The sequence below is a fragment of the Molothrus aeneus genome, chromosome 6 (assembly GCF_037042795.1).
Source record: "Molothrus aeneus isolate 106 chromosome 6, BPBGC_Maene_1.0, whole genome shotgun sequence".
NCBI classification, from domain to species: domain Eukaryota; kingdom Metazoa; phylum Chordata; class Aves; order Passeriformes; family Icteridae; genus Molothrus; species Molothrus aeneus.
The window spans coordinates 54360566-54421513 of record NC_089651.1 but is presented as its reverse complement, the minus strand read 5'-3'; the positions used below and the strand labels follow the sequence as shown (position 1 = coordinate 54421513).

Below are 60948 nucleotides of genomic sequence, written 5' to 3'. Positions count from 1 at the left end.
GCCAGAAATCTCTGAATCTTAATATTGTTAGCAACTGAGAGCTGCGAGGGCCACACCTGAATGCTGGACACATTCCCTCATTTTGCCAGTGATTGTTCTAAATACCTTGTTCTCCATAATTGAATGGTTATGGCTGTTACAGCTGTATATCTGCAAACACCAAATGTGTTTTTTACATTTTCAACACAGAAAATCCTACTGCAAAAACCTGTGACCTAAGTGTCATTCATCTCAGATTCTTTTTGTACCATATATGCAGAGACTGCTTAAATCTTATATGTTTCTTTAGCTCTTTGATTTGAAACCTCAGAACTTTTCTAACAGTTGTCTACAGCCAGAACCTCCCCATTTTTCCTTCTGGCATTGAAAAATGTCATCTTGCTCTGGTGTTGCACATTGCAGCAAAGCTGGTGCATCCCAGGTTCTGAGCACCAATAGTGGATCTATGCTACAGACCAGGAATGTCATTGTAAATTTGAACTTGGAGAAAAACAGGGAAAAAGCCCCTTGGCAAGAGCACATGAGTGAGTTCTCTGTGTGCCTGTGACTGCAGTCTGGAACTGAGGTCAGCTGGGCAGTGGTTGAAATAGATATACACTCCTGGGGTTGAGACATGGGCTGGAGCCAGGTAATTCTGCAAATTCCATTTTATACTCCCTGGTGTAACTAAAGCATCCAGTACAATCCCATTAGGATATGACAGGCTGTTCTGCCTTTAAAGTGGATGAAGATAACTCTGGTTCATAGCATTCCAAACTTTGCACAAACTGTGACCTCTACCCGCCCCCCCAGTACAAGAAGCAGCTTCTTCTTCATTTTTCTTTCTGCACCTTCACTCCTCCAGCAGGTGACCTCCACCTGCTCTCCAGCTCTCATACTTGTCTTGAGTCCTAGCTGTTTTTTGAATTTGTTCACAGTTTTCCACCTGAGAAACAAATTATGATAGTTTTTGGAGGTTTGGGGGCAAAACCTTGCCTGGATTGTTTGAATTGGACGGTCCTTGTTTTAACTAGTGGGAAATTTTGTCTGCTGCTTTGGATTGTGCCCATGTGTTGAAGTGCTCAGTACACCACACTGTGTTTTCATACTCCTGAGTGTTTGTGGGGCCTTCTCAATCTTTGTCAGAGAAAATACCCTTTGCTTCTTAGAGAGCACATGCCAAAACAGATTTTTATCTCCAGCAGTTGGCTGTAGGATGGTGGTCTCAGATCAGAGGTCACAGCCCACAGTGGGAGTGCAAACTCCAAAGAGACAGAGGTGCAGAGGGGGAGCCCACACACAGAAAGTGCCTGTGCAAGTTGTACAGATCTGCCTGAGAAGTTTGGGAAATGATGATTTAGCAGGTCCAGTTTATTTCACTGTATCCAGAAGAGCTTCAGAGGTAAAAACAAAATTGAAGAAACGGGCAAATGTAAAGGATCCTGTTTCTTCAGCATTGCAAATGAGTGTTTGTCTTCCACTTTGAGCTCAATTTTTGTAATAACAGGGAGGTTAATTGCCACGAGGAGTAACAGGCAAGGAACACACAGTGCCTGTAGTGAGCAGGGTTATTGTCCCCCTGCAGCTGAGAGTGCAGCCGTGTGCCTGCTCTCTGCTGCAGCATATGCTGCATTCTAATCAGCTGATGGCCTCTTGCTCTCTGCCCAAAATCATTTTCAACAAATGCAATTTGTTACAGTAGTTCCTGCTTGACACTTTTTAAAATTTCTGTAACTGATGGTCGCCACCCTGGTTTTGTGAGCGTGGTGGGTTCTTAAGGACCAAATCAAGGTATTCATGTGTAAAAACTCCACTTCCCTCTGTGGCTTTTCAGCCTGCACATAGCTCAGTTCTGTTTCCCGTTTGCTGAAGTGCTGCTTCACATGGGGGTTTTTTTGCCTGTAACTGGGTTTTTTTTGCTTCCTCCCAAAGATGGGCTTTGTGTTAAATGTAACCCTGTTTTCCACACTTTCTTCATGTGTTTTGTCAGGTTACTGTAACTGCTTGTAATGCTGCATTTCACTGGGGCTTTGAGTATGTTTCAAGAAGATAAATGGCAACACAGCATTTGCTGTGTTTTCTGGATGCTGAAGGTCTCTCAAATTCTCTACATATTAATACATTCACCCTGCAGAAGAAATAATTATTTTTATACTGGAGTCAAAAGTCTTCATAGAGGACACACAAACTCTTCCCCAAACACTGTGATCTTTAGTTATTGGTAAACTCCCTGTATCTATTCCTTTGTGCTGCTGTCCTTACAGTACTGATGCTGTTACCCAGGAAGTTGTGTAGTACTGAAAAAATCTATATCAGAACAAAAAATAGTGATTGTGATCTTCAGCAGAGTGCCTGAGATCTCATTGAAATTGGATTAAAAGGAACATGAAATCCATTCTTGAACATGCTGGACACGATGGTCCTTGTGGGTCCCTTCCAGCTTGGCTTATTCTGTGATTCTGTGCCCCTGCTCTGCATTAGGACTTGCTGCACTTTAGAGGCTCCTTACTCTGAAATTGGCTTTTTATTTTAATTTACTGGGACACAGATCTGACTTCAGAGAACAATTCCAGCACCTTCTCCCACACACGGGGCTGGAGTTCATACAGCATTTGAGTGATATTTCTTTTTCCTAAATAGCTAATGAACTTTTCTCACATACCTGATAAATTGCTCCAGTGACTTTTAAAGGCTTTGTAGATGTGCAGAAAGATCAGAACATTAGCCCTTCAATGAACTTCCAGAACAAAAAATGGAGTGATATTATTAGGATGGTTGCAGCACATGATAAGTTTTCCATATTATACGTTTAGCTGTTGTGATTGTTCCTTATTCTGATGAGATTGGGAGAAACGAAACTAAACAGGAAGACAGGAATACCTGGTGCCCATCCAGTAATGAGTGTAGAATGAAACTGAGTACAAAGCAGAGAGAACAAAGTCTCTTGGAGCAACTGCAGATTGGAAAGTTGCAGAGGAAAGGAAGTGGAAGAAAGCGGAACAAAATGTACTTATTTACGCAGGTGAGGTCATAAATTTAATGTGTAACTAAGATAAAGGGATTAAACTTGGTATCTCCCTTTACTTGCTTGTAAAACTTAGAATCAGGTTACCTCGCCAAAGTTTTACTTTCTGTGGTGACTTGCTCAGCGTGAAGAAAGTGGGGATCAAAGTTGCCTGCTTGGTATTTAAAATGATATTTTTTAAAATTCCCGTAAGCAGCAAAGGGAGTTGTAATGAGGGTGATGCTTCCTGGACTGCCCAGTGATTTTTCAGGTAACTTTGAGAAACCTCTCATAGCTGTGCCTTGTTTGAGGTGGGAGAGGCATCCCAGCAGTGCAGGAAAGCACCGAGTTTGGCTGGAGGTCAGTGTGTGAGTGGCACAGAGCTGTCTGGGGTTTCCCTCTGCAGAACAGTTGTGTCAGCTTTCTTTTCAGATCACTGACAGTAACTTGGCTTTTATTAGCAATCTCTCTATAATCTCTCCTCACAAGAAAGGAGAAGTCAACAAGGACACCTCAAACAGGGAGAAAACCCTGGATATAAATCCATTTATTTTCCCAATGGGTTCAGCTGCAGTTCCTCTCAGCAGCACTGGATCCAGGCACGCAGGCTGGTGGAGCCCCAAGCACCCGAGGGCTGCTGCACAGGAAGGCTGGAGCAGCACAAAGAAGCTTCCAACTCCCCATCTGGAAAAAGCCCCCACAGGAGCACAGGCAATGGCAATGCCATCTGTCTTCTGCTGAGCAGCTCTCCTCTCCTGGTAGCAGGAAAAAAGCTGGCACATGGAGGTGGGCTTTCAGTTCCCTGCTGCACAGAGGTTGGATGCAGATTGCTGGGTGTTACCTGTAGAGACCAGCCTGCACTACTGAGTTCCTTTTCCCTTTTTTTCAGGGTTTTTCTTTTTCAGAATTCCAGTTCTCTTTATTTGCCTTCTGCCTTATGACATCATTCTCCCATCTATTCCCAGCAGGCAAGGAACAATGGATTCCTTCTTCCTCTTCTCCCTCACTTTCATTCTTTTTTGCTGCCTTACCCTGTCTCTCATCTTCTGCAGTCTCTTCTAGAGGGTGTGTTATCAACTGACAGAATATCTCTTTAAATAATTATTTTCCTCATGCTGGATGTTCCTTGGGTCACTGTGGAGACTTTCCTCTGACCCCAATCCATAGGAGCACTTACACTGTCTGTACAGAGCATGTCCTCAAGGTTCATGCAGACTCTTGACTGGTGTATTTTGGCATGAAATACTGGCCTAAACAAAGAAAAGAGCAAGTCTCCCATTGAGTTTTAAAGTGATTTCCTATTCCTATTGATATTTTTAATATCAATTCTGCTACAGATAAGAGGAGGAGATAAGTGCCCAGTGCCTTTTGTCACACACTGTTGCTCCTTCAGCAGAGTTAGAATGGAATTGATTGCTTTAAAAAAATATTTGGTTACCCCTTACTGTCTGGCATCCGTTTTGTTACAGGACATACCTAAATTTGTGTGAACCTGATAAATACAAAAAACCTGGGGAAAACAAAACAGAAAATTTGTCTGCCCTTTATCTCACTTTGCTTTGCTTTGTGGTATGAACTATCAAGTTTAACCTATCTAGAGTTCTCTAAAAATGTAGAGTTAAGTACCTGATAAGACACTAACTGAAAATTGCTGATGGAAAATATTTACATCTTCTCTTTAAAACTCTTACAAACACTTAAGAACTCATTAAAATGTGGGAAACTAAACCCAAGCTACTTCAGCATCCTCAAGTTCACTGCTTCAGTTTGCAGCCTTTATATTCTAGGACCAATTTACCCACTTTTCTAGGTGTGAAAGGCTTGCAGTCCAACTCAACAATATTGATAAAACTCTTGGAACTCAAGACAATCCTGTCTTTTCCCATCCTACTGCAGAACCAGGGAAAGCTTCCCCTCTCTGGCACCCAGCCCACATTATCCCCTGGGTACCCACTGATCTCATTTTCTAAGAGGAACTGAGGGGGAATTCCTGCCAGGCAGCTCTGTGGAAGTTTCCCAAGAAGTTTTAACACCCTATTCCTGGATGATATTGTCCCATCCTGTAGTTACCCTGCTTGGCTCCAGCTAGTCTGCAGATGCAGGTTCAAAATAAAATCAACCTCCATCCTCCTCCCTCTCCCCTTATTTGGGCAGCTAAGTGAAATCCAAACATATGGACCCCATAAATCCTTTGTAAATGGCCTCGTGTGAAACACTCAGCCAAAGCAATGGTTATCATTAAACAAATAATGACACCACTGGAGCAGAACACAATTACACACGGGGGCAGATCCTCAGCTGTGCAGCCCAGTTTGCCCAGTGACACCAGGCTCACTGACACTGGTCCCTTGGTGTTGGTGCTCCCTCCTATGAAACCAGCCTGGAATCCACACAATCCTCCTGCAAAGCTTCCAGGGGTGCCCTTGCAGGGCCAGCCTCTGAATGAAAGGATGTTCTGCAGTGTTTGTGGAAGAGCAGGATGTGAACACTGGGACAGGCTGCCCAGGGAGTGGTGGAGTCACCCATCATCCTGGGGGTATTTAAAAGCTGTGTGGATGTGGCACCTGGGGACAGGGTTTAGTGCTGGGCTCAGCAGTGCTGGGTGAATTGGATGAATTTGATGTTTTTTACAACCTAAATGATTCTATGGTTTTGTGATAGCAAATTTTCAATAAACACAGATCATAATCAAGAATGCATCCACAGCTAGGCAAACCAGAGTAAAACAACTGAAATAAAATACTGCTGGAGAGAGGTTTAAATATAGACTGACTCGAAAGCATGTGAAGAGCTGTTCTACTGCTGGGGCAAACTGTCTCTCAGTAATATGAAATGCCACGGGGAATGTGTCAGAATAGTTTGCTACAACAAATAAACACACACACACCCCAACCCACTGAATTTTTTCAGTAATTATAAACTCTTACATGCAATCTAGGTAATCCCAGAATTTTCTGAACAGTTATGAAACTGTGGAGCATGTTGCATTAAAATATGTATCAAAATAATAATCTTAAATTTATTTTACACCTTCCAAGGAGCTCAGTTCATCACACTTTTGCTTGTGTGGCATCTGACCAGATTGTCAAAACCCATTCTTACAGGGTACTGCAGGGTACTATAACTTAAGTGATTCATGCATGCAGCTGTTGGAACTGCTTGTTGGGTTGTGAAAAAGCTTGTGGTGCCAAGTGCTGATCTAGGAGAACTCAGATCTCCATCAGCCGCCTTGGCTCCGAGCTGTTACTGAACAACAGATGGTAGCAGGAGTTAAGCAAACTAAGAAAATATTCTAAGTTAAAGGCCTCACAAGAACTGAAATTCTTGAGAAAATACAGAGAACAAGTGTTAAGGCTGGAACTAGTTTCCATGTCCAAGTGATGCATGCCACTAAACTTTAAAGGGTGCTCTCATTTCTGGCAGCACTCATTTTGGTGGAAGTTTTCATTTAACTTGGGCAGAGCAACCATGTATGGAATTAATATCACAGCCATTTCAGGGACAGCTCGGAGCCACGACTCCTGCTCATGAAGCTGCACTTGCCACAATGTCTGGCACTAAGGAAAAGAGGTAAGAACCCCAGGTTGTGTAGTTTTGCAGTAGATTACAAGCAGCAGCAGCAATGAAGGGACAGCATCACGAGCACTGATGATTTCTCCAGCAGAACAAGGACAGCACTGCAGTTCACAAATGGGAACCTTGTTAGTGCTAAGGGGAACAGAAGTGCACCGGCTCTCACTGTGTCCTTAGCAGCAGGAACAGCACAGAAGGGATAAAGCCAGTGCAAGATGTAAGAAAAACTCATCTAGCAATGATCCCAAACATGACACTGCACAGAGTAAACAGAGTGAAGGGAAGAAAGGAAGTCCCTCTCACTCCATGTTCAATAACATCTAGTTTTTGGTCTCACCAAGACAGCACACTCCAATATCAGCTAGGTGAGGAACAAAAGGTATTTTCAGGACTTAAAGAAGTTTGTGTTCAGCAGTGCTGACCCAAAGTCACAGGAATAAAGCAGTTTTCTAGAATACTTCTTTACTCCATGTCCTGGCTGAGCAAGAAAGATCCTGCATTCCTGTGACACGTCTCAGTACACAAATTTCTTCAAACCAGCTCTAAAGCAGCAGTACAGGTGACTACACCCAACTGAAACCAAGTTCTCTCATTTTTAGAGAAGTGAGGACTTCCAGAACAACCTGGAGTGAAACCACTCAACAGAAGAGAAAACAATTTACAAAGGAAATATTCAAACTGGCTTTCTTAACATTTTTGGGAGGAGACCATGAAAACCTGCACACTGACTACATATTTTCAACCTTGCATTTTACTGTACTTTTAACTCCTTATACTTATCCCAACTGATCCCAGGTTTCTAAGCTTGTTTTTACTGCATTTAAAAATACTTCAAAATCTATTTTGGGGCAGTAAATAATCTTGCTATCATGGAAAGCAAAATGAGAACAATCAGATTACTCATTTGGGGAGGTATTACTCAGTGCAAGAAAGCGTGGGAGAACCAAGCTCCAATGAATGAAATGAAACTCACTGGGATGAAATACATAAAAGTGCATTAAATTCTGTATGTAAACTACTTGGTTGAAAATTGAATCATTTCTTTAGGTTCAGAAATCAATATTCAGCAAAGTGCTGCACTCTACAGAGCATCCCACCAAAACACCTAAGGATATGAGTAAGTTTGATCATATCAGTAGTTCTAGCAGAGTAAACAGGATGTAAGAGTGGACATACTCATTGCCTTTTACCAGTTCCTCATTTTTGGCAGCAGCAATCAATGATCAGGAGAACAGAAGATCTCAGAGTTTCAACATCACAAACTTCTAAGTGTGTCCACACCTCAACACACAGTTTGCAGTCCTCAAAAATTTACTGAATCCTTGTGCTTTGGTAGACTCTGAAGAGCACAGATGTGTCCCATGTGTGACCTGGAAGTCACCAGGCTTTTTGTTCCCCTCTGTGGTTTCTCTGCACTGCAGGGTGTCCAGGGCCACCAAAGCCTGTGTGCAGTAGCAGCAGCAGCAGCAGGGGGGGTCTGTGCTGCCCCTGCCCCTGCAGCCCAACAAGGTTTGCCTTTCCCCTGGCAAGGACACCTCCATTTCTCTCCTCTCATCCAGTGCTGCTCATCTCATCTCATCAGAAACACCAGTAAGGTTGGTCACAAGTGATAGGTCCATGATAAATCTGTGTGACTGTTCCCAATTATGTTCCCACCCTTCCTGTGCCGGGATGTGGAGCTGGACACAGCTTTTGTGAGGATTCACACTATAACATTCCTGAGGGCTGAGGTCACACTGACCAGCCCATCATTCCCCAAATTGTTCTCCTCATAGACTGGCACAACTCTCACCTTTTTTCCACCACCAGGACCATCCCTGAGATTCCACTGCCAGTCAGCACCCCACTGCACACGTCCTGGTCCAGATCCACAGTCCTACCCTTGGCATGGACATCACTGTACTCTTTCACATCTTTGTGAGAAGCACCTTGAGCAGGGTGTTAATTCAATGCAAAGAAATGCATAATGGAAATATTTGGTTTGGATTTTTTTTTTGGTGGGGTGGTTTTTTTGTTGTTGGGCTTTTTTTTTCTTTTTAAGAAAAGTGTGACATAACTTACATGTTGGCATATAATCACCCTTATTTGTCATACTGATACATTAGAATTCAAAGAAAAAAATGGGATCAATTTATGCTTTTGCATCTGATTTACTTTTTGCTCTTGTCTTTGCAGGCAGCAAAATGGTCTGGTCTGAATTTCAGGCCATATTTTATGAATGGTACAAAATATCTGGGATTAAAAAAAATCTGTTTTGTGAATATTTGACCTACAGATTAATGAGGGGAATATTTTAAAATACACTTCCTCTCCAAACTAGCAGCCCAATTACTGCAGTATCAATTGAGCAGTGAGGATTTGAGAAAAAAATCCAAGAATTTGTATTTTTTCAATTTAACAAAACCCATAAACCCAACGTCGTGCTGCCACCCTGTGGCTCCAGGATGAAACTTCTGCTGCGAAGCTTGGAGGAGGGATTGTTTTTTCTTAAGCCTCTAATCAGATTAAAGAGAACTTCTGCACAAGGAGCTGCTGGCAGCTGGTGGAATTCAGTGCAAGTCTGAGAGAAATCGTACAGAACAGATCAGGACAGTACTGGTGCAGGCTATCAAGGGGACACCTGCCCTCAAAACCTTCAACTGGGTCTTTGTCAGGGAAAGAAGAAACAGAAAAACATCTGAATCTTACAGAACAAATAAATGAGAAGGGGATCATGATTTAAATTATGACACTTGAGCAAAACAACGTAAGAAAATACGATTAAATAAATCCTAAAATTTAAAGTAATCCTATAACCACAAAATGTTCAAGCAATAATAAGCTCTGCAAAGATAAATAACATCTATCACAGGGTTTTAATGCAAATCACAGCCATGAGAATAAAAACTTTTAATAAAAGTGTAAGACATAATAATTTGATTCCAGCTGAGTTTTTTCCCAGAGGAAGAAAACAAAATAACAAAAGCCCAAAATACACACCACCAGCAAATATTAAAGCTTGTATTACAATTGTAGCAGTTCAAAATGCAATCAACTGTAAAAGCTACGGTATTTTAATATCTATCAATATAAAATATCTATACAAAAAGTTATATATGTGTGTATTAGCCATTAAAATATACAACATTGTGTGATCACTTTCACCCTATTGCAATTTTAATAATGTAAAATAAAAAGTAATTTGGAAGAATTTTATTCCAATTTTCTACCCATAGGTATTTGCCTTTAAATTACACAGCTCCTACTTATTTCTTAAAGAATCATTAACATTTTCTGAGGTTTCTTGACTGCTTTTAACAGGTTAACCAATTTACCTCACTAAAAACAGTGTTCAAAGCTTTGCCACCTTCCCCTTCCCAGCAGTGAGAAACCCTAAAGAGAGTGGAGGAAAGCAGGCACAGGCGCTCTTCCTCAGCCTTACCCATCCTCACTCAGAAGCCTGCTGGGGGCAGGAAGCTCTCTGGGAAGAGCCCCCATATCCCTCTCCCTTTCCAAGCTGCCACAGCCGAGGTTGTGCTGCCAGGGTGGGCTCTGGAGTCCCTGTGCTGCTGCAGCAGTTTTGTTCTGCACGTCTGAGTGCTGCTGTTGGGTGGGTTGAGGTTTTCCTCCCCCTCCCTGGAAAACCCCACATGTTCCTGCAGTAGTCTGGATGTAAGCTTAGTCTGACAATCCGTGTAAAGCACTGCAAAGAACACAGGACAAAGCTTGACAGACAGAACAAACAGGAGGTGCTCTGCCACAGTCCATCCCAGCTGGAGCTGCCCCAAGCACAGAGGGCTTCATGTCCAGGCAGTCAGTGCTCTTGGAGTCCAGATAGGCGGCAAAGGCAGCACAAAGAGCTTTTAGTTGCAGAATTTGCCATGATGAAACAATATCACACCTAACCAAAAGCTACAGAGCAGCAGGAGATGCAAGTTTGTACACATACTCCATACGTGGGAGCCTAATGACAGGTAAGTTTTGCTGGGATTCAATTTTTTAATCCAGTTTGATCCTGTCAAAACCCAAAGCCATCACGCAATGACTGGTAGGGAGCATGGTGAGAGAGAGAAGTATTTATTCCTTGCACGGTGCTGGCATTTGCTGCTGTCTCACCAATCCAGCCAGAGGCCAGTTGAGTGTTTTCAAAGGAAACAAACAAACCTGGGGACAAAGGCCCAACAAACCTGGGGACAAAGGTAACTGTTTCCATTTCTACTTCTTGGCTGCACCTCTTCAAAGTAAGATTCAGAAGATTTAAGCCCTTTGCATATTGCTGAAACTTCTGAGTGCCACAGCTGATGGCAGCAAACTCAGCACAGAAGCAAAGCATACATGCCTTGCCCATACTTGTAAGGGAAAAAAGGACATTGTCTCTCATTCTCACCTGCATTATTTGGGGTTTATGCCCTGTCCTGAGATAAAATACAGCTGCATCTAGTTATCACCTGTCCAGAAAGGAATACCAAAAAAAGCCCATGAACTGACTACAAGTCAGAGCCCAAATGTGTAGGACACTAAAACAAAAAGGAGGGGAAGAAGCTGAGGTGCTGACTGTATTAAACAAAAGACACATCAGTCACAGAATGGAGAGCTAACATTTATTTATTTTTAATTTTCACGTTGTCTGGATCACCTGTAGAATGGCTCACTTTTCTCTTGGAGGAAAGCAGACTTCTGGACTGAACTGCAAAATATTGGGAATTCCTTTGTGTACAGGACAAATGCTATTGAAGGAGACAGCTCAAGTGTATTTGTTCTTTTCAGTGAGCTTTTTTACAATGTTGTGGGTTTGTTCTAATACAGTCTGGAGATACTGGAGATATGTGATACTGCAGTCATTAACCACCTCAGACTGTCCTTAAATATCTGGTGTCTATGAAACCACACATTTCTAGAACTGACTCAGTTATTAGTCTTAAGAGAAATTGTTTTATCCTGATCAGATCAGCTGACTTCCTTTTGGACATTAAGGTCTGCTCTCTGAGACATATGTCACCAGTAATGATACACAGGCCTCATCCATCTGTAAAATCATTACTGCAGGATATTTTTACCCATCAATATGCTGGCTCCTCAGGGGATCTCCTTCCCTTGGAACAGCAGGCAAACTTTGATTTTTGACACTTTGCACTGAGTGGGAGGGGAAGAACATACAATTACAACAAAAAAGCACAGGATTGAGCCCAATTTCCTGCTCAGCTAATAAACCAGACAATTTCTCTGGCTCTCATTTACAGTCCTAGGGGTACCCTATGTGCTATATTGTAACTCTATTACAGCTCAAAGATCAGTGGCAACAGACAAGTCCTTGTGAGGAGGAGTTAATTAGGCAAAGAGAAAAATCTTTGTACTTCTCACCCAAAGATTCTTCCCTTCACAGAGGTTGTTTTTTTTTTTTTTTTTTTTTTTTCTGTAGGCATTATAAAGATTTACAAACAGTCTCCAGTCTTACCTCCCATTGTTTATCTGAGAACTGCAGGACTAGAAAAAGAACTTTCCTGAATAATATTTGAGTCTTTTGGTAGACACAGACAGTTTTGTCACCTTCTGAAGGCAGAGAAGCAGATGTGGTAACCACTAAACCCCATTTCTCACATGTATGAAGGACCTCCCCTATGCAAGACCTGGCCATGCTGTTCTGTGCTCCTCCTGCCCTTCCCCTCCCAGCCTCTAACCTTCTTCCACCCTCCTGCTTTTCTTCTCCCAGCTCTTCATGCTGCATTGGGTATCTATCCTAATGCACAGCCATCTTTCAAGCAGCTAGAGGATAACAAATAAGAACATTAAGCCATGAAATTTATGTCATTGTTTACAGTGGACAGCTTTCTATGAAATACAGCAGTGACTAAATGAGCCAAAAAACCATTTCTATCACTAGTTTGAAACACAAATCATTTGTAAACAACATGTCTCATCTCTCCCAGAGCCTAAAAGCAAAACATTATTTTCAGTCTCTCACTCTCAGGAGAGAGTAAGAAAAAGCAGACACATACTTAAAGGTTTCATTTCAAAAAATATACTTGACTGAAAAAACACTTTAGTTCACTGCTTAAAGCTTCAAATGAAACAAAGCCAAGTTTTTAAAGTCTTTCCTAAAACTAACATCTAAATGCAGTAAACCACAGGTTCTTCCCATCCATAAAACTGAGCTTTGTGATTTAAAATTCACATTTACAAATTTAAATTGATTTAAAATGATTGCCACAGGAGCAACATTTTTATCTGCCCTGTGATACCAGCTGGGAACTGCACCAGAGATCTGCCACCATCCTGACTTCATCTATTGGAGCTTTGCAAAGACAAATAATGCTATGAAATTCCTGCACATTCCAGATAATTATTCCACAACTAAGTCACCTGACTTGAGACATTTTTTTGTTTGTTATGGGAATGAAGATAAGACACATTTCAGAATTGCTCAAAATTAAGACTGGAGTAAGAACCAGTAAAGTCTCCCATTTTAACTGGCTCCAAAACATGCAGAACAGGAAAACCAACCAGATCCATCAGCATGTCCAGGCTGGCACAGATGGTCAGTCTAAGGTGGCAGAGATGGTTGGGAGTGAAGCAACACCCCTCAGGAAACCCTGAAGTACCCAAATGCTTTCAAAGTGTGTCTGTATAGTTACACAAAGTGCTACACAGGATAGAGAGGATGTCATCCTGCACCTCACTGTAGCTGATACACCCAAAGCCATGACACTGCAGCTATGAAGAAGGGCTGCTCTCCTGCAATAGCCACCCCCACCCTTTGCTAAAACATTTACCATTCTCTTCGGGTAGCTGCAGGATTCTGACAGGCAAACACCCAGAATGCCTCCAACAGAATGTCAAATAAAGGTGTCCCCACGAGGGAGAAGTCAGGCTCTCAAATTGCACTGCAATGGATTTCCATCTCTTCAAACAGAAATGGCTGAAGTGGAGGGAAACGGTTAAAACAAGGTTACTCCACCCAAAAGATACTAATTAAGCTGAGATGACTGGGAAGCATGAGTGGCAGGCTTTGCTTCAGGAGTTCAGGGCAAAGAATTTGAGAAACAGACCATTAGCTGTGCCACAAGGATTTCTTTTCTTGTGTGTGTCAAACCTATTCCTTTTATCCTACAGCCACTCAAATCAGCATTTTCCCGAGGTAAAGACCACTGTAGTTTTCTCTTAGGCATAGTTGGTTTGCCAGATGAAAAGTGGCTTTTTTATTGAAACAGCAATATCAGTAAAGGAAAACTACTTTGAGGGGCTGTCCAGTAGTACTTTACTTCACTCTTACAGCACAAACAATACCAAGCCTCTGCAGTAATTTGAGAAGAAAATGAGGAATGAGCTGGTTTATGGAGAGGTACCCCTGAGTGCTGACCATTTTTCAGACCACTTCATGAGCTATTATGAAGTTTACAGTGTAGGAGATAAACTCATATAGATAAGTTGCTTTCCAAGAAAGACCTTTCAGTGAAGGTACTTGAAAATTTACTAATGAGAAAAATTTTTCTGCTCCAAGCCTGGTGTGCTACTGTTCTTTCTATCAAAGTTACCATAGAAAGATTAAAACCATTCAAGCTGTCAGTAAACACAAGATGTCTGTGATAGCTTAAAAAAAAAACCAGAATCAGCAGATTCTCTTATTTGGAAAAGCCCTCAGGCCTGGCTGATTTTCCTAGTAAGCTCACAAAGAAAATGTTGTGTGTCCAGAACGGATTCACACTCACCTGAAAGCACAGAAGGAGCAACTGATTTCTATTCTGATCCCACAAAAGTGTGTCCTAACATGACCAACAAGCGAGGAGAATATTCTGAATCCTGTATCACATCAGGAACACCAGGTAAGAGGACAGAGTGGTCCCTTCCAGACAGGCATATCACAACTAGGGAAAAGGAGAAAGCCGACTCAAAATAATCTAAAAAGCTTTAAAATATAAATGTTTATTTAACTACAATATTTAAAAGTACAATATAAAGATATAAAACATAGAAATTCCATAACTAATTCACATGCTAAAAGGAGTATTTGATCAGCTGCAAGGAGAAGACTTCATGAAATTCATGGATGTTTTAGCCACAAGGGTTATTTCATCAAGTTTCAGACTTGAAATACTGAACAACCATTGCAGAGAACTTGCTCTCCCACATCACCATAACTAGGGGAAAAAAGAAACAAAAAAAAAACCAGAAGAAACAAAAGTCAGAGTGCCTACTGTTTCTGGAACATAAGAATGGCACACTATTCCATTATCAACTGCAACCACGGGACTCCCACACAGCACACTCAGTATTTCTTTATACCACAGAATTGTTAACAATGAGGGAAAAAAAATAAGATTATTCCTTGGGAGTGCATGCAGTCAGCACTGGCCAGCATACTATACTGCTGGTGGGAAAGCAAGAGAAATATTTGCCTCCTACAGCATTTAAGTAAGAAGCTGAACTAGACTTGTACTACGGTTGATTAGAGTGCTTCACACAGGCATCTTGGCTTGCACGTTTCAGACGTTTTACTGCTGCTAAGGCATGGGAAGACTTTAACTTCTTTTTGTGTATGAGCTAGATATCTGCTGCACCCGACTATCAGGTCATGTGTAATTAAAATAAGCTTCCAAACTCGAAAGGCACTTACTCAACAGCGGAGCACAAGGAGCAGGTCACCGTGTTACAGCAGCTGCAGAGCCTGCTGCAGCTCTGGCAGACGAGCCGGTCACACTGCGCACACGCCTCCTTCACATCGGCCGCTCTCACACACGACGAGCAGGCTCTGGACGCTCCCAGCGGCGGAACTGCTTGGCAAAGACACGGTGAAGAAGGGATGAGCTTTACAGCAAGGCAGAGAAAGCAGCTGGAAGTCCCAGGGGCTGCAGAGCGCGGCGCCGTGCACAGCTACAGGTGGCAGCACTTCGGGAATGCCAAGGGACAGCGAGCGCCGCTTGGAACTTTCTTGCTTCTTTCTTTGCTCAGTGGCAAGACTAAGGGATGCTAAAACAGAACAAATTGTTCTGTTTTAGCATCCCTTAGTCTTGCCACCGAGCAGAGAAAGCAATTCCGAAATCCGTCAGGTCAAATCTAACACTGCCTTTAAGGAAAGTTAATAAAGAAGAACTACACAGCACAAAACTACTCATCATAGTATAGACCTCCTTGGGAGGGGAAGCCAAGGGACAGCACTGGTCTCTGTAGTGACCAGGGACAGGACCAGAGGGAATGGCCTCAAGTTGTGCCAGGGGAGGTTTAGGTTGGGTACTAGAAAAAGGTTCTTCACCCAGAGGGTGGTCTGGCACTGCAACACTCCTCAGGGAAGTGGCCACGGCCCCAACCCTGCCAGAGTTTAAGAATCATTCCGACAACGCCCTCAGTCAGACTCACGGTGGGAACGTCGGGGATGTCCTGAGCGAGACAGGAGATACACCTCGACCGGTCCCTTCCAGCTGAGGGCATTACGCGGTTCCGTGACACGGCCCGGGCACTCACCCCTGTCCGCGGGCCGCCGCCGCAGTTTCCCGTCGTGGCCGATGAGGAGCTGCCCGCTCCAGCGGGGCCCCTCGCCCGGTGCCTCCCCGGCCGGCCCCGGCTCCGCCGCGCGGGCGGCGGCCGCCGCGCCCTCCATGTACGCCTGGGCACCCCTGAAGAGCAGCCGCCGGGTCCTCTCTGCCGGCGGAGAGGAGAGCAGAGTCAGGGGCGGGCTCCCCATGCCCGCGGGCCGCGGCGGGCCGGCACATCCCCCCGGCGGGGCGGCCAGCCCAGAGCTCCCCCCTCCGCGCCCCGCTCACCGAAAACCTCCCGCCGGTACTCCTCGCCCCGCACGCCGCGGCTCAGCTCCCGCAGCCCCACGCGGGTCTTCAGCTGGAGTGGGGCCGCGTCCCCGAAGGGGCAGGAGCGCTTCGGCATGGCCGGACCGACCCGCGCCCGCCCCGCCCCGCCCCGCGCCGCGTCACGGCCGCGCCACCGCCTCCCTCACATCCCGGCCCGGGCTCTCGGGAACCGCGGCCGCTCCGTTCTTTCCGCAGGAAAGCGAAAGCTTCGTCCGCAGCGGAAAATTTCTCTTCCCGCCGCGTCCCGAGCGTCCGGCAGGGTTGGCAGAGGCGCCGGCCCGGCCCCGCCGCCCCGCCCGCTGCCACCGCCCCTCAGGCGTCACCTCCGTGCGCCCGGAGCGGCGGCGCGGACCCGGTGGGGCAAAGCGAAACCACTTTTGGGACTCGCGTTTGTCAATAAACTCAGAATCATGGATATGCTGGGTTGGAAAGGACCCACGAGGATCAGCGTGTCCAACTCTTGGCCCTGCACAGGACACCCCAGGACTCGCACCATGTGCCTGAGAGCATTGTCCAAACGCTGCTTGAACTCTGTCAGGCTTGGGGCTGTGACCACTGCTCTGGGGAGCCTGTTCTAGTGCCCGAGCACCCTCTGGTGAATAACCTTTTCCTAAACCTCCCCTGACACAGCTTGGCCCATTCCCTCACGTCCTGTCGCTGGTCACCAGAGAGAAGAGATCAATGTCTGCCCCTCCTCTGCCCCTCATGAGGAAGTTGTAACTGCAGCGAGGTTTCCCCTCAGTCTCCTCCAGGCCGAACAGACCAAGTGCCCTCAGCTACTCCTCATACAGCTTCCCCACCAGACCCTTCACCTTCCTCGTGGCCCTCCTTTGGAAACTCTCTTACAGCTTTAATCCTTTTTTATTTTGTGGCACCCAAAACTGCCCCCAGCACTCGAGGTGAGGCAGCCCCAGTGCAGAGCAGAGCAGGACAATCCCCTCCCTTGCCCGGCTGGCCATGCTGTGCCTGATCCCCCCCAGGACAGGATTGTCCCTCCTGGCTGCCGTGCACGGCTGACTCATACCCAACTTCCCATCAACCAGGACCTCCAGGTCCCTTTCTTAGTTCCCCAGTCTGTCTCTACATTCAGAGTTGCCCTCCTCCAGGTGCAGAAACAGGCACTTTTCTGCTTCAAATTTCAGACAGTTGGTGACTGCCCAGCCCTCTAACTTGTCGAGGTCCGTCTGCAAGACCTCTGCCTTCCAGGGAATCAACAATTTTCCCAGTTTCACCTGTAAACCTACATAGTATCCTTTCCAGTCCTGCATCCAACTTACGAACCCTCTTTTCCCTTCTTGGCAGGGCCCCACACTACACTAGGCTCGTGGAGCTCTTTGTGTAGCCTAAAACCCCTGCCCAGGCTTGGGCTGTCTGAATGCTGTGGAACCAACAAAAATGTACACAAGCTTGAGAATTTCCTTTTTGAAAGACCACCAAGGAGGCTGGAGAATCCCTGTTGGCCAGGGGGCTCTGGTGGGCTCCTTGGCACCAGCCAACATCAGGAGTGGGTTCACCACTTATGGGCACAATGAGTTTTTGGGGACTGACACCCAGTTTCAGATAAATCTGGAGCTCTCCAAGACCTTCTGCTGTGAAAGGGAATTACTACAATTAATTTTCTATTTACAGGTGGGCTCCATAGTACCCCAGGTGTGGTTACATGGGTTAAAAGTATCAGATGCCATTTCAAGTGGCAGCCAGTCTGGGTACAATGTATATTTTGAAAAAACATTGTTTTCCTCAGGGAAAACAAGTTAAAAACCGTTGGAGTTTAGGTGCTATGTTTTGTGTCACTTGAAGGTGATCTGTCAAGACAGTTTTATTTCTTCCAAACACTTTCATTTCTTCCAGAGGTCTCTGAATTCAAAACTTCCCCTGTATGTACTGTGGACAGGATCACAACCAAGTACAGGAGAGATTTTTCCATGAATTAACTTACAGTCTGCTAAGGGTGAAGGACTTGTTCCTGGTTTTTTTGTTTTGTTCTGGTCAAAACCAAGTTATGGCTTGTGTTTCTTCCTGAAAAAAACAAAGAAACAAACAAAAACTCTAAACACCAAAAACCAAACAATAACAACCTCCTCAAATAGCAGTGACAGAATGAGTATTTTTAAAAAGGCTTTCATTCAGAAACTCATAGAAACTTCAATGTACATTTTCAATACTAGCACAAGATTTAGAATGGCATAGATTAGTGTGCTGAAAATGAGCCACAATACGTAATGGACTAACTCTTGTCTGGTTTCACTGCTTGAGTTCTTACAAAATTACTGAAACCTAAAGACCAGTGGTACTGAGCACAGTGCCTGACTATGGCTGGAGGATCACAGGCTATCCTGACTTAGAAGGGACACACAAGGATCATCAAGCTCTGCATCCTGGCTCTGCCCAGAACAGCCCTAAAAATCACACGAATGCCTGAGAGCATTGTCCAAACACCAAAATGATGATAGTGAATGGCTGAACTGCTAATAGTTTGCAGGTACAACCTGCAACTATTTCTTACAGGTTAATGTGATTTTTTTAAATTACTTTTCTGTAGAGCTGATGAGCCCAGCCTTCTGGTCTGTGGAGCCAAAGCCATGGCTGTAATTTATAGCAATTCCCAAAAATCCCTTCTAAGCTCCAAAATGTTACTCCTGCCACTCTTTCTTTATCTGCAAGGACTTCTACTTTGGCTTTTTCTGCACATACTTGCAAATGCATGCTTAAGGACGTTCAGCAGACTTGTCCAACTACATATTGAAAACTCATGGCCTTTTCTTTCTCTCTAAGGAAACTACTTTGTAAATATTCACTAGCTAGACAATCTGATGTCCTTGAAGTTCTCTGGGGAATATGGGTTAATCAGAATGTAATTGCAGTTGGAAAGACCCCTGTCAGGTTAGAGGACAGTGGATCACACATGTTTAATTCACATGGCATGGGATAAACATGGATGGAACTCGGCTGTCTGAGAACTGGATGAAATACAAAGAAAGAACTAAAAGCACTGTTCCACTTGTGGGGAAGGAGTGCTCTGAAACACTGATCTCAAATATGAAGTAGATTTGAAAGGGAGCAGCTCATGCTGCAGCAGTGCTGCTGGTGCTGTCATTGAAGAATAAATTTAAGGGCACTTTTGCAGAATCACAGGATATTTTGAGTTGGAAGGGAATCACAAAGATCATCAAGTCCAGCTTTTGCTGAGGGCTGATTACATTTGACACATTGCCACCACTACCCCACTGCAGGAATCTTCTGTTGCGTCTCTGAGTCAGCCTAGGGTGGTGACATCTCTTAATTGCTTTGTAAGACTCACCTTCACCAACATCTGCTACTGACCAGCTCTCTCCTCTTTGCAAGCTATGAAGGCAAAATAATTCTGTCTGCTCTGTACCAGCAGGTCTGAGCACCCTGCAGGGAGGGAATTGGTTCACCTGCCTGTCTTCTGAATTGTCACCCAGCAAAATGGTGCTGAGTGTTTTATTAGTTCCAGAGCAGTGAGCCTTGAGGAAGATCCACTGGTGATTTAGAAGTAGATAAATAGTGATTGAGGCCTTAAAATACTTAACCTATTCCTTCAGCTTTACTTATACCAAAGCCCTCCTCTCCATGGGCTTGTAGTAAAACTTCCCAATTTTTTCTATTCCTTCATTACTAGGCCATTTAGAAAGATACCAAAGCACATCACATAGAGGTGGGACTCTACCTTCTCCTTTAAATAGGGAGTTTCCTTAGTTGAATTGGTATAAAATGTGTGGCTTTTGGCCAACTTGCTGCTTCTTCTTTAATGTTTTCATGCTAAAATGGTTAAAGAAATAATCTGGAAATTCTTTCAAGTGGAAATTATATGATAGTAGCTGATATAGTTGGCCAAGTGCCAGCATGCAGTCTGTGTTATGTGGGATGGGCTATCAGGATGGGCACACATCCCCTGGTGGGCCTAGGGCAAAGCACCGCACCCCATGTGCTCAGTCCCACTGCACTGCCCTTTCCCTGCCCTGCAGTATGGATCTGAAGATAAAAAAACCCTCCTTGCATAAAACTGCTTTTACTGGAAGGGCTAGGGGCTGTTTTCTTTCTTCTGTGTCCTTTTCCTAGTACATCAGCCTTAACAGACATGTTTACAGCTGGGATCAGAGGGCCACACCTGGTTCAGACATTATCTGTTCCCAAGAGCATGTTGTTTCATGAGGACTTGCTAGCACAGAGTTCATGCCCTCATCTTGATGAGCTCTTGATGATGTTCATGCATCCAAAAAATATTTGACAAGCCGGTGATATGCAGGATTAATGGCTGGCTCTTGAGAAATGCTGCTGTTTAGAGAAGGCTCTGCCATCTTGTCACCCCAGCCAGTGCTTGCTCTTAAATTAGCACAGCATGGTTGAGTTTCAGAGCGTGTTTCGTTCCTGCCAGCCCTGAGGTGCACCAGCGCTGCTCAGCAGATCAGAGCACCCAAGGGTCCTACTCACTAGAGGGCACCCTCAAAACTATAAATTGTTTTTGCTGTTACAAAGATGTTATTGTTCTGCTGACAGGGGTTTACAAAAGGGCTGCTTTCCCCGGGTTTTTTTCATGGTTGTTGTTGTTTCTGGCCCTCCCATAATGTGCTTTCATTTCTGTTGCACAGTTTTCTTTCAGTTTGCTTCTTTCCAGGTTATTTTAATCTGTCATAAAAAAAGGAATATGAACTCTGACAGTGAGAATTGCTATCACTGACCTAACATAGTGCCAAGGGTTCTGTTTTCTTTCTCTGCAGGCAACAATGTTTTTGATTTAACGCTAGGTGGTTGTCCTAAGAATTCTTTAAATCTTTGTCCAAGTAGTGCTATCCATTACTGAGTGTGGATTTATGTGGGAGAGGCTCTGAGAGGTAGCTCTGTCCTTTCACTATCCCTGCACAGTACAAACATCCTCTCCCACATATGGCTTGGGAAGGGATGGGCAAAACCTTCCTCCCTCCACGTTGCAGCTGCATCCAGCCCTGCTGTTATTATTTTGTTGTGGAAGTGTATCCTTGTTTGAGACAGCTTTATGTTGCTCCTGGTATGCTCTCCTCTCTCCATTCCCCAGAGCAGCCATTCAGCTGGAATAGCTCAGGGTGCATCTGCTCAGCTCAAAGGGGCTGTGTCAGTGCAGGCTGGCCAAGAACCCAGCTCTGCACTCACCATGTCTAACAAACCATGCCCAGCAGCAGCCCACAAAGTGTGTTTATTTTAAATATGTGTGGCTGTGTTGTCAGCCCTGCACAGAGAAGATCTCTGTGCACAGAACTGAAGCTGCACAGAGTCAAGGCGATTCCCTGAACGTTGCCAGGATAACATGCCACAGCTACAGGGACCATCACAAGCACTAATGTGGAAATTTCCTGAGCACAGCCTTTGCAGATGAAATCCATTTATGCGGGGAAGTCTTGAAGGCACTCATTCTCTTTGCTCTCTGCTGAGCAGTTTGCATGAGTGGTGAGGTATAAGCTATAAAAGTAATGCTCAATCCTAGGCCTACCAACCAGGGTGCCAATTAATAGAACAACACTTTTTGTGCTGCTGGCATGTTTCCTCTGCATGGAAATCATCAATGGATTTTGCACAGGGCTTAGACTTTTATCAGTACCAGCTTTAGTATTTTAATTACATAGTGTGAGGAAAATCAATCTCTAATAGACAAAATGCCTTATCCTATTTGTAATGCCTTAACTAGCTAACTTCCTTTATTTCTTTCACTTGACTTCTTTTCCATGTATATTAGAATCTATTATAACTTGTTCTGTGTATTTATGCTCAGTAGCTTCTTATCATGTATTTACATTAATGTTTTTTAAATATTTTTATGCATGAGGATATCAGAGAAGATATTGCAACACAATCCTGTCCTTCTTTTTTTCTTTCCTATCTGCAAGATTTAGAAGATTCCCAGATTTTTGGTGAAGGTGTTCAGTATTGCCTCTGTTTCTTATACTGATCCATTATTGCTACCTAAGCTGTAGGAAAGGTTACTTAAATGGACAAATGTATCACCACTGTAACTGGTTTAAATATAAAACTGTGCTACTGGCATTGAATAACTGATGGAATAATGAAGAAGAGTAGCTTGACATTCCTCCTAGCTCTTCCAAATTCACAGCCCCCACCCAGTCAGTCCCAGGAATGGGTTGTTCTTCAGGCTAGGTCTAGCACCCAGCACATGAGCTTCCTGCCATTTTATTCCAACTTCAGTTCTTCTGGCAAAGAAGAGAGATGTTACTTATTGGAGCTGTTACCTATTCCAGTACCCAATATACAAAAGTAGAGATCACTGAAGGCACATTATTTTTTCTGCAGAACATACAGTACTAAAAATCAGTGGACCAAATACTCAGGGAATGGGTTTGATGTCTTAGTCCCCTTTTCCAATAATCTCCTTTGGAAGCTATAGATAGAAACTTAATGCTGTTTCAGAATGACAAGGCAAGCCTTTTGTGAACTTACTCGGTAAATGTCTTCAAGCTGTATTTTATCTCAGACAGACATGACTGAGGCCCTGTTGGTACAGCTACAAACTGCATTCCTGAATTCTGAAAGAGCCCAGCTTCCAACGAAAGTATGAAGCAGTGATAAGAGTCATTTCCAAGGTCACCACAAGGGCACAGCCTCAGTGGCTGCGAGAAATGGAGCACCAGAAAATTGGAGTACAAAATCGGAACTGTTTTCAATGCTATGGGGTGGTAACTGAGCAGCAGATCTGTGCCTGTGGTACTGACATACATGTGACTGTGCACTGAGCGCAAAACGAGTCTTATCTGTAGCAAGGCAGAGTCTTGAAACTAGATTATCACATTGCCTTGGCAATTCTCCCTTTCTTCTTCACCCATTTGTTTAGGATGAAAAACATGCCATTAAAATGGATGCAGTACAGTGGACCTGTAGCAGGAATCTGTGGTACTTACTCATCAACATGAGTAATGGGAAACACTTTCCCTGCCTCTCCTGGCCATTATCCCCCTCAGTATAGCCCAGCAGACCATCTGCTTTATTCAAGATGCAAATGCACTGTTGGCTCATGCTCATCCTGACATCTCATTTAAACCTCAGGTTGCTCTTGGCAGAGCTGCTCCTTAAGCAGGTGCTTCCCAGCCTGTACTGAGACATGAGGAATCTTGGGCCTCTTCCTAAGTTTCAGGAGCTTTCCATGGTCCAGCCTCCAAGCTTATCAATTTTTCAGCCATTCTGGAATTCAGAGCTCAAAGGGCAAGTTTCCATTCAAGGTGGAGGGTTGCACTATTTTAAGAACCTCAGTGGAAACACAACTCTAATTACTATAGGTCTGACACAGTGAGTTTCCTCTTCAGAACACCATGAAACACCTCTTTGTGATCGTGACTGGTAATACACTGTATTTCCACGCTTGTCATTTTGTCAGACTCACCAAAAGCTGACTCCAGCACCATGTACTTGGGATCTTTTCCATTTACAGGCCAGCCAGGCTGACAAACCTCAGTAGCAAACACCATTTCCTCATATTTCAAGAATTAGGCCCAATTTGCAGGAAAAGTTTTGTCTTCTGTAGCAAAAAATGTATACTGCCACCTCTGCTAGAAAGAAGGGCATGTGTAGCTGACTTTCCTTAAGACTGTCATATATACATTCTGCAGTCCTTAAGAAAACTTGTCTCCAGTGACTCAGCCCAGGGTATTTTAAGGATTTCAGCAGCCACCTAAACTGTCTGAAGTGCTCTGCCACTCCTCAGGCACTGTAAAGGTATCACCTGAAACCCAACACTGCTGTCTGAGGCTCTATTTACAGCCCTGCAATGTAAACTCTGGTATCTACACTCAGCTCCTGAAAGGCAATGCCTGTCACAGGAAGGGTGCATTATCTTGAGACTGTGGAAATATTAAAATACACAAGTGTTTGGGGTTTTTCTCCTGACAAAGACATTTTCTTGCCAAACACATTTATTTAGACAGTGTTCAAATTTGTACTGCTTTCAACTACTGAAAAATACAGCTGCTGGACAAAATTTTTTACATTAATGGAAAATATAAAGTGTATGTGCTTCTCTCCTGTTTTATTTTTCTTACCATCTCATAGAGCTGATGGGCAAATATTTAATGAACAGTGTCTGCTCCAGAAATCTACAGATATTAATAACACATGAAAGTGTCTTAGAACAACTAATTTCCTGTAAGCATATAAGAGATTCAATGGCAAAATCTTGCAATTATTCTGTAAAACGCGCTCATTATCAAACCTCATTTGTGTTGGACCAGTGATTTAGGAACAAAAGGATCCAGTTCCCTACCTCCCTGAAGCAGCCTGTACAATCCCACTTTCCCCATACCACAGATCCATGTAGCACTGTGTCAGTTGAGCAGGCTCCATGCTTCAGGCATCCTCTTTGTCACTGGCAATCTGGATCTGATAAAGAGACAAAGCAAGCACTGACACACTCATTAGTGACCAACAAACCACCAGGTTACAGCCCTGATGGGCTGCCACAAACAGGCACTTGTAGAAATGAGATGGCTGGAGCTGGGTTTCCTTTCTTGCCTGATGCCCAGTTAAAAGGGTAATGTGAGCTCATCCTTTTTGCCAACATCTGACACTTTAAACCAGCTCTCTGATGGACAGGACATGTTACTGTACAGGAGGCAAGACCACTTCCACAGGGAATAATTAGTGGGCTAGAGCTTGACCCCATGTAAAGTATTACTGTCAGAGGTTAGGGGCAGGAATGTCTATTTTTTAACTCCATCCCGAACATTAGACACAGCTCTTCAGCTTGGGGGGGTCTTTTTAAAACATTGGGGTTTTTGTGTGTGTGGTTTTTTGGGGGGTTTGGTATTTTGACTTGGGCATTGCCAGCCTGACATGGATTTAGATGACACTACCAAAGATGCTTCAGCCACCGAAGACCATTCTATGTGAAATTATACATAAGTGAGTGTACATAACTGATGCAAAGGAAATAAAGAAATACTAATTCATTAGCAGATCGAGTCTCTCACAGGTATCAGGCATTGCCCTGAGTGGTGTGTGAGGCATTGACCTGCTGTCATTTACTGGGAAGGACACTTACCTGCTGTTTCTGACTCCTTCTAAAACAGAGGAGAAAGGGAATGGTTTCTATGGAGGCTTTTGGAAGCCCTAACAGACTTGTCTGAAGCCCAGTCAGTTTTAGAGGTGATAATTGTTTATCTGAGTTAGTATTGACCTTTGCTTTCTCTCAGTGTTGCTGATAAAGAGCTTCATGGAGTTCCCATCAGTTCTGAACCAACTTTTATTGCAAGAGTTTCTGCCTCACTTAGAAAATGTATTTTTCCTTATAAAACCATTGGTCACTCAGGTGAGCTAACTAAAGATGACTAACCACAAACCCCAGTGGTAAAGGTAGATCCCTGCTCAGTCTGTAAATGGGAAAGGGATAAAAAGTTTGTGGAATTTGTGAAAAAAGGCCAAACACTGAAAATCTATAGACTGAGAGAAAACATACCTTCATTCACTAATGCTGCTACTTATTTTCTAAAATTAATGAAATATTAAACCAGGTTTTGTATGAAGTATATTTTGTTAAAAAATAAGAGGAATGGAGACCAAAACTGTTACTTCAAATCTGTTTTAATACATCTTCAAGGACAAAATAAACAGGTGTGGATCAAAAATCATTTGAAAAAATCTGCATAAGGTGTTAGTATAGATTGCACATTACTATGGAAATGCTTCATTTTCTTTCCTGTTATAAAGTGCATTATGCCAGAACTGTAAGACCATATATAGCCAAATACAAAAGCTTCAAAATCCTATCCTGAATGTGTTAGGAAGTGCAAATCTCACTAGGAAGGCCATATTGTAAGTGTCAGAAAATATCTCAAAAACATTACTGTGCAGGAGTGAATCTGTAACTGCTATTTAAAAAAAAAACTGTAATCTTTACCACAAATTACGGCTTTTCAGTAAACATTTTTCCTTATTCTTCCATCCAGATATCAAACAGGATGATGCATCAGCCAGTTTTAGCCATTATCATTGAATATGGCTGGGGAGAAAGAAGTAGTTAAATTCATCACAGTGATTGTTATTAAATGAAATTCCAAACAATACAAAATAACATACATGGAAAACAGCCAAAATTAACGGAGATTTATGTTAAAATATTCCTATTAAGCACTGTGTCTCTCAGTAGATTAAAGAGCTTTTTCATAAAAGCCTGAACTTATTCACATTTAACTCAATGAGAGCACATGTAAAATTTAATAGGAGTAGAACTTTTATTTAAAATAGCCATGCTATGAAATGAAATGCATGATATTCTTTTTATGGTAACAGAGTAAGTCATGGGATAATTGCCTGTTACGTCATGCTCACTGACAACATCACTGGGTTTTTTGATGAATCCTTGAAAGCAAGGACAAGCCATGTGGATCTAATGGATACTTAATGGAAAAATGGAAAATACAAAGATTAGGTGGAAAGTAATCCTGTGAAAATTATGGTATAAAAGCTATTGTCTCCAATATGCCAAATACTCAGTTTAGATTTGATCATTTAATCCAGTTATTCAGCACACCAAGTGGCTTGTTAGTCACTGTGGACTTTGCCTATAAATCAACCAAAATTTAAATATAGTGGCCACCTCCCAGCACAAATGCACAGAGGAAGATGGGGCCAAGAAAAGGAACAGCTCTAGATCTTTCAGAAGGCAAATATCACAGGGTCAAGCCATGTGAAAACAAAACTTAATTACTGTATCTCCAAGCATCTTTATGCTTAAAGTACCTCATATGGGTGAGGCACACTTCACAGTGCTTGTGATAATTAGCACTTACCAAGTACCTTTCAGAAGTGCTTTGCAAACATTAAATAAGGTCAGAAATCTCATTGGTCTTTCATCAGAACAGCTATAACTATGATAGGGAGAGCTTCCTCCTCAATTCAGATCAAGGACTGCAGGGCTTGACCCAGGGAACTCCAAAAGGCAGTGTTGAAGAGGTGAGGATGTATTACTGATTGCAATTTTACAGATTGAAAACCAGCAGCAGTGACATTAAACAATTTGTCAAAGATGGACAAAGGAGTTAAAACAGAAGATTCACAGCTTTGGGATCTTTTCTGTTGGGTTTTTTTTTTAAGAGAAAAAAGGTATTTGCTTGTGCATTAAGCCAGACTCTATAATGATCTGGGGCATGGAGAGACTGAACCAGAGCTGGATGGTGTAAGAATTCTGCATTACAAGCAGGAAAACATCCATAAACAGTTGCATTTAGTCCTTTGCACTGGTACTTTTAAAAGTGTTTTTTGACATAAATGGCTTTGAACATTATCTGCTATTTGATACTGAGTGAGATGAGACAAAGGGGATGAGTATGGCACAACATCCTCCTGACAGGTTTTCCTTTTCCCCCCATTTTTAATGCCAAGTGTCATCGTTTTGTACCCTTAGAGTTACCATGTCAGAAAAGGGCTGTTTTTACACACTGCATAATGGCACCACTGAGGATGTGATGCCATTTCTACACCCCATGGGAATGATAAAAAATATTCTCATAGCTCTCTGAGACACATATAAAAAAGGAACATCTACTTGGAGAATTTTGCAGTTAGGGAATAACTCAGTCTCTACAATGATCCTGGTCCTCTACAAGAGGTAGGCTTTTTTTGAGAGCTCTTGATGCATAACCATTACAAATTAGAAGATCCACAAAGAAGTCCAAATACATTCTTGAAGATTCTGGGACCTCTCCACAGCTTCTACATGTCCCAACCCTGGCTGCCACGTGTCATCCCCTTCTATAAATAGGCATTACATTTTGCTGAAGAAGGTCAAAATGTGTGAGGGGTGTAAATACTGCAGCAGTCATCATTGAGTCATGCATTGATTTATTCTTGGAAACCTATGAGCTGTGGAAGCGAGGGCCTTACAGAGCCACAAGTCCCAAGTTCCTCCACAGAGTACCACGGTAGAACTTGGGAAACTTCAATCACAGGACTAGCAGGAAGAAATGCCCTAGGTTTGTGGAGAAAATGCAGTGTGCTGTCTCAGCTCCACTCTCCTCATGTGTTTTGTACCCTAAGGACTCTCCTCCTTCCACCTTCACTCATTCCTTTTCCTACTGCATAAAAGGGAGGCCACACACCTGACAGTGTCCAGCCTGTTAGTACTCAGAATAGTTAAAAGCATTATTAAACAGGTCAGATTTCTCCAGTTTGGCCCCTTTACAGATGTAATCTCAGCTACTTGAATAGGCTTTGTGATAAATAAATTTTACATTTTAGCTGCTCTCCATTCATTTTAGAAGGCTATCAAAAAACATTATATAAAAATTACACATAATTGTGTTTGCCTTGTTTTGTGCAGTCAAAAATACCCACCTGACTTTGCTGTATTTTATAAACTGAAAATCTTTATAATTCAACCAATTTCAGTGCATGGTATCTGTTGTAGTGCTGCCAACCCAGATACACAGATATTTTAACATATGAAGAAAAAATCCAAGCTTCACAATTCTAAAGTTACCCAATAATTACTTCAAGAGGCTTGATACTGGTTTCAGCAAGGAGAAATACTATATAGGTGTAGAGTACTTTCAAATAATAACATGGATCAATTGAAAAAAAATTATTTCCCTATTTTGTTTGGAGTACTTTTTTGACTTTTTTTGACGATAGACACCAAGGAGATTTTACACTGAATTTACTGAGAACTTAAATAAAATGTTACAATACAGAATATATGTTTTTTTCTATTTAATTCCTAGAAGAATTTGTTTTAAATAGCATTTCCATTTCAAGAAGAAGCAGTAAGGAACCGATGAATGCCAAGTTGTGCTTCTCATCACTGAAGTTCTTCATTTGTTTAAAACAGCTGGATCATCGACTCTCTTGATTTCCCAACTCCAACCCATTTAACTAGGGAGGAAAACACATCTGTTAGAACAATTACTGAGAGTAAACACTATAATCAATGAACTGGAATAGTTTTCACCTTTCATCATGTTTCACTACAGACTGATCAATTTTAGGGAGGAAGTTTCATTGTCAAAAATCCCTCTACTCCAGCTGCACTACTGGACTAAAAGTGCAGTATATTGAAGTTTGAAAGCATGAAATAATGATACCACAAACACAAAGCATTGCAGATGAAAGGCCTAATGGAAGGTCGGGGATGTTTGTTGCAGGTTTAAGTGCAATTGTTTTGAGTGACAGGATGTTTAGCTACATCCCTGCAGAGAGGAAGCCAGAGCTGTGCCAGACTCTGAAGTCTGCATGAAGTGGAACAAGAGATAGTGATGCCTACATACTGTAATATTTTTAAATGTAAGGCTCTAACTATAAACATTATCCAGTGTGAGCAGTCACCCCAAATTCCACACTGTAGCTGTTCCACCGCAGTTTTATTTCCCATGCTATAGAATTGACTGTGGGTAGGTGTCCTTTAGCCATCAAAGCTAGCAAAGCATCCTGACTTTGCACAGCAAACCAGAGGAATAAAGGTAAGGGGAGCTGTATTTACTCATCCCTTGTGTGTCCTTGACCACACACAGGCCATTCTCTGAGTTTCAGCCTCTGCTATCAGATGTTTTCTGACCCATGACTGATACAGGAATTGCCACGGCTGTAACCAGCCTGTACTCCACTGATGTGACCTTTGAGGTGCTTTATGGAAAACAAAAGCACACATGCCAGCTGACTAAGCTTGTTACTGTGGAAATTCTCTTGCAAATGCCACCATTTATGCCACACCTAGCTCTTGGCACATCTAGAGCTCTAGCAGTTAGATTTGAAGAAATCTGGGTGGCTTGACCTTTGCAGATTGATGTTAAGATTCTCATTTTTCCAAAGTGGAAGAACTGGACTAAGCAATCTTGTACCTGTTATGCAACACAATTCCCTGTATGAGTAAGAATGGAAAAACAAGCCAAAACAAAGACATCTAAGTTCAAACAGGGATGCAGTGCAGAATGCAGAGAGAAAGGGGGAGATAAGGACATCAACTTAACTACACACTGAAGCACTGTGCACAGAACCCTAAGTTTTCCCTGAGAGAAGGTGGCCATTTGCCAAGAACAGCACATGTTTATCTTTCCTCTGGTCAAATCCTTCCCAGCAGCAGCTTGGAGCTCTCTGCAGCACTGCAGACGACCTGCCTGCTGAACATCACCCTTTGCTGCTTCTTGGCAAGCTGTCATTTACCCCCACCAGCCCAACCACTGGTACTTTCATTCCCACCTGCCCAAATAAAGTGAATCTAACTACCAAACTGAGCACTTTCATAGAGCTGTGTCTGTCTGCTGTGGCATCCTCATATGGACAGCAACAAAGGAACATACCTGGCACACCAACATGGTTTTCCACACAGCGGATGTAATTCTGGGCCTTGGGTGGGAGGTCCTCCCATTTTCGTGCTCCAGTTGTGTCAGCTTTCCACCCAGGCATTGTTTCATACTCTACTTCTACCTTCTGTAGTATCTCCTGGTTAGCTGTGGAAGAACAACTTTTGTCACATTTGATTTTAGCTGCTCTGCCTGAAGAGAACAGACCTATAACTCTTGACCAATAAAGTCTTTTGACAGCAAAAATCTGATAGATGAGGAAATAGTATTTTTTTACTGGTTTATTCAATCATTCACTCCTTTATTCTTAATTGAGGTTAAATTCTGATAAATCTGATTCAAGAGGATCCAGGCATGCAGTTTCCTCTTTGAAAAACTGTAGAATGTACTCTATGCTGTCAACATGGAGCCAACAACCCTACAGTTTTATTTTTGAGGAAATAAGATTTTTTGAGGTTTACAGTACTTCCACTTTTTGGTTCAGATTTGCATAGAATAAAACAGTAGACAAGGAATTACTGTCTCAGAGAGTTTCATCTTTACAGAACAAGGTTAAATCAGTTTTGTGAAAAACTCTGATGTCTACAAGCTTTTCTCCACTGGAATTCTCATTGTGTCCACAGCCAGGAACCACCAAGAGTGGCGGGAAAGCTGGCTGTTGTCAATCCATCCTGTGCCTCTGGAATCCCCTATAGCTCCACAGAAAAAACCCCTTTTCTTGGCAGAGACTGTTGCACATATCTTGAAAACATCATTAATGTAAAAAAATTATGTATCATTATATCTAAAAAGTGAATAATTATTGAGGGGGCAATATATATTTTTATTAACCACAGTGTTGTTGCTGTTAATAAAGCTTAATAAAGCTATCCAGAAGCAGCTTTATTCTGCTTGTTTCCATCTCATTTTTGTACAGCTTTTATTTCAATTTTGCTTCATTAAATGCTATTGCCAATGATACACAGTCACTGACTCAAGTCTTGCTGACTTTCAGACTCCTGATTTTGCTAATAAAAAATCTAATGGCACAACACAGAGCCCCTAACACAAGATTTTATTTGTTCTGAAGTTCTTGCCATTGTTAACAAATGCAATGTAAATGGAAAATGCCAATGTAATGGTATGGCAATCTTTATACAGAGACTGCAGCTCCATAAATTGCCATAGAATGTCTAGTGAAAAAGAAATCAAGTCTGATTTTAAAAAGCAAAATTGGTTTAACAGGCAGGAAAGATAAAAATGAAGATAGAGGTTTAACAACTTACCTGGAAAATATGGAATTCTTTTTCCACCCAATTTGTAGGCAACACCAATTTTAATTTCATCAAGGACATCAAGAATATCCAGTTTTGTTAATGCCAAACTGCATAAAAACCATCAGTTAGTTATACACATGATGATCTCCTTTTTAATACTTTCCTTCCTTTTTTTCCCCCTTTCAAAAATCCAGCTCAAGCAGCCCAGCCAGCAGAAATACACAAATGTATTAAACTGTTGTTAACTGAATTCACACCTCTGGGATGAACACCCCCCTGAGATACCCCCAGACATTTCCAAATGCTTGGCTGCTTACACAGGTGCACAGTGTTCAGCCCAGTGCATGGAAACACACCCTGATTGTGGAAAGGGGCACCTGCTGGGCCTGGTTTGGATGGGTTTGACACATGACATCACTGACAGGGACTATTTCTGTTATTCCTACTGATTCACAACAACTGTCTGACAGACTTAATGACTGATTACACTTTTATAACAGAACAAGCATAATCTGGTTACTAAAACCACAATGTGCAGCTCATTAGGAAGGATCCCATCCTGCCTTTCAGTGACTGGGCTGTGCTGGCAGTTTAATGAACCTTATTAATTTTGTGAATGAACACATCAGGAGACAAAAATGGAACCTCAAGAAGAGGCATTATTCCACTGTATTATTCACTGAATTGAATAAAACTGCATTTTAAAACTAGTCATATTCTCCAAAACACTATTCTAGATATTGCCTGGCAAAAATCTGAGCAGCTAAGGATTTAGACAGGTATGTGCATATTGTCCAGGCTATATATTCTCAGTAAGTTCATGATGAATGAAAGGATTAAGAGACTTTTTGAGGAAGAAGCACCATAGAGCCAGTTCTTCAACTTTTTAAATCTCCCCATGTTTTTTTAGTTATCACAGTTATCAGATAGGGTATAGTTTTGTTGATAGAAGTGCAGTAATTATACAGAGCTGAAATGGAAGGAAACCTAAAGCCTTCTTAAAATTTTCCACATAAACTAGAGCTGCATAAGGTAAAGCAAAATATAAATCCAATTTAAAAATGTGCCAAAGCTAAAACCCCCTTTTGATAAATTAATGAACAAGACCACTGTTCCTTTGTAACATTAGTAGCATAAACGATATTAAATTATGTTTCAGTCTAAAATATATTAAAATGCTCAGAGTCCCATATTTGCATATATGGACAAATTTGCTTGAATGCATCAACCAAGGAAGCCACTCGGTCTCAAAGAAAATATAACTTGGCCCATTAAAAGCAGGATTTATAACAGAATATTCAACTACACTTTTGTAAATATATGAACCTTTTGAACTGGAATGAAAGCTGTGCCAGTTGCTGTACCCTTGTGTCACTCCATTAATTTCACTTATCAAGGCAGTGGTTCCAAATGATGCAGAATTGGTCCTACAAGTAGGATCCATTAGAGTCAACCAAACCTCAAACCCAATAGGTTTTAGACCATGGCACAAGTCAGTATGAAAGCACTGGATCAAAAACACTGGAGTAAACTGTTAGAAAACCAATATATTGATTCAATCTACACTGTCCATCTGATGAAAGCAAAATGAAAACATGTACCAAAAAAAATCACAGCTATCATGTTGCAAAATCACTTAATTTGAAAAAAAATTCAAAGGAATTAGATTATTATTAGCATTAAGACAATTCTCAGTTGCCCACTGTGCATCATTGTATTACTTAAAATGTGACACTTTACTGGACTTATATTAATGTTACCTACATATTTATTCTGCGAAGCACAAAATTATCCCTTCCAAATGTAGCGCAAAATCTGTGATGCTTACGCAGTGAATCCGTTGATCATATGAGCATATTTCAAAATGACCAGATCTAACCAGCCACAGCGTCTCTTTCTGCCCGTAGTTACCCCCCATTCATGGCCACGGGACTGTAAAAGATCTCCAATTTCCTAAAATAAGACAGAGAGAATGCTGATGGTGTTTCACTGAAAACATGGCTGGAAAACAAATACAAACAAATACAGACGAAGAGCAAGAAAAATGCAGTTGTGCCAATTTGAAGGCTATTTTCCAGGAAAAAAAATTTACTAGGAGAGGACTAAGGCAGATAACAAATCCCCTCGTGCACAGGATTTCTGTATTGCAATCACTAGCATTTCAAATCACGTATTTAATATGACTTTTGTGTTCCAAGGAGAGACTTTTCTCCCTTCTTCATCCAACAGGAAGATTTTCTTGACAATTCAGTCCTTTATTAAATTTTGTTTGCATTTACTTTCTTCATCTGGTCTTTTGACATCTTTTTGGGGTCAAGACTCTAAATGCTTGGGACAAGACCAATGCTTGTACATGGTCTAGGTCAAAACACCTAGGGCACCTTGCTTCTACCACAGTATGAGACTGCCAGCTGTTCCATTCAGACTGGCAGTGGCTATACTGTGGTAAAAATAAAGAAGGAAGAAACTTTATGTTCATGATTCATAAACCCCAAGGATACCATCAACTCATCTGAGCCATTAAATAAAGGATTTCAGTGACTAAATCCTTAAATTAGATTCAGAGCACTGCCCTAGAGATTGCTGCATGCATAGCTCACAATCAACATCCTGAGCTTTCTAATTTCTTGATAATGAAAATAAAGCAGACAGTTTAAAATAACCAAAATCTCTCCCCTTCTATTTATTGACCCCTTTGTGCATGACTGGCTGACACACACACCACATTTATTCTATAAATCACACAGAACACAGGCTGTTAAGCACAGAAGTTGTTGTAATTTAAGCTCTTCTGGGATGCACTAACAGTTCCAGTCCACAACAAACTCTCTCCAGTGAAATACACCTAATGATGTTACATAGATGATGACATCTGTTTTCACACTGATCATTACAACAGGAGTGTGGTCACTGCGATGTAACATCACCACACTCGTGTTTCTCTCCTCTCATGACAAACACCATAATGAAATTCTCTTCTCTTTATGGGTGTGATTGCTCAGCATTATTATCACTGTGCTTATTTATCAGTGGAAAACCCTTACCCCATTGTGTCGGGACCCAGGACATTCCTCTGGCTGCCCTGGGTGATTTGAGACCCTGGCAAGGGGCTCAGAGACCTTGGCATGGAGTCAAAAACACCTGTGCCTTCGATTTTAGTCCATGGAAAAAATTACCAACTTTGTGTGAAGATTTACAAGCCACAAGAGTTTGAGTAGAATGATAGTTAATTTGTCACAAAGAGAAAAAGTAGAATTTTGGGGTTTTAGAATGGGGGTTCAAGAAGCAAGATGAAGGAATCTGGTCGTGTCCTGTCCTTTTTCTTCTTCTTCTTGTCCTCCATCTTCTGCTGGGATGGTAACACTTTTTGATTGATTTAGAGTAGAGACAGACTGCCTAACATAGGTGACAGGTAGTGGAAAATAATTGTAAATAAAGTATACATAGTATGTAGGATAAAAAGTTAACACCACCCCAAGGGCAGACAGTGTGCCACAACCCAACCTGCTGACAGATCTCAGCAGGTCAGAGAAAGAATGTAATAGATGAGAAAAAATAAACAACCCTGAAAAGCAGAACCGATGAATCTCGACTTCTTTGGTCACCAGGCTGGGAAAAAAAAAGACTTTCTAATACCTCAGAGGACATCTCAACCACAGAAACCCGAGACCATTGCACAGTTACTTGTTGCCAGCTGTGTAGAGCCCATTTTGTAGCACTAAACGTACATTGATCTGCTCGGTGGGGAAGGCGCCGATGCCCACGCGGGTGGTGTAAGCCTTCACCACGCCGTACACATCCCCCACGTGCTGCGGAGGAACGCCCAGCCCGGTGCACACACCGCCCACGGTGCAGTTTGAGGAGGTCACAAAGGGATACGTGCCTGCCAGGAAAACACAGCAGCACAGCCCTCTGTCAGCAATTGGTAAGAAACAAAGACTGTTTTTTATCAGTTCAAAGAAGGTTTTCGCTTCTATGTTTGGCTTTAAAGCTAAACTGGAACAGCAGCCAAAGAGGGAGGCAAATTCTTTTTATTATGTGTCATTCATCCTTTACAACTTTCACCGAGGATTGCACACAAGGGAGAAATTCAAAAGCATCTCAATATTACCTCCATTAGGCACGGGATCTATTATACGATGCTTCTGCTGTGTAAAGCTTTTTTTCAATGTTCTGTGTATCACAGAAATTATTTCCATTAAGCTCATGGAGAGCGTGATGTAAAGGTCACAGACTGGCATTCCCAATGCTCTGCACAAGTGGCTCTGAGTATTTGCCACAAATTGTCTAAGTCTTAAGAGTTACTTATGATCTCTGCCCAGTGACTCTGGACTGGAGAATCTCTCAAGTCCTTAATTTTTTCTTCATTGATTTAATTAGACTATTGGTAAGAAAGCAGAGCAGAGACCAACTGTAGTGGCAAGACTTAGAGGCTGCTGCACCAGTTTAATCCTCCTCCCATGGCAGAGGAATTACCTAAACTGCACTGCAATGAGTACCTGGATTGTTTAGCAATGTGCACACACATTTAAAAGCAATCAAGACAAGAATATCTGCAGTGAAATTTCAGCTGCACTGGAATAAACTTCAGTAAAAATCAATATTTAAACCCTAAGCACTAATCCTGTTGATGATACCATCTCTGTTTTAATGAGCTTTACTTCTGGGAGATCTGTTCCTATTAAGGAAAGACTATTTTCTCTATTTTCCTGCTGTTTGCAAAGTCAATATAAAGACAAATCAAAACAAAACTGATCTCTTAGGAGTTAAGCTGAGTTTAGAATATAACTTACCAAAGTCAATATCGAGTAGTGCTGCATTGGCTCCTTCAACAAGGATCTTCTTTGGGGAGCCATGAAGAGCTTCATACATAAAATACACACCATCTCGAACCATGGGTCTTATTTTTTCAGCATATCCCTGCAAATTGAGTACAAATGTCAGCTTCCCTAGACAATAGCTGCAAGCAGGGAACACTGTGTCCACTTTTGAAAGACAAAACATACAGATAAGTCTAAGCTTCCAGCCTCAATAACTGTGTTTTCCTGAAAAATACAACCATTAGTTTATACTCCTTTCAATCTATTGAACCACTCATATAAGAAAACTTGACTTATTATGGCATTAGAATGCCATCATTTCTGTATCATTGCTGTTCACAGAGATGTGGTATGCCTACTAAATTTTGTTGCTATAGTCTTTAGATAGTGTGCTATAGTCTAGCCACACTGAGAATGGGACTTAGAACTAGTCCAAGCACCAAAAGACAAACATATCAGTCCTTTTGAACATTAAAAAATATCCTCAGGGTGTCAGCTCTAAAAACTTATAAGAAAAAACATGGGAAAGGTAAGAGATATTTTTAACATCCTCTTTTCTTTTATATTCATGAAAGCTGTTTTACCAGTTGCTCTTCTGGATTTATTTGTAAAAAGACAATTTTCTTGTAATACCAGGATCTTGAAACATGCTTCCACAAACAATTCTTCAGTAAGCAAGGAAGTCCCACTGACACACTGGAAACTAATTGAAATCATCACCCTGCATTCTCTTGACTTCTTTGACACAACAGTCATTTTAAACAACATTCAGAAAAGTAAAATATTATAGGAGAATTAAATCCTCCACAGAGCTTACATTAATGCCTACAGTAAGAGAGAACATTCAACTACAAAGCATAGCTACTGTTTATTAAAGCTCTCATAATAATGAACATATGTATTTTTCATCTAAATTAGCTCAATAAGTGGTATGTCTGGTACACTTAATTTTTATCTTCTAAAATTAAAATAAATATTTCAAGTGATAAATCCTTACCTTTAGCTTTTTCAATTGTCCTTCTGTATCAATTTCCAGTGTGGGAAACATTGACTTGTACTGTTGCGCCAGGTTTTTAAATCTGTAAAATATTGAAATTGTATCTATGAGGAACATATTCACAGAACCTTTGGCAAGAACTCAGTTTATATTATGCACAGTATATACTGAAAGCTATATGGAGAAAATACTCAGCACTCTGACACTTCAACCAGTGCATTTCCCAATGGTCAAAATTCCATTTTAAATTATGAGAAACTCTGTGAAGTACAGGAAATACACACACATTCTTTTCAGTTTTCTTCTCCTTCTGGACAATTTATATACAAAATTCAGACACATATTTAAAAACATCTCCTTAAAAGCAAATCTGTCAGGCAAAATATATCACTCTTTAACATAATATTTACAAATGAAAATAGTTGTACCTTGAAGAAAATTCATCAAAGTCAGAGAGGAGGTCACAAATCCGAAGGCCTGTTCGTGCAGCTTTGGAAGAATATGTTGGTCCAATCCCCTTTTTTGTTGTGCCAATACTAAGTAAAAAGAAACACCCCCCTCAAAATGTATAAATACATGCAAAAATACACTTTATGCCAAGTAATTTTGTCAAAGTGAAATCATAGAATGGGCAGGATGTCTGAGACATAAAAATATATTAAAGTTCTGTAATAATAAATATATTACATTAGCACCTTTCAGGCTTTGCATAAGTATTGCTAATATTTGTGGTATTCAGTAAAGCATGAGTCTGGCTGACAGTTTGTTCACTAACATAACTAGGAACAGAACAGAAGCACAGAATTATTAACATCAACAAGACTCTTCAGAGACACACAGCATTTATGTTTTTCAAAATTACACTGATTTTCCAAATTTGTGTAACTATTAATGAAATGAGGCTGTTGGAAATATTTACTTTTTGCCTTCTTGTGCTTGACGTTGCACTTCCTGGAGCCCATCTACTGCCTGATGAAAGTCGAACACTGCAGTGGAAAATCAAATGGATATAGTGAGAGAACAAAGGAGAAAAATATTCTTTAAATCACAGACATCTATAACTTCAAGACAAAGTGCCTCTGCTGTCATTGACAGTGCACAGGCCTCCTCAAGTGGAAACAGAGGGAGTATTCCTTAAACATTGTGAAAACATGTAAAAACATCACTCTTCAGTGGACACAGATTCCATTATCATGCTTCAGATTACACAACATAATAAGAAGCTGTGTTAGATCAAATACACAGCTGCTCTGTGGAATAATAATTTAATTTAGCCTCATGAGCTAAGCAATAATTTGTGAGGGCTTTTTCCCCTTCACTCTTCACTTACCTATATGTGCTCTATCTGATATAATCAGTCTTTTCTCCCAATCTTTCAAACCTGTCAAAAAATGAAGAAAGGTAGGATTTCAGCTGTGCTGATTGGTTGAGCTTTGACATTGACTTCTACTTTTTCTGTCTTTTTGCTAGTTTGTGTGTTTTCTTCTTAAGATAACTGTAGACAAAATGGATAAACCACAAGACAATATCAAATAGCAGCAGTGTTTCTGTTGAGAAACTTTTCTCATTTTTGACTTATCAGCTTTCTCATTTTGGTATGGACAAAGATACTTCTTAAATGCCAGAGTGCTGTGGCTTACACAAAATTCTTTAAATAAATATTCTTGTTTAATTTGCTACACAGCACATCACTTAAACTCTATTTGTGCCTCAGAAAATAGAGAATTTCTAGATAGAAACATAAAACAGTCTAAGAAGTAGAGGATCTTGGAAGGTCATAGGGTCTAAAGCCTTGCTCAAAGCAGAACCAACTGAGTTTATATTTGGGCACAGAAATTTTGGGTCAAATCATCCATATTTGAGGTCAAGGGAAGCTTAGCACACACTTCAGCATTTATTTTCTTTCCAATGTGGCATCAAATGCCATAAAACTCCAAGAAACCCATGAAAAGACTGCTTTTGGAAATACGTCTAAAGACTGCCACACATTTCAACATTTTAAATACTGTTTCCTCATTTAAAATCCAGAATGTTATTACTGCACTGCATACTTATGGTCAGAAACAACAGCTTACAAAAACCCTCGATCTGGCTGCCAATATAAAGGTAGGTTAAAAATTACTTGATACAAACCTTTCTTTTCATTCTTTTCAGCTTCTTCAAACAGGCCTGGTAAATGTATAACCACTCCATTACCTTTGGGAACATAAATGATTTATTTTAAAGCAAGGAATAAAACACTTATTTTTAGAATGTAAGGCCTGTAAGGCCTTTTAGAATGTAAGGCCTCTACTTGCTGTCTAAAATTTTATTTAAGAAATAAAACTAGAGTTTGCACAAAGTGATCTCGAGGACTTTTTGGATAAATCCTGATTTGGGGTAAGCAGCTGCTGGGCTGCTAAGCTCAGGAAAAGCAGAGCTGGTTTGTTCCAGGCATGAACACCAGGCTGCTGCACAGCCAGCTGAGGTAAGCAGATTCCTGTCTTTGTTCATGGTGGACTTTGCCCTGCGACTCCAGCCTCAATTGTTCACAGGGAAAAGCTCAAAGAAGTCCCTGGCCTTACCACACTGACAAGCCTGTGTGAAAATATTGAAATCTTCTTCAATATTCAGGTTTCTGTTTCAAACTCAGCTCAAACTAGTGCTGTGATACATTAGCAATGCCTTCCCCTTGCTTTTGAGCTACAAAAGAGAACCCACAAGCAATAAAGAGCAGTGCTGGCGAGACATGGAGGATTAGTGATGCAGTGGGCTGGAAACAGCTGCTGCCTCCTTCTTGGGAATGTCAGAAATATATGCAAGAGCCTGTCTCAGCCTAAATTTAGCATAACTCAAGTTATAGTCGTTACTAATTGACAAGGGAGTAAATAGGAAAGCAAGACAACACACCATATTTAGCTGAGAGGAAAAAATGTTTAATAGATTCTAGTTATCCATTTGGAAATTATTAAATGGGACAAAACTGAAACTCTATGACTCACTAGAACTTACACTCATTTCTTGAACAGTCTGTACATGATTTCTCTCAGAAATAATCAAAACTTTGGACAAGAGGCTTAAATTTGCCTACCATTTAAATATGAGTTTAATGTCCAGTGAATGCTGCAAATCTTTTTATGATGCCATCTGCACCAAGTATCTTTATAGCAAAATACAATATCACCCTAAACAGCTGGTGATGTGAACAAAAAGGGGACTGAGTAATGACCTCCTGAGTAGAGCCCTGCATTTTGGCACCTATTTCTGGAAGTCAGTAAAGACCTGTGAGAGATAATTTTTATTATTTATTTAGCTAAGTCCTGACATTCGTGTTCTCAAAGAATAGCACATATATTTCTGAAAGTATAAAAAGAGAGTGCAAGTAGAGGGTGGGGTCCAAATTTTACCATAAAGTATAAGAAAGAACATGATATGATGTTCTTGCTTTCAGTTTTCTAACAGTGGAAACTAAACTGACACTGAAAGTAGAGTAATTCTTCATGTAAAAGCAGCAGTGAAATAAAAGTCAAACAGCTGAAGCTAAAGCAAATCTGACTGAAAGTCACATTTTTCTTTACTTGTTACCACAAAGTACAGTTCTAGCTATCCACTACACAATGTCATTTTTTATAGTAATTTCCAAAATGTCTTACCAATAAAAGAAATTGCCTTTGGATTAATGATGCCACTAGGAAATAGGTGAAAATCATATTCTTTCCCATCAACAACGACAGTATGGCCTGCATTATTCCCACCCTGCAAGAGACAGAAACATGTGAAGAATAATGGTGTAACGTCTATTTGGCGAGAGCATCTCTTTTTATTTATATATGTCTTTGGTCACTTCTTCCTCCACCTTACAGTTTCTTAACATGTTTTAGCATTGTAAAAAGGTCTCAAACAGGACAGTGAGGGAGTTCAAGGAGTTCAGCAGGACTGTAGAATTGGGAAGCAGAAGGATACCATGAAGTCAAGGCAGGGCTGGGACAGAGCAGGAGTTAATACAGGAGTGGTGGCATAAGCTAGACAAGAACTGAAGCCTTCTGGGAGAAGAAACTGGAATTAACTACCACTCTTGGAGTCCTGCCCCTGACATGCCTACACAAGCCCATCCTTTTTAGGCATCTTCTGTACATGGACATTTCTTTGAGTTCAAGCCCAGTATTTCCCTTTGAATGGAAGCTCTTCCCACCTGCCCAACCACAAACAGCTACTGCTTCTCCTGGTGTTCAAGAAAGAGGCTCTCTGTCAGGCTGGAACCATGTGCAGACTGAATGACCTTGTCAGTCACAGAATATTCTGAGTTTGAAGGGACCCACAGGAATCCAACTCCTGGCCCCACACAGGACCACCCCAGAAAATGGTCAAGAGATGATCTTCCCAGTTACCACCACCACCACTTTATGGAGTCTGCTACAATTCATGACATACATGACTACCTACCAGAACCAAGAATAGGAGCTGGTATTTTCCTTACTAAGTTGCTTTTCCACAAACTCTTTTAAAAGAGAATGATGTGGCAACACAGAAACTTAGAAAGAGGTGAGCAGATCAAGGTCATGAGTTGATTTGACCTGAAATATTAAGAATTAAAGGTCTAGTTTTCTCAGCAGGCTTAGTGGCTTTTTCCTGCTGTGTCTTAATGTAAGTTTGTCTGCTACTGATAAGGTTGAAACCTGACTGCTCATGTGCTGTGGTGCTACAGGCCTTCAGTTTTCCCAAATGATTACAAATCTTTGTGGGTTTGGCACAAGAACTGAATGATTTAAACTGTCTAGAAAGAGGGCATCTCCTGGAAGGGGAACTGAGACTGCCACTGGTAATTTGCAGAAAATAGTGTTGGCTTAATGAGTGGAGTTGCATGAAAACCCGGAGAAAGAAGAGTCATTTATGAAAATGAATATTAGAACCCCATTTTATTCCTGAGTTTTAATTTATTCTTCATTTACTCATTTGCCTTTTTGTATGTAAAACACAGGAAAATGGCAAGTGAAAATCCTTTCAAAATGTGGATAAATGCTGAAACACAACATTAAGAAAATAAGAACTATGGTTTACAAAAACAGAATGTTTTTTAAGCAGTGTGATGGAGAACCTTAGGAAATACATATGCAAACATCATAAAAAGAATTTTTATGCTCCAGAACATTTGAGTTCAACAATTAATTTCAAACAGATAAGCTGCTAAGGGAGAGCTGAGGAGTTAGAACAGAAAAAATAGTACACACAGATTTCATTTGACTTAAAAACTGATGGATAGCTCATCCTTGGGATGGGAAGGATTTTGATATGTCCTGCTAATGCAGAGTTATAATTTGTCCAGAGAATCCTGGCTATTTTTCTTCCTCTCAGATATAATAAATCAGTTGTAGGAATCTGGATCTAGTTAAAAGCACTCAATTATCTAGAATGTTAATTAATCAGGCAGGAGAGTACTTTACATGATATTTAAGAGGTCTGACTTAGGTGGATTGCTTTGGTTGAAACACTGGTTATTTTATTATCAGGCTGAGAAAAATCTAGTACCTTCTTCTGGGACTCCCAGCTTTCCAGCTCACCTATAGACAATGGCAAGATGAAAACTTTAAAAGAATTAACTCCATCATTTAACACCAATTTAATCTCTACTACAAGTAACAATTTCCTCTTTTCCTCAGAAAATGAGGAACCAGGCTGCTTCAAAAGTATTTGTTGTCATAATGCTATAGTTATACTCTGCTTTTCTTAACCAACATGAACAAATGAAGTCAGGCTTGAGGACTCACAATCTGAGATAACAGCATTCCTAAATTATAGTCAAAGGTATTTTCTTGTATCCTAAAATTTCAGAAGGTGGGACACACTAGTATGAGAATGCTTATGAAAGACAGCTTATGCTTTTGGAAAATTTCCTGAACAACTGACACCCGGACAAATGCTCTTTCTTTAGCAAATGCTTAAAAAGGGATGTTAATCAGGCAGCTTGTGAGAGTTGGCATACATAAAAAAATGCTCAAGCACAGAAACACCATCAGATATTGTACATCCTCTAATAGCCAAAATCACTGATACGGTTTCAGTCCCTCTGGATAGATAACACACATCAAAAGTTCAGTGACAAACCACCTAAAGTAGCATTCCTCCAATTAAAAACTAGTATTGACATCTCTGGAACTGCATTTTGCACTGCTCCTGTTGGTCTGTGTTTGCTAAACAAGTGTTTTCCAGGTATATTTCTACATCTCAACTAATTATACTTTTATAAATATAATTGGAGTGGTAGCAGAGCATTGAATTACCCAAGAGACATGACCACACTTGCAAAACATTACACTGGTAATATCTGATGAGATATTTTGTTTATTATCTGGTCATCTCAGTAATTTCTCATGTTCAGTCGCATAGATATTCTAACAGCATATTGGCAGCCTAGCAGCTGAGATATTAAAGACATCCACTCCTTTTCTAATTTTACTCCAGTTTTTAGAGACAATATATGGCTTGTATGAGCCAATTCTTCTCCTAACAAAATATAAGTGAACCAAAAAAGCTTATATGGGGTTTATTTGAAGACTACACATTTGAAGGTGCAGAGAACTGCCTGATACACTGCAACTGTGTGAGCTCCCCTCTTTCCCTCAAATGGTATTTCATTAAAGTGCTGTGAACACTAATACACCAAGTGACAGTGCTCTCTGGACCCTCAGGATGCTTCCTTCCTCTTGGGCCAAAAACCTTTTGGAGCCTCTGCTTGGCCCTTGTTTCAAACACAAGGACATCATAAACTTCCATTTAATATCCAGACTCTGCCATGCAGCACTGAGCCCACCTGAAATTTATTTATCTTCAACCATTTGCAGGTTCCTAGGTCTCTAGAGGTGGTATTTTCTGCAGATCTTAAAAAATGTCTCCAGCCAAGGGAATGTTATGGCAACAACTTCTGATAGATTATTCATCAGTGCCATTTTGGCATGATCTGTATTGTGAAATGATGGTATGGCTAGAAATAAGTTGCTGTGCAGTCTGGGCATTGCCATTAAACCATTCTGCTGTAGGAAATGCTGTTCCCAGGAAGGCATCATGACAGCAGCTGTTCCAGTGGCATCCATATACACTCCTCACACACTTCCTCTGCTCCAGAGTATGTCCCTTCCATAGACACAGTGGGGTCTGAGGTTTATTTAAATAATTAAAAAAAACTATTACATTGTACTCAGATAAAATTTGATTTTTTTTCTGTAAGATTTTAGTCTATATTTTCTGAAATTTTATAATCCAAGTGTAAAATTACATATTGTCCCAGTACTAGAAGGAGCTAGAGGAACTAAACTACACCATGCGACATTGTACAGTCTTTTTTCAGTACAACACTTTGTTTAAAAAAAAAAATCAATTTCCAAGCTTTTATGTACTCATCTACTTGTGGTATTGGATTGATGTACTGCTGTACATTGATTACAGTTCCAGAGTGCTTGAACACCAGAACTGTATCAATACACTAAACTGAGAAGCTATATTTTACCAGTGTTAAGAATTGTAGCTGGCATAAACAGCACCAGGGAACTGATAATTGTTATGAACAGGTTGCCAGAGGACAGTCATTATCTTCACAGTAGAACTTACAAAAGCCATGAAGAAACAAACCCACTTCCCAAACTGCTTAAAGGCTGCTCTTTTGGCCTGTATTGTTTTTAAAATTATCTCTTTATTTTCTGCAGCCAAAACATCCCAAGACAGTGAATTTCATTTGAGAGCAGCAGTGAGGCTGTTCAGTACCTGCAGCAGGAACTCAATTCTCCAGTTAGCCTAATGATACATGTTAGAACAGGAAGGAAATGTGTCCTGATGCTCACATGTGCTTCTATCTGTCTTGCCAGGCAGGTAGTGTGGAGGAGTGCTACCAGATGCTCTCCTGGTTGGCACATCCCTCATTTGCTCAGTGCTCCTCACAATGCCTGAATACAATTTCATTAAGTGGATTCATATGAAAAATCATCAGATCACATAAAAACCTTAAAACCAGATGATTGTTTCAAGCTGTAACTAGAGTGTGAACAAGAAACAGGTTTATTTTTTATGGGTCCCACAGTGATGAGGTCTCACCCGCTTCCAGTTAACAACGGGGAAATAACAGAAACTGGCTACTGAAGATCTGCAGCCAAAATCACCGTGGTGTGACACACCAGCAGCACACAGAGCTCCTTAGCTACTGCTACATGCAGTGAATGCATGAAATGTCACAACTAGGTTTTAAACACACAAATTAGCAACAGAAATGTAGTTCAAGGAGATATCTGTGCTAGGAAGCACATGGGGCTATCTGAACACAGTTTCAGTACTGGCTGACATGCCTGAGGCAAACCTTGCATGTATAAATGGGAATATCAAGTAGGAGTAGAAAGATTGTATTACCTCTCCTTTTGGCAGTCGTGCAACTGCCACTAGAATACTGTGTCCTTGGTACAGGGACAAGATTACAAGATGATCCCCTCCGGCATCATTATATGAATTTATAATCTATGAATTGAAATACCAGCCACAAACCAGCAGTTTGGGAAGCCTTCATCTGAAAACAAATGCTGTGACTCCTTTATCTCTCTCTTCATGATAAGTGTCCCAGTAATACAAATTCCAACCATCAACTGAGCAAAACATTTCTGAAATTCAACTGTATCTGCAGGCCAGGTACCTCTCTCATCATACTATCAAGCAGGCTACAAAATACTCCTGTTTTGTTACCAGAATTGAGTAATTTTGTTCAGTTTATTATAGCATTTTTAATGCAAATAAACAAGAAGGAACATTCTTATATAAACTGTTTATTCTCTTTACAATTTAATTAACAATGGCTATTTATAACTTACATCAGCAACTGCCTGGAACTAATTTGAATAAATGTAGCTAATAACTGCTACCAGCATGACTGGCTCTGACATGAACTTTATAATAATATAGATGCATTGACTTTCATGGGATTTCTTGTTATTTACACCATTGTAAATGACGTTTGAGCATCATTGGCATTGAAAACATCCAGTCAGACAAGTGCAATACATTAACTGCTTTGTACATGTAGACCCTTCGACAGGATGTCACTGAATCACCTGTGTGTGAACACTTCTGACAATGACTGCAAGTGCTGCACATTCCAGCTGGAAGGTTGTTGCCATAGGTGCTTGTTAGTTTCCCTAACTAGATTGTAAAAACTGGAAGGTTTTTTTGTCTTTTTTTTTTCCAGTTTAACTATTGCCAAGTAACATCCTACTCAAATTTCAAGTGGTGAACCATAACTTTGTTTTTTATTTTTTAACTCAACCCATTGGGGATAGGTGGGTTGGGAATATTCAGAAGTATCCTTAAGACCACAAGAACTGAGGCAACAGTGATTTTTAAAGCTGTGGTGGTGACAAACAACTGGTCTGAGTTGCAAGTTTATCTCCAGACCCCAACCACCCTCAGCCAAATCTAGTTTGTTTGTTTGGCTCTTCTTTCCTGAGACTATGTTGCAGTAATGACTTCAAGTACAAACAACTCTGCATAGAACTGCTCTGACTCCTGCCCTGTTCAAGTGTCGCCCTTTGCTGTCTCAAAGAAGGAGCAAAATTCATAGGATCCCACTGTCCCAAGTAAAACAGCACTCTTTCAAAAAACTCCCAAATTCCCATGGGAGGAGACCACCTAAAACCTCATGAGATAATTAGTATTATTATAAACACAAACATTCTTGAGAAGAACTGAGCAAGGTTTTTGACCGTTTAAAGGAACATGAAATTATTTGTAGAACAAATAAAAACCCTGAAGCCTATATCATATACTGCACCAATAATGTGGTATTATTTCTTTACTACAAAAAAATGACCCTAACTTATACAGATACCTTGGTCTTCCTAAGCATCTGAAAAATGCAACTGGAAAAGCCAAGTCTAATTCAACTCAGGTTTCAAACAGTGTAGGCAAACAGTGTTTCAAACAGTGAGACACTCACACACTGGTTATTTTCTCTCAAACTGAATTAATTGTTTTGTCAAGTCACATCAAAACAACATACCACAACAGATCACTATATAACAAAATGTATATTTACTTCAGCAACAGATGCAAAGAATATAAATTCAAGATGCATTGGTAGAAAACGCTACAGTGGAAAAATATTCTTATGCTAGCAGAATACTGAAATAAAGAAAACCAAACATAAAAAACCTAGGTAAGTCTGCTCGTCTTTAATTCTCTCTGCTGAAGAAGCATAGTCACGCCCCTGTGGGAAGTAATATGATCCAAGGATATGAACATAACTTTTCTTATATCTGTAAACAAGTTAAGAACAGGAATGAAATAGAACAGATGTAATTTCAGTTTAATTTTCAGCTGTTTTCTTTTGATGCTTGTAGAGGATAATAAATTCATCAGGCTTTATAAAGGGGATTGGAAATTAAGCTTGCTTTCTTATGGAGATTTGGAAACTTTAAACCTGACCTTCTCATACAGTATTTATAATCCTGGTGGTCCTGAGATGATCTTGCTGATGCCCAAAGGAAAGGCTAGTTTAAAATAGCAGTGTCACCATGTTGTTCTAGAGCTTAAAATGATATAGTGTGGCATGTAAGTATGTATAAGCATAATGAGAAATAAAATTGGATAAAGTACCTCAGAAGTGACAGATTGCTACAAAAAATTTTTAAGTTTGGAATGGTGGACTACTTCATTGTACTAAAGAGACAACTCACACTTGAATCCTTTCCTGTGTTGAACAGTGAAATTAAACCTGCTTATGTTTTTGCAGGGAATCTTGCAAAAAATGACTTAGAAGCCTGTATGAGTGTACATGGAAGTGGGTTATCAACCTCCCCAAACATTTGGGAAATCAAAAACAACAGTCCTGCAGTCACTGTACACTCATGACTTCAAGGTCATCAATCTGTTCACTGAAGATCATCAAGCACTAAATCATTAGGAGATTAAAGCCTTTCCATGCTACTTTATCCTGTAGGGAAAAATTACACTAAACATGACAGTTAAATCTCATTGAAAGGAGAGCAACACATGACACACAGAAAAAACAGCAGCAAACAAGGTCCTGTAACTCCACACAATCATCACATAAAACTGCCCTAATTTAATCCCTACTGCAAACAGTTCCAGTAGCCCATGATCAATAGGGACAAGTCACAACAACGTGTGGCTGCTTCCCCTGCCCTGTCAGCAGCAACAGGGGAACAAAGGAAACCTCCCCATCTCGCACCTAAAGCACCCAGAGAAACTACTGGGCTGCCATTTCTGCCACGCTTGGCTTTTATTATTCAATTGCTTGCCCACAGTATTTTCCTTTGCATTCCTCAAAGCACTGTTACTGAAACAGACAAAATTTACAGTGTATTCATTAAAACACTAACACAAGGAAATAGAGAAACCTACAATAATATACAACAGTTACGTGTATGGAAGCATTGGGCTCGTCCCTTCACCCTTGCTTAAATTGTTCCCTAACGTTGCAATGCTTCCTCAAACCCAACACATTGCCAGGATTTTCTTACTGGTAAAACCTTCTCAAACTTATTTGCTAACATCCACTACATAGAGAAAATAAACCACTCCACACCCTTGGTTTATGACCTGGTTAAACGTCTCAGTCCAAGGAACTCTGAACTACTCAACCACAAAAGACCTTTTCAACCTCCTCAGCTTTTCTTCACTATTAACATCAACTGTAATTTTTGTCCATATGCCTCAAAAGATCAGATGATCTTTGAAAATAAAGCAATTCTTAACCTGAAATCATAGACTTGATAGAAGAAATATTTTAAAATGTGACTGCATATTTTGTGCAAAACAGAAACTTTAATATGAGAAGCTTAGGAAATCTAATAACAGCTCTTAATGCAATTACATTCTTACTATTTGGTGTTTCTCCTTACAAGTCACTTCTTAAGGGAATGCAGATAACATCAGACAGATTATTTCCAGAAGGCAGAATTGTCACAGGACTGACACATCCAGAATTGTCGTGGGCACACTGGAACAGCAGCACTGAATGACACCTTGAAAAATTTCTTAAAAACTGCCTTGGCCTAGTAACTGCTGCTGAATCACTGCTGCTGGTGATGGTGTGAAAGGAGGAAAGGTATGCACTGGTGTGGCACCTGGTTTACACATCTATTCAGTAACATGATGTGACCTGTGACAGGTAGATGTGATTATCACAGGGCCTCTACACATTTAGGAGCAATAGTGTTCCTGTCTTTCACCTTAGGCTTTTGGAAAATTTTTCCTTTCCTTTGAATTTATCAAGTTTATGGGGCATTTTTTAGTGAAAAGTTATCCTTACAGTGTACCTTACATAGTCTCACCTTAAGGAAACAGCTAGAACTGCATGACAAGCAGCTGGCCTCAGTTAACTGAGAACTTATGATGTGTGACTTTTTAGGAACAGCTCTAGTCCAAGCAGGTCCTCTGGAAGCACACCACCTTGGCCCTTGGCACTTGTGACAGGTGACTCTTTGATCATACTCCAAAACTGATCTGAGAGATCAGCTAATTAAAACCCTGGTAGCTAACACCAGCCACCAGCTCTAGCTTTGAAGGTAGACACAAAACAAGCAATGAGGTGATGTTAGAAAGGTACATCTTGAATGAGAGCTACCACAGAAAAAAGTCACAATCTGAAATCAGGTTTTGATCAACACCAAAGCTCTCTTCCTTTGTTAGATGCACCCAAATTACTTCATCTGATACTCTGACAATATGCTAAGAGGCTACAGAAAAAGTGAACTCCCATCTTTATGTCAGAATATTCTCTTAGTTAAAAGATTTAAACAAATACGCAAACCCTCTTTTTTAAAGAAACATCAAAATGAAATATTTACCTCTGAAATCTTTGTTTTCACTCTTTCCTAAAAATATATTAGGGATTAAAAGTATTGCATGGCATCATATGACAGCTCCATGCCCCAGGAGGCCACAATAAGAAAGAAATATTAGCCTCTTATGTTTTTCTTCTGAAATGCTTTGCTTGCTGAAAGAGCAGTTTACAGGAAAAAATGTTCTTGATGTTCTCCATTAAATGTACTCAGTTGCTTAACAGACCCCTGTTATTAGTTTGTTTAGAAATACCTTTTCTGCCTCTTTATATGGCTTTGTGTGCCTGTGTATCTGGTATTTTAATGAAAGCAGCCTGTGAAAAGTTTTGTACAGCATCATCCATAAGAGCATTCAGAGATCTTTTACCCTTTCTGAAACAACCTCTTTCACAAAGAATGCTACAATTATAAAGGTGAAATGAAATCCATTACTTCTGGCAAACTAATATTTCATATTTAAATTATGTCACATATTTCTGTGTCACTGAATGGTGAACTCATTATTTTGAACTCAGACTGTATAATCTAAGCCCTGGTCAACAAATTAAGTCATCAATTCATGTGAAATTCTGAATGCTCAGGAAAATTACAGAGGCTGGGGTTTTAATGCAGAATTTTCTTTTAATATGCTTTAAAAGCTTCCCTTGTGCCTGTGATGGACTTGTACTGCCATTCACCTGCCTGCCTTTTATTCTAGTATCCTAGAAAATAGAATTTCATTTCCTCTGCAGCAACCTCTGCAGATGTCACAGGTTATTTTTATGCACCCAACACACTAAAATACTTGAGAAACATTTAATGAAAGTTATTTCCTTTCATGGAAACATTAGAGAATTACTGTTTGTTAAAACCCCTTTCAAACTCAAATCTGGTCCTGAATTTAAATCCCTACACAGAGAGGAGGGCAGCCTCACCTTTTTAAAAGTTAGCTTCAAGAGTATCCTATTGGGATGAAGAATAACTCTAGCTGGTACATGATTTCAGAAGACCTGAAAATCTGTTTTTCAGATATTAATTTTCAAGCTTTCTCTACTTCATTTTCACTGAGGACCAAAACAAGCTGTTCAACATCATTTCCCTCAATGTCTCAGAAAATGGAGTGGACAAGACATCAGGTAATAAATAATGTTGTCAATCATCAAATTCTAACAAAAAAGTCTGGTGCAGATTTTCCTGACATTTTGTCTAAAATTTCTAATAAATCAGTCATTCAGTACTTCTTGTTTAAGAAATTGCTTCTAATACACAAGTGTTATGGCACTAAAAGTTTTTCTTAGTTTCCAGGAGCAATGTGAAGCAATAAGATTCTGGTCCAAACACTGAGCTTTTTCATGGCACTACACAGCATTAATGAAGTGCTCCTCAAACTGATTACATCTGTAAGTTAATGACCTGCCATTATCACACTGAGAGAACTCATCAGTACTCTTCATATCCTTAAATATGTGCATATCTTTACTAAACCTTAACAGACTTCTAACAGAGGCAAAAATCATACACCATTATCTACTTGCATGATTGGCTTTGAAAATAGAAAATATTAAATTATTAAAATGGCACAATTAAAATTACCAAATGCACAAAACACCCATTGAAGTATTAAAATAATACAGCCCTCTTTAAAGTTACATAATATTTGCCACTCAAAAATAAATCATGACTCATATTTTCTTTTTCAAATGCTTTATAGTTGGCCCTCATCCTGAAGACATCTCCTTCTAACCAGTGTATCAGGAATGCTATTGTAGTGTCACACACACTGTATTGGGGAAGACTCTTTTGAAAAGTGCCCAGTGCTTTTCTAGCTCCACCTGCCTTCCATCCATGCTGGCCTCCTCAGGCTGCAGGAAGACAATCCAACGTGCCCAGCAGCACATTAAACCATCTAAGCCCTCACACACTGACCCTTGTGGCATGCTCACACACACACTCCTGCATCCTTCACAGGGCATCCTGAGGCTGCACCTGGGGGCCACGCTGCCAAAGTAGCTGCTGGAGGGACAGCAGATCTGTCCTGAAAACAGCTTCAGGGCACCCCACAAAATTGAGCCTGAAAAAGAACCAACATGACTCCTTGCAGTAGTAACAGTAACCCCATGAGAACTCACTGTTTGACAGGGACTTCTATGAAATGCTCCTCCTCAGCTAAAACTTTTAAATTTTTTTTCCTCACCAAAGCAATCCCTAGACCTGAGTTTAAATTCCTAGTAACACATTACTGGGGGAGGCAAGGGGGAAATAAACATGAAAAAAAAAAAGGTATGGTCCTGGTAATGCATATTCATTAGATATCTTTTGCAAGGAAACCTCTCCCCAAGGTGATTCAAGATCTTGGGAGTTTAATGTCCCAAATGAAAATACTTCCTCCACCCTCTAAATATTTAACCTGCATGATAAGATTTATTTACATAATATACTTAATTAGAAAAATGTCCTTGGATTTATTACCTTGGATTCAAGGATGTCTCTAGCTTTTTAGTGGCTATCATGAATTTTAAAGCAGAATAAATTTCATGGTACATACCAGCTGAGCTGGACTAAACTGACTACTTTTTAATGTGCTCACATAGTTTAAGGGGACAACAGGCATTTGAAAACATTCTTTAGAAATTATTACCATTATTGATGCCCCATCCCTGGAGGTGTTCAAGTCCAGGCTGGATAGGGCTTTTAAACAACCTGGTCCAGTGGAGGATGTCCCAGCCCATGGCAGGGGCATTGTAACTGGATGATCTTTAAGGTCCTTCCAACCCATTCTACAATTCTATTTGGAATCACCTACATGTCTAATTTCGTTTATATTATGCAAATACATTGTTTTGGGAATCCTTAAAATCTATTCAACTCAAAAATACCTATAAACAAAGTCATGCAAGATGTTTCCTGTTTTCATGCAACTCTACTTATTTTTACATGAATTTTTTTTCCACTATTTTACTCATGCTCAATTTTGTATTTATTTTTTTAGAATAAACTTCCAGGCGCTTTGCAGGGAACACAGTCCGCCCATCCAAAACACCCCCTGCAGCAAAACTTTGGCAGACTCCTGAGGTTAATTACGGCGGGCCATTCAGGCCGGCTCATAGCGCTTTTCCCCGGAGCAGCAGCACGCCCGGAGACACCAGCCAGCCCCGCACAGGCAGGGGAACATCCCCGCAAGCCCCGACCGCAGCCCGGGCCGCGGGGCTCGGCTGCCCGGGGCAGCCCAGGGCCGGAGCGGCTCCTCCCCGGGCCCCCGCCCGCCGGCACCTCGGGATTCAGTGTCGCTTATCGTGAGGGGTCAGCTATTTATATTTATAGCTCAGGGCTTGTTTCTTTCCGAGTGGCATTTGGAGGCCCGGGGGGTGTGTGCGGCACACGGCTCCCGCCGGGGCACGTTCGCGTCCCGCCGCTGGCTGCGGGAGAGCGACGGGGACTGGAGATAGGGAGCGGGGAGGGAGAGAAGCAGCAGGAGCGAGGAGCGGCAGCTGGAAGGAAAGAGCGCTGGAGGGAGGAAAGGCGGAGCAGCGGGGGACAGAGGGGACCCGCACGGGGAGGAGAGCGCCGGGCCGAGAGGAACCGGGGGAAAGCGGGAGCCGCAGGGAACGCATGGTGGGGAAGCGCCAAGGGAGTGGCTGAAAGAGCCGGCTCGGCACCCACCTGGCACCGGCACACAATATCCGACTCGGTGGCCAGCAGGTCGACCACCTTGCCCTTGCCTTCGTCCCCCCACTGCGCCCCCAGCACCACCGTCACTTTGTTACCGCCCGGCTCGCTGCGCGCCCGCTTCAGCCCGCCGGCGGCGGGGTGGCCGCTGCGGTCGTTGGACGCCCGGGTGCCCGACATGCTGGGTGGGAGGGTGGCTGTGGCCGCAGCAGCCGCCGCCTCACGCTGCCTCGCTCCCCGCCGCCGCCGAGCCCTGCGCGCTGCCCGCGCCGCGTCGCCGCCGCCCGCATTTAAGGGCGCCGCCGCCGCCGCCCGCCCCGCGGCGCGCTGACGTGCGGGGCCGCTGCCCCCCGGCCTCGGCCGCCTGTCCGGCCGCGCTCGCACGCACGGTCCAGACAGACCGACACACAGACACACACACCGACACACAGACACGCACACGCTCTCATAGCACCTCTCACACTCACAGTCCCCTCACACACACACCACACACTGTACTCCTCACAGGACACAGTCCCCTTACACATATGCTCACGGAGCACCCCACACAAGCACGGTCCCCTCACATTCACGGTCCCCTTGCACACAGGCACAGCTGACAGAGGCGGTGGAACTGTGAGGAGTGCACAGCCCCAGGGCATGCATGTAATGGGCGCCTCAGAGGGATGCAGGCAGGCCGTTGTCACCCTCAGGGAGGCACATGAGTCTGAGGTAAGCCTGTGGTACGGACAGACAGATGGACAGACATCAGTCTGTGAGGCGCTCTCATGCAGGGATCTGAAGCTGTGTCACTGTCAGGGGGCTGCATGGCAGAGTCAGCACACGGGTGGGTTCAAGGTGTGTGGCTCTCACAGCAGCCTGAGGCCTGTGGGGCTGTGTCACACGGATGTAGGGACACGTGTCGTACTGAGGTGCATGGCTGTCACTGTGACACACAAGTACTGTCACTGCTACTGAGGTGTCAGGGCCTTGGGCACAGGAGCTGTTGTTCCCATGGGATGGACACACACACACACAGTCCTGAGGCGCATGACCCTGTGTCACTGACACAGACAGGCAGGCACTGCCCCGAGGAGCACAGGCTGCTCTCACTGCAAGACGGATGCTGCCCTCAGGCATTTGGGACTGTCAGACATGCAGGAAATAATTGCACACTCAGAGAATCCTGGCATGTGCACAGGTACACTCAGAGTACCCTGTGGTACGTGACAATCGGAAGGAAAGGGACAGGCACACAAGCTGCTCCAGCACACAGGGATCATGAGACACAAACATCCACCCGCTGGCCTGAGAAACGCAGGCAGGCGCACTCTGAATTTGACTGACACACACATTAGCCTAAAATACATATGACTGTTGTTACTGCACTGGCACTTACCCTGTTGTCAGGCACATACATAGTCTGTTCCATGGCCTGAGACACTCAAGACTATTTTGGCGAGGCACACATGCACACCCACACATACGCTCACACACTGACCCAAAAAAAAACCCCACAGGGCCCTCCATTTGAGACAGATAAACAAGCGAGGCATGTGGAGCTGTGTCACAAGGACAGATTTAAGCACCCACTTCTCTGTTGTGACAAGCAAACAGACCATGCCTGTCACCTGTAACCCCTTCCCCATGCATGATCACAGGCTAGGCTTGGCTTTTTCTGCAGCACATGCCCTGTAGCTCCAGGCATGTTGGCACAGTGTCCTTTATAAAAGTGAGTTGAAATGTGTAAGGTTAACAGACTAGACTGAGGTACATACACCGGTGTTGGTGTGAGGTGTATAAATGCATGTATGTACCAGCACACACACGCACGCATGCATGGAGACAAAACAGCAGAACACACCAGGCTGCAGCTTCAGTGCAGGGGGAACTGCACCAGCTGCTGCTTCCATGCTCCTCCTGGCAATTGCGTGCGTGTGATCCCTACCAAGAGAGCAAGGGACAGAAATTCAGCATTTTCCAGTGACACATTCCCTCTCTTACACTCTGACTCAGATGAGATGCTGTGATATTTATGAGATTACACAAGAACATAGTTTGTGCAGTGGTCAAAATGCATAAGGGTAGTTCCACGACCTATACTCTGGCAGAAGGATGAAAAGAAACTATTGGAATACTCTAATGAACTCCTGAGAAATAAAAATATCCAGTGTGTACAGATCACTTCAAACATAAATATTTGTGCCTTGTATATGTGCATATAAAATTCTACCCATTCCTATAGACATACGTGGATGTGTTTATGTATGTGCATGTACAGGTCATAATCCAGACTCCAGCTCCTTGTAGGGACTCATGATGGCAAAGGAGGAGACATTTGCTTTACTTCAATTCTTGCATTTGCAGTGTTTCCTCTAGGAAAAAGAGGTAGAGAAAATTTAACACTCTGTATGCTCCAGCTGAGTATGTAGCAGGAAACAGTGGTGGCAATAAATATGGAAGACAGGAAGGGAACTCCTGGTGTTTGAGCCTAGTTCTCTGGCTTCTGCAGTCAGTGAAATCATACAGCACCTCACTATTCCTACTGAATAAGTTCCAGAGCTGTTCTAGTTCTCTGATAATTTCCAGCCTTCTGGCTGATTTATATCCATATGTTCTATGCTGATGTTGCCATTTAGTTTAAATACTTCTTCCTTTCCCTTCCCTGTATGTTTATTTATAGACATAATTACACCCAGTCTCCAGTTTTGTTTTGTTCAGCAGAAAGACAAGATTTTTTTGCTCTTTTCTCAAGGCAGACTCTCAAACTGCTGAGCATTCTCACCTGCCAGCCCTGCACCTGTTCTGATTTTTGCTCATGTTTCCTGAATATGGGCAGAGAAAATTTTACACTATGGTCCATGTCAAGTTCCCTGTTACCTTCTACCAGGCAATTAGTCTTCTCTTTTCACATGGAAATATCTCACCTAAGATATTCCTGGACCTGTCAAGTTTCACATACATGGTGAGAGTCAGTTCCTTTCTCACACCTCACTGCAGTGCTGGTATCTCACACACTGAAATTCTGCTGAGTCTTTCTGCCATTCACACTTCACATGCACGATTCAGCTGCTTGGCATCTCATGCATATATTCACGGCCAGATGCCACATGTGATCTATTGTGGCCTGATGAGACTCTGGCTTGGGTTTTGGAATTTTGTATTATAGAATTTTAACCTTTATTTTTATCTTGAACATTATTTCAGATTGAAGGATGTGTGGTGGGCTGACGTTGGCTGGAGCCAGTTGCCCCCTGAGCTGCTCTATTGCTCTCCTCCTCAGCTGAAGGGGGCAGAGAAAATAAGATGATAAAACCCCTCATGGGTCAAGGTAAAGGCAATCTTCTGAAGCAAAAACAAAGGTCATGTGCACACAAGCAAAGGAAAAACCAAAAAGATGTAATTCTCTACTTCCCATCAGCAAACGGTGTTTGACCACTTCCTGGGATGCAGGGCTTCAGCACATTTAGTGGTTGCTCTGGAAGACAAATGGCATAAATAATAAATGGCCCCTTCCTCCTTTCTCTTTGCTTTTACCTGAGTAGACCCTTTGATCAGTTTGGGTCACCTGTCCTGGTTATGTCCCCTCCCACAGCCTTCTTTTGAAGGGAGGAATGTTGGAGAGATGATGATGTGCGAGCACCACTCAGCACCAGCCAAAACAATGATGTGTTATCAACACCCTTCCAGCTACCATTGCAAAGCACAGCTCTAGGAGGGCTGCTGTGGGAAAAATTAATTCCATCTCAGCCAGACCAAATACAGGAATTAGTTACTGTGAATTCTTTTAAGACATTTGATTCCTTCAGTCTAATATGCACCACAACTCCTCGAGCACAGGCTTTACTCTTTGGGCTTCCTGCCCTGGTACCAGGCAGTCTAAAGCTGCCCAACATCAGACCACTTGAACTTGAACTTGTTCCATCTCATGTGGGAACACACGGCACTGGCCATTTTCTCTTCCCAGCCACACAGTGACAGCTTGTGGACCTCATCTAAAAAATTCTGCACTGATCTGTCATCCCCTTAAACATATGCAGCCAGTCTGGTCCTGCTGAGCAACAGAAATTATTGTTAATGACTTCTCTTTAGCTGCCTTTGTAATTGTTCTCAGCCCATACTCTGCACTACATTGAGTGTCTTAATGAAGTCCATGTCTACTGCATTTCATCTGGCTTGATAGTTGTCAAAGGGAGCCAGTGCCAGAGTGATCTGGTTTAGCTTTTGCTTTTCCATTTTGGAGTTTACCCCAGTTTCATTCACCTCCAGGCTTTATTTTCTTTCAAAATTTCCTCTAAAGCTTCCCTTACCATTCTGGCGTGTTTCAGAGGTTTTTTTTTTGCAACTTAATAACAAAATAACTTTGTCCATAAAGAAATAAAAACTGTGCCATCGCATTATGGAATAAATATTTTTCAGGCATTGTGTTTATGGTTCTTTTTACAATTTGAAAACAGGAGCCCCAAGGACAGTGAAACGTAGCAGTAGCATCACTTAGTTCCCTCACTGATTCTCCTCTAATTCTCCTTAAAACTGATGACTTGCGAGCCAGCTCCACACAGACAGAATACAAAAACATCCTTTGATTCAAAAGTACATATTCCTGGTGGTGTTCCTCTGCAGTGGAAGCTGTTTACAGCTACATTTTGGAGTCAGAGAGGATGTTGGTGCTCTATTTATTATTACTTTTATGGCATTTAACTTTGCTATTCTTGCATATTTGTTTTTTTTTTTCCCTCTCTTTATGGTACTCTATACCTAGTAATATAGAACTCAAATATTTTTCCAGATTAATGTTATTGCTATTCTTGCATTTGGTTGGGTTTTGGTTATGGTCTGGCTTTTTTAAAAGCAAATCATCCTGATGTGACCACGAGTAAATTGGCCTGCTTAAGGACAGACTCCAGTCTTTTTGACAGGAGATGACAGACTTTTCTGCTGTTTGGTCTTTGTGGCCCTCAGCCACAAAGAATACATTTATAACTTTCATATATCTTCCAAAAAGGTACATTCACTGTCCTTCTGAGATGGCCATCAACTCCAGTTTTATTTTCTTTCTTGTGCCACCAATGCCAAACCTTCTGTTTCTGTAAACTGTTTTACTGGACACTATGAAAGCAAACTAATCAACCAGGCGAACACTTCTCATTATGAAAATTCAAATTATTTAACTCCGCATAGAAATAATACCAAGCAGGTTAATTACCTGAAGTGAGACACCAAGTGCCACACTTTTAACACCAAGTTAAAAGGAAACTTAAGTCCACTGAAATCAATGGATCTAAATGCATTTTGATGTGTGAGATGGAAAAAACAAACAGATCTCCAAGGTAGATTTTGCTCAGTTAAAGCAAATGTTTGAATTTTAAATTGAGTAAGATATTAACAGTGAGGTCATGCAGAGTGCCATGAGACTTGTAAGGGCCACAGGAAGGCAGCAGCCTTGTCCCCTGTGAGTCACCTGCTGCTGGGTACTGATAAAGGAGGGAATGAGCTGGTAGCTCAGTAATCAGAACTGGTCTCTGTTCCTCAGAGCTCCTCCATTAAAACCAATTCATCTGGCAACACTTGACCTTTGCAAATTCATAGGAAAAAACATCAAGCATTTGCCTTCTCAGATAAAAAAATGCAGTACTTTTTAGTTCTGGGTGACTAATAAGAGCAAAATACGTGCACATGATTAAAGCAGCGCACTTTAGATTTACTTCAGAATAAATTAACCCAAACTATACTGTTTCTTTTTAGAACTGCATTTTTACCAAACACCTGTTTGTTCACATCCCTGATAAAAATAGTAAAATGGTGCAAGAGCACATGAAGATCTATACTTGGAGAGTAATAAAGAGCTAATTAATTGGATAAAGTACATATCAAATCAGAAAGGCAGTATTTGTGGTTCCACTTTATTTTCTGTTTCCATGAAAGACTTGAAGCATGAAAAAAAGTGTATTTATTGAATGTGCAGGTGAATGAAGATGAAAACAAAAAGTATCATGCTGGAGAACACAATGCCTCTCTGAAAAAGGGTCAAAATGTTAACATGATTGCAGAAGAAGCCAAATATCTTGCTGAGATGGAAGAACAGCCTGTAAAATGCAGGCAGGTATCCTTTCACTGTCCTAAGTCTTTTTGAAGATCCAGCACTGCACAGTGGAGAAGAGGAGACCCAGTTGAAAAAAATCAGGAAGAGATCCACAAGTGCATGAACACAGGTGTGGAAAATCCTAAGATGCAAATATTAGGAAAGCCCTAGGCTGAAAAGCTGTTAGTCAGTAAAAAGGAGACCAAAAGTGACATGATAACAGCCTGCAAATATGTAAAGCCTGCTGCAAATTACAAGGGAGTGGTAATGTGTTTTCTCTGTGGTGTGCAGGATAAAATGAAAAGTGTTTGCATGTTTTATTTGATTAACAAACTAGTCTGATAAGAATGGACTGGTGTGTAAAGCTTTAGTGAGCTTGAAACAAAAGCTGTGAATAAGACCATCTTTGCTCCAACACCACTCATAAGGATCAAATTTGAGCACAGCAGCAGCTTGTCCAGACTTCAGGATTGCTGTTGTCCTTGGGTATTTTTGAGAAGAATTTAAGCAGAAATGACTGAGCATTAATTGATTTGAGTTAGACCAACTTTGCTAACTGTGTATGTCCCAGAGCTGTAGGTATTTTCTGGAGACTTTGGCCCAAACTCTCAAAAGGTACATTGAGAGGTACGCCTGTTTAGATGCCCAGATCAAACAGTTAAGCAACATTTAAGAAGTTATTTAGCTGCTACCTAAACCTGCAATCACTTCCATGTCTGTGAGTGTGCTCCCCG

The 60948-nt window shown here is 41.6% G+C and overlaps 2 protein-coding genes across 4 annotated transcripts; both read right to left on the bottom strand.

The window, feature by feature from the left end:
* Positions 1–9430: 9430 nt before the first annotated feature.
* On the bottom strand, positions 9431–16601 carry SIVA1 (SIVA1 apoptosis inducing factor). 3 transcript variants are annotated; one of them, XR_010783795.1, is made up of 5 exons: positions 16291–16601; positions 15992–16168; positions 15147–15303; positions 14242–14397; positions 9431–11222 (listed from the first exon to the last, which is right to left on the bottom strand). XR_010783795.1 is itself a non-coding variant. In XM_066551955.1 (4 exons), exons 1-4 carry the CDS (start codon positions 16406–16408, stop codon positions 14613–14615), a joined length of 510 nt encoding a protein of 169 aa, XP_066408052.1. In that variant the 5' UTR covers positions 16409–16601; the 3' UTR covers positions 14436–14612. The 3 variants fall into 3 exon arrangements, 1 of the variants encoding a protein (XP_066408052.1); XR_010783794.1 differs by having other exon boundaries at positions 9431–10238; XM_066551955.1 differs by lacking the exons at positions 9431–11222; positions 14242–14397 and adding an exon at positions 14436–14670.
* A 9292-nt stretch (positions 16602–25893) lies between these two features.
* Positions 25894–54374, bottom strand: ADSS1 (adenylosuccinate synthase 1). The gene is made up of 13 exons (XM_066552198.1): positions 54148–54374; positions 41329–41431; positions 39830–39892; positions 39027–39077; positions 38616–38682; positions 38125–38232; positions 37697–37778; positions 36673–36799; positions 35608–35762; positions 33708–33832; positions 31889–31986; positions 30621–30770; positions 25894–29199 (listed from the first exon to the last, which is right to left on the bottom strand). Exons 1-13 carry the CDS (start codon positions 54331–54333, stop codon positions 29147–29149), a joined length of 1368 nt encoding a protein of 455 aa, XP_066408295.1. The 5' UTR covers positions 54334–54374; the 3' UTR covers positions 25894–29146.
* Between the last annotated feature and the right edge of the window lie 6574 nt (positions 54375–60948).

What these genes read in the sequence shown, in the direction of transcription:
- SIVA1 (XM_066551955.1), bottom strand. Translation starts at nt 16,408, where the DNA reads ATGCCGAAGCGCTCCTGCCCCTTCGGGGACGCGGCCCCACTCCAGCTG. An exon ending in GCGGCGGCCCGCGGACAGGG is followed by an intron (nt 15,304 to 15,991) that starts GTGAGTGCCCGG and finishes TTTGCCAAGCAG; the next exon opens with TTCCGCCGCTGGGAGCGTCC. An exon ending in TCCTTGTGCTCCGCTGTTGA is followed by an intron (nt 14,671 to 15,146) that starts GTAAGTGCCTTT and finishes TTTTTCCCCTAG; the next exon opens with TTATGGTGATGTGGGAGAGC.
- ADSS1 (XM_066552198.1), bottom strand. Translation starts at nt 54,333, where the DNA reads ATGTCGGGCACCCGGGCGTCCAACGACCGCAGCGGCCACCCCGCCGCC. An exon ending in ATCAGATAGAGCACATATAG is followed by an intron (nt 38,683 to 39,026) that starts GTAAGTGAAGAG and finishes TTTCCACTGCAG; the next exon opens with TGTTCGACTTTCATCAGGCA. An exon ending in AAGAATTCCATATTTTCCAG is followed by an intron (nt 30,771 to 31,888) that starts GTAAGTTGTTAA and finishes GTTCTTCCACAG; the next exon opens with CTAACCAGGAGATACTACAG.